The sequence below is a fragment of the Rhipicephalus microplus genome, chromosome 7, assembly GCF_043290135.1.
Source record: "Rhipicephalus microplus isolate Deutch F79 chromosome 7, USDA_Rmic, whole genome shotgun sequence".
NCBI lineage: Eukaryota > Metazoa > Arthropoda > Arachnida > Ixodida > Ixodidae > Rhipicephalus > Rhipicephalus microplus.
In genome coordinates, this window is record NC_134706.1 from 101452975 (window position 1) to 101525063 (window position 72089).

General features: G+C 45.3%; 1 protein-coding gene across 1 annotated transcript; it reads left to right on the plus strand.

Moving 5' to 3' along the window:
- Positions 1-7549: 7549 nt before the first annotated feature.
- On the plus strand, positions 7550-57344 carry LOC142767580 (uncharacterized). The gene is made up of 8 exons (XM_075869542.1): positions 7550-7653; positions 9244-9341; positions 18828-18853; positions 41283-41426; positions 44311-44336; positions 45471-45532; positions 49044-49124; positions 57088-57344. The coding sequence occupies exons 1-8, from the start codon at positions 7613-7615 to the stop codon at positions 57207-57209; spliced, it is 600 nt and encodes a 199-aa protein (XP_075725657.1). The 5' UTR covers positions 7550-7612; the 3' UTR covers positions 57210-57344.
- The last annotated feature ends 14745 nt before the right edge of the window (positions 57345-72089 follow it).

Here is a 72089-nt window from a genome sequence, read left to right on the forward strand (position 1 = left end):
GCCACTTTGGAATCGTATCTGTCCATGCCAGCTGTCAAAGAGTCTCCCTGGTTGTTTTCCTCGTTACTAGCTATCCTGCACCCTGAAGGGCCCGCTTGCCCCCCAAAAAAGCTACTGCGCGTGCAGCAAGTTGCCAACCCACCTAATAACCTAGCCGCCCATCGAAGTGAATTCTGACTCGTTGAAAAGCACTCCACCTATGTACCTCTCTGTTTATTTACACCGCCTCAAAGCCTTTCTCTCGACTCATCCGCCATATTTCTTGGTTTGCGTGGACAACCGCTCTTTTCAGGTTGCTATCACGCAACGGTACCTCCGGTATCGTTTATATCCCTACCTGTACCTGAGGAGAAGTGGCGCGCATGTCATCAATGCCTTTCGCCAGTCTGGTTGCTAGTCCTGCTGTATCATCATTCAAAACATCGTTGAAGCCGCCTGAAATTATCACGAGGTTTCTTCTATTAGCTGTAGTTTTGAGTTTTGCGCTCGCTTGCCTCATGACTGCTTCCAGCTGGCGTCCTGGGAACGCCCCTACTGCAACCCTCTTTTCACCCCTTATCCTCTCTTTTATGGCTTCTGTGTATCGATTTAAATTCGAGTCCCCGGCGATTGTCACATGCTGTGATTTTTTAGCTGGAGTGTCCTGAACCTGGGGGTTACTTGCACTTGTGAGGCCGGCTGCTTTGTTTCCTCCCAGCCCCACCACTACTTCGCTGAAGCTGCGCTTTGCGGCAATTGAACCAGCTGAACCTGTTTTTTCCAAACTTGCTTGCTCTTTTTTCGACGCCGTTCTGGTTGCCGGTTTCCTACTGTTTTCTGTTGGCCGCTCCTCTGTTTACCTTGGCTAGTACTTCCCCGCCGGACTTCAGCCTTCCTCCCGTTGCCTTCGTTTTCTCTTGACTGTCTCTAACGCAGTCTCAAGCTCACTGATTCTCATCAGCAGATCACTCTGGGCAACCATCATTTTCTCCATTTTTTCCTCGACATCACATTGCCTACACTTCGCTTAAGCCTCTTCCCTATCCGCTTCTACACTTGGGTCCACTTTCAAACCCACCCAACATCCTGAACATTTACAGTCTTTTTAACCATGTCTTTTGACACCAATTGTCCCTATGACTTGTCTCACTCGCTAATTACAAAACTCGAGCCATGCCCTACGAAAAAAAAAGTCTAAGCTCTACTACAACAATTTGCGTGTTCATTGTACTACAAAGCTCTACTACAAAAATATGCATGTTCAATGTACGTGCAGCTCCCCCACAAGGTAGCAAAAGAAAAAAAGTAACGAAAAACAAAAAACAAAGCCACACACACGCACAGACAAATAAATAGCTAGTGACTGACCCCCGAAAAAGCCGTACAATAAAATAGGTGCCACAAGAATTTTTCCTGCTGCCTTATAATTAAAAGGACAAGCTCAAAACATGCAAAACCACTTATCTGCGTAGTCTATCGGGAGCGCTCAAAAAACACGTTCATCCACCATGACAGTCCGATCCAAACAGCAGACGATGTTGTGTCGAGCGTCCCCTGGTGTCACGGTAGCACACCAGTGGGTTAGATTTCTCCTAAATGCCCCTAGGTGAAGCTAGAACCTTACTATGTTTGTGCTCTGACAGCAACTTGGTGTGCATCTGTCGTCATGAGACCAGTGTACTATGTGGTCAATAAACTTCTATCAAATCTTTAAAAAACCACCACAATGAACACGGGAGAGCACTCTCTCGTCAGCCAAGCCAAAGTTCGTCTGCATGTCGTTACTTGCCAGTCACTCGGCCTATCCGCCGGCCTGCCGCCAGGTTTGCCGCGCTCCAGCCCTTCACAACAACCTGCTCACGCAGATGCTCCTGTGTAAGATCGGGCGCGTGCTCTAATATTTTTGGTTTATTAAGAACTTGTTAGGAGAGTGGGGGATTACTTACCATGTAAAAAATGCATTCGGTACTTCCGATTCTCACTTCTGTATTCAACCTTTATTGTGCAGCTGTCACACGTCTTATTTACATCGGAATAAAGTCCATGCCTACCTACCAGTGCGTCTGTGTCAAGCGCTATGGGCAACACATACGCAGAAGCTCACAGGAGCAAATATGCCAGACTGGGTTTGGGGGTGAGCTAGGCCCGAAACGCCGCTTAGCAGCACGGTGTGGGCTCCCATCACATATGCAGAGCAGCTTCGAAATCTGGACCTGCTTTTTCGACACAGACTCGCACCACACATTATTGTAGCCAAGCTCGAGAGAACACGCAGACAGGCAGGACGCTTGGGTCAGCCTGTTTTCAGCAGTAGGGGTGGTTTTGAAAGCAGGGTCGCGCTTTAGCCTGCCCATGCCTTCGTGACTAGCCTGATCATTCCCGCCGTTCAGTAAAGTTGTCCTCGTTATTAAAAATACAAAAGGTTTAATGGCATCATCCGCAAGGCAAGATGGTGAGCTCGAGATCTTAAAATGACTACCTGGAACAACAATCGCAGGGCATTGAGTAGTATGTTTAGCTACTTCCAGTATCTGCGGCATGCCCAGCCCACGCAGACCACCCATGGCCTCTTACTCAATATTTCATGGCATATTCGGTCGGGCGTTTTCGAGTGCTCTGGAGCGTTTGGGAAAGTTGCCACGCCTTCGGTTGGTAGAGTTGGGGCACTCGGACTATTTTCATTTGGTTCTTTCAAAGCGTCAGCCTCTGACTCACAGCACTCCCAACCCCTCGGTCTTCGAAGTGAGAGCTTGGCGCGCTCTGACCGGGAGGATGGATTGCATGACGCAACTAGCCAATCGCATGGCTGCTGGTTGGTGAACAAGATGAGGAGCATGAGCGAGCATTCCAGAAGGAGGTATCGCCAGTCGCGTAATACTTCGAAACGTGCGTTGTTAATGCCATTTCTGGACCTGTGTGGGGCAAATGCTCATCTACGAAGCCATAAATGCATCAAGTCAATAAAGAGACAGCTACCGAAGGCGGTGGAACGTTAAAGATATCGCTACAGCGCCTCGGAGACGACTTTGTGATTTGCCTTAGAGATATCAGGTCGAACAAGAACGCTCACTAGATTTATGTGTTGAAGTCAGAAGGATTTCTCTTCACCCAGACATGTCAAAGAGAGAGAGAGAGATTAATGATATAAAAAAGGAAAGGCATGTCAGAGATGTCCACTGAGCTAATCGGCATCATTTGTTGACGCAATGCAGAATGTTTACCCGGCAGCTTTCCGCGTTTGGTGGTACGATGGCGCTGCTGACGCGCTGCTCTAAGCGCTCTGTGATTTCTAGTATATCCGCTTGGTACGCTGCTTTTCGCGCTCAAATTGCGAGCTGCCTCTGAATCTGGCGACTATGACTCAGATTACCAGAGCGGCCAACCGAATATGTCATTACACATCCAACATGCTTCTGCTCCAGAGGAAGTGGCGCGGATTCCAGAATTTAGCTGCCATATGCCCTGGGTCTGTCGGCTCCCCAGCAACATAAATACTCACATGCACAAATGCAAACAACAACCGCGGGCTTGGATGCTTGAAAGACAAAATGGCTCTTGATCGAGTGTATCATACGCAGACTTAGCCGGGTGGTCGCGCAAATGATTTTACACAGCATCTCTGCATCACCAAGAAAGCATGCTATTGGGCTCTTTTTTCTTGCATAAAACATAGCGCACTGAGGGAGTAACTCGCTATAACGCCTCATGCATGAAATGCAGGTCCGAGAGTAAAACTCAGGGACTCCCTTAAAGCACCTGCTCAGTACAAGGTCCCCTGTGCACACCCGGTTCTTGGACAGGCTGCTTCTAGTACAGCCCCGAAATACAAAATTTGGGCTGCTAGTCGCCAGGCATTACAGAAAGGAGACCGCCGCAGCAGCCACATGTGTGCTGATCCGCCGAGTGCCTCACATAAGTTCTCATCACTCAGATGCAAGTAAACTAAGGCCTGTATTTAGACAATATCTTTCGGGTTATAAAGTCATCCACTGCATATTTCTGGCTTCTGCAAAGGAATGAGCGCCGCGGAGGAGTGTACTTTAGGATAGGTGATCTACTAGGCACACGTAGACTGCAAGACAGGTAGACTACTCCGTCGGGCCATTAAGAAACACTCCTGTCAAAACATGGACCAGTGGCGCCAACATTGTGGGCAGACACGTGATGTCTTCCACATGGTTGAAGCTTGCTCAACAATCCTATTCACCAGCCATTTTCACAAGCCCCTTGCCGAGACGAATGAAGCACATGCCTTTCTGAACCGCTGGTATAAAATTATCAACTTTAACTGCCAAAACAGGCGTGAGATAAGACCTTGTCATTATGTCTACCGGACGAAAGAAGCCAATCATGTAGCAGTCTCACGCTTTGAACCTTGAACATTCTTTATGTAGTAGTGATTTTTTCTGCTCTTTCTTTACGTATCTTACCTGTAAGGCGTCATGTGTTCTCAAGTGTGGTTGATGAATATGACGATGTATGACTCATTTTTAAGTGAGTCTTTTATTTTATTCTTTTATTTATACAACACTTCAGGCCTAGGGCGGCCCAAGCAGGAGTGGTTTGTTTGTATATAAATGATGAAAACCAGAATTAAACAAAAAAAAAGAAATACAAATTGAGAGCAAGAAGAAATAAGCAATGAACAATCGAAGAAAACACCAGAGAACAGGAGAGGACTAATCAGTGCATATTTCAGACATATGGCACATAAGAAGGAAAAAAAAAACGAAGCAAGGCAGCAATGATCATAACAGTAGCGAAGCACAGATTTTACACAACTAGATATGGGAAACCAATCACAGGATAAAGGCACCGTTACAAATTTATTCTGCGAGCTGTTTAAACAACTGAAGAACATTATTTGATAAGAAGGTTTCAGATTGTAAGGCATTCCAATCACTTATGGTGTGCGGGGAAAAGGAATGTTTGAATATGTTTGTGCGTGCAAAAATCGAGTTAAATTTAAAAGGGTGAAAGTTCCTGGTGGGTCTATGGGACAAAAGGTTTAGATAAGGAGCGGGGTCGAGTGCAAGTTTACGGTTTCAAAGCTGATAAAGAAATTTTAGTCTTGTTATTTTACGGCGGCTCTGTAAGGTCATGATGTTGTTTGTTTGCATTAAAGAGCTGGCGAGTCATGTCGGCGGTAACGATTATATATTAACCGTACAGCCAGCCTCTGAATTTGTTCAAGTTTGTTAATGTCTTTTTTAGTGAACGGGTCCCAAACAATACACGCGTATTCAAGACGAGGCCTGATTAGCGTGTTATATGCAAGAAGTTTAACATGGGAGGGGGATTTTTTTAGTTTGTGACGTAAGAGGCCGAGCTTACGCCGAGTTGATGCACAGATTTTGTCGATATGCATTGACCAGGTTAGATTATTTGTAAATGTTAAGCCGAGATATTTAAATCTAATGGTTTTAGAAGTTTCGACTCCCTTTACAGAGTAATTGAACATAAGAGGACATTTTTTATTAGTTATGCGCATGTACACCGTTTTAGTTTGGTTAAGCTTCATTCCCCAAGTGTCGCACCAATTAGATATTAGATTCAGGCTGTCGTTGAGGGTAATTTGGTCATTAGTTGATTCAACAGCTCTGTACAGAAGACAGTCGTCCGCAAATAAACGAATAGCAACGCTTTCGTGCACACAAGAGGTTATGTCGTTTATATATACCAGAAATAATAAAGGCCCCAGGACACTTCCCTGAGGCACTCCGGAGTTAACTTATCCAAGATCTGAAACGTGACCACCGACATCAACAAATTGTTTTCGATGTTCAAGGTATGAGGCAATCCACTTATTAGAAGATGCGGGACATTAAGTGTATTAAGTTTATAGAGAAGACCTGAATGCAAAACCCTGTCGAAAGCTTTGCTTAGATCTAGGAATATTGCGTCAACTTGGCCGGACTTGTCGAGAACTGAAGGAAAGGTACGCACAATAGAAACGAGTTGAGTGGTAGTAGATAGGCCCTTACGGAAACCATGCTGGAAGGGTGTTAAAATATTGCGGGAATTTAATAAGTCGACCAGATAGTTTGAAATAATATGCCCCATGAGTTTGCTGCAGGAATTGAGAAGCGAAATAGGGCGATAGTTAGTAACGATGGCACGATCGCCAGTTTTAAAAACAGGAACTGTACGTGCAATACGCCACTTGGCGGAGACAACACCTTCAGAAAAGGAAAGACGGAATATAACAACTAGAAATTTAGCTATGGATTCATCATACCGATAGAGTAACATGTTTGGAATCTTATCAGGGCCTACAGAGGATTTCAATTTAAGATTAAGTAACATTGCAACTATTCCTTCATAACTGATAAAGTCAGAGTTCAGTCCGGTAACATTACGTATCTCTCCAATATCATTACAAGGCACTGAATCAGAATAAACGGATTGAAAGAAACATTTAAATTTATTCGCAATCAGCTGTTTATCGGTTATAGTTTGATTTCCTAATATTATGCTATTAATGTCGTCACGCCCTCTCGCATTTAGGTGACGCCAGTACAAGGTCCCCTGTGCACACCCGGTTCTTGGACAGGCTGCATCTAGTACAGCCCCGAAATACAAAATTTGGCCTGCTAGTCGCCAGGCATTACAGGCCTGGCGTTGCTGAAAGCATTCAGCAACGAACTCCTTGTGCAATCATTATTGTGTGACGCCTGTTTGTCATGCTTATGTTCTACAGTACGATACTACGTACTTTGTCTAAATTCAGTACGTGACATGTCGAATTTAGATGGTGTTTCTGTGAAAGTATCTGAAGCATAGGCGCGCCTCGGTAGAAGAACATTCGACTGCTGCCCCGCCGCGGTGATCTAGTGGCAAAGGTACTCGTCCGCTGACTCGAAAGCCGCCGGATCAAATTCCAGCTGCAGCAGCAGCAATTTCCATGAAGGCGAAAATGCTGTAGGTCAGTGTGCTCAGATTTAATTGCAAGATAAATAACCCCAGGTGGTCAAAAATTTCCGAACCCTTCACTACGGCGTCTCTCATAATCACATGGTGGTTTTAGAACGTTAAACCCCACATATCAATCAATCAAACAATCAACTGCTACGCAGAGGGCCTGAATGAACATCTCACCCTACCTCTAATTTTTTCTGTTTTCCTTTTTTTTCTGCATGTTTCCGCAATGATGCGTGCAGGCAACCGTGGTTTCGGAAAGAATACGACGCCAAAGTCCGATGATAAAAAATCATCAATAAAACTTTCACTGAATAGTTCCTAGACATAGAGACGACAGCCATACTTGGTGGCAGCATCCTCTGTTATTTCATTGATTGTGCTTGCCGCCTTTTGCATCTTCTTCACGTGCTCCTACCTGTCAACACTCGGTGTCTAAAATCAACTTCGCACAGCAGGTTATTGTGTCCCGCAGTGAAGCTCTTCTGCCAGTTGATACGTGCTGTCGATTGTGAAGATGCTACAATTATATATATTATCTTTCACTTGCACTGTCAGGCATTGGAGCTACCGATAAACAGAAAAAGAAGCGAGTGTACCATGGGGCTTTAAAAACGATTGTTGGATAGTTTTATTTTTTGCTTCTACACTGCTATAAAAGGAATACTGATATGCGCACCATCCAGTGTTCGGGGACAGTTTGCGAAGGAAAACCATGACGACTCGACAGCAGAAAGTTCCTTCTCGTTGCCATAGGTGAGCTCTCAACTTGAACAATGTAGCCCGTTTGTACAGCTTTTTATTCTTCTGTTTACAATAATAAAAGTGTTGAGGCAACATTCTTGAAAAGCCACTTAAATTTTAACCTATGATAGTCCAAAGAATGTTCTTCGTAGTCGTTTACTGTATTGAAGTAATTTGGCATTGTAGTGCGAATAAATTGAAATGGGTGAATGTAGGACATACTGCCAGCAGTGAGAAAATCGGTAAACGCGGTTAGAGCACATCCCGTCTACCTACTTCATGGTCTGTGAAGGGGACCCCCTTCCTATGTAAATGCTGGCCATGAGCCTATATCTATATATATATATTTATATATATATATATATATATATATATATATATTAAGAGAAAGGAGTCTATACCTAAGGACTCGTTTTTGAGTGTTTTAACACAATAATAATGAGATCTAACTGACAGTAATGCCAAGGAATGTACAGGAAAGTCATTAAAACCAATGGAGTGTAAATAAGAAGAAACGCGAATGAAAAAATAACCAATTGTGAGCAGAAAAAGAACCTACGACCTTCGAATAGCGCGTTCGATGCTCTAACCACTGACACTCACAGTTGGTTATTTTGTCATCCACTTTTCTTTCTTCTTATTTACATTCCATTGGTTTTAATAACTTCCCCTGTACATTGCTTGGCATTACTGTGTTAGATCTCATTAATATATATATATATATATGTATATATATATACATATATATATATATATATATATATATACAGTACACACACCATTTTGAATATTAATGTTTGGATGCATTATGGATATTGTATATACTTACGAGGTATTCTTTTCCAGAGTTCAAAAACGGTATCCTTCTATAGGCTCAGGGACTCGCTTCTCCCCCCCAAAAAAATGCTTGCGCAACAATGCATATAATACTATTATACACGAGATTTTATTTCACAAAGTAAAAGAAATGCGGCCCTCGGAATCGGAAAACGAATTTTTCTTTGAATATTATACTTTATGATCACTAAAGTATGTTGGTAAGGAATCCCAATGATGTGCTGTGGGACGCCTGCCTGTAATGGGTCATCGAGGTCTGTGAGTTCAAGCGCCTGCTTGATCTCCTCATCGCTGACCTTCTCATTGTCTTGCGTTTCAGTGAAGAGGTGGGTGCAATGCTTATTTATTTCAGGGTATTTGTTCAATGGTGAATGATTGTCATGTTTGAGCCAGCCAACACGTGGAGTTTGTTGACGAGACCTTTTCTGCAGGAAGGCTTGTTAATGAGCCGGCACTTGATGTGTCCCTCATAGGCGTCAGTATCGGGCAGTGCACACAGTAGGCCAAAATCTCAAAATTTCAGCGTCTTATTCTAGTCTTTCGCAAAATATTGGTGTTGTACCTGCACTTCTCCACTTGAACGATCTTGTTTGGGCGTATTTCAGTTATATGCTGGACGTGTTGCTTACGCAATATTTATATTATTCATTAACGGCATTCTATGTGAACCTGCTACTTCAGCCTTAGATGTTTAGCCATCGGCATTCCTATTCCCATTCTGTTTTATTGCGCATGTGTAAAATAACTTGTCTTTTTCTCATGCAGATGCATTTCTGCAACGATGACCTGCACCCTTTTCTTATGTGTCGTGCTATGGAGCTGTCTTACTCCCGTTTACACGCATACTACTTGTTGCCCGCAAGGTGCGTATTTCCTAGTTTGCAAAGCTAAGAGGCAATTCAGCACCCATGCATTACCTTAGATGTTCAACACCAAGCGGTGTTTTACCGGTTGGAGTACGTTTATAACTGGTGATATTAGACTCAATGTTATTTAGTATAAGTTTTTTACAGTTTGGAGAACGCATCTGAAAACAACTCCTACTCTCACGACTTCAAGAGGGTGCTGGCAATTCCCTTTGTGGGAGTTAGAACTTGCCCTATATTTGACTCTCTTTTCAGGAGTGCTGGCAACTACCTGCTGCACAAAGTAGGCACTTTCTCTCGACAGATCGCCTCTACTGTGGCGAAACAATAGTGAACAGGCTTCCTCGCTCGAGCAAAGCCACGCTTCTGTAGGAGATTTCATACTCTCTCCCAGATTTTTACCATCTGCTCAGGCTAGAGTGCGTGAACTCCCTCCAAGAGTAGAATTACTCTTGCTACTAGGCCTAACGTTTAAAAATAAAAAAGTCAGGCAACTTTTTGTTACATATAAAGAGTGAACATGCCACAGAGATTGCTTGTAGCTTACGTCACAAACTATTGCGAATCACGCGGCTGGCCCCACTGTTGGGTAACGGGCCGCTGTCACCACTGTTGGGTATTGCGTGTTTCTCAGCTCTCAGCTGCAAGTGCGCAGAGCTGATAGACGGACCGGACAAGGCTACCATGAATTAAGGCAACATTTATGAACTGCATAAACAGAGGTTTAGGAGAGTGGCAGCTAAACATCGGTGAGTCGGTGTTTCACTACGCATACAGTTCTAAATTGCCCTTTAGCGGGCCCGTGCCACATACCTGGCAAAGCTCGTGTATAGGGGACAACGATATGACGCTATTGCGAAGCGGAGCATCCCTTATCGATCCCGCTCAACTTCAAGTTGCTGCAGGCTCAGCAACAATAATGACCTCCTATATGGAGAACAGCGAGACCTCGCAGTGTAAGAAGAGGCGTACAGAGGAGGGAGAAGAGGTTGACAACGATGCCGCCACATCGATTTACCATCCGATTGACGTGACGCAGAGAGATAAAGAGGCACACAAGAAAGAAGAGGAGTGTACGTTGTGGTCACAGATTACAAGAACCGAGATACGGAGATATCGGTGGTCTTCAGACTAATCACCGCCGAGGACCCCTTCTGGAAGTTGAATCCGAATTGCATGGCACCTCAGATAATGCCTGCTATCAATGAGAAAGTAGCATCATCAAGAATCAGCATAGACAGAAGTTTTTCAGTTGAAGTAAGGTCATTCTACTCGGCAAACAAGTTGCTGTTGATTAAGATTCTGACTGGCTTGCCTGTACATGTGATTTTACAGTCTTACATGAAGACCCTAGCAAAGATCAGAGATGTTCCTCTTGAATACAGCGATTGTGACCTACTGGAGTATCCTAAACAAGTTTGAGTATTCTCAGTCACACGACAAAAGAGATAAGAAGAAATGAAGATAGAATTGCCACAATGCAGCCCATACGCGATGTAATCATCCAGTTTAGGCATGTCATGTCATTGCAAAAAAGAGATGCTCTTGACTTTGCGGTTCACACTGTCGAGGAATGCATTAAACCGGCTGCAAGGTGCGGCACTTTCCAGAGATATAGGCATATGACTATAAGGCTTGCAGGGAAACCAAGAGTTGCAAGGTACGCGCGAGAGCACAAGATTACAAAGCATGCACTGCGAAGCCTTAATCTATGTGTGAAAACTGTGCTGGACTACATCCGGCGTCGTTTTCACACTGCTATCGACACTGTTTGTCAACGGCTGCTCAAAAAGATAGAATTGTAAAGGGGTATCATAACATACAAAGAAGTCCAATGCGCATATATTCAAAGGTGTTCCTGCAGCACAAAGAAAGGCAAAACAGTGGCGTCGCGACTCTTACTCGGAAGAATTGAAGCACTCCACACCACAAAATGACGTTGGCGAAGAAGTGCGGTCCCAAGAACATGCTGAAGTGGCCCCTTCTGCCGGGCTAGACACAGCGAATGAGTCATTCACTACGAAAGCAAAGGGCCACAGGGGCCTGTTAAGAAAAAAGTCTTCGATAAATGCGATCTCGGCAGAGACAGCCAAAACAAGCAAGTCATTTTGGCAGTTATTTTTGCGGCTCTTAAATTCCTGCCACAAGCAGGCTCTTTATCAGAAGTGAAATTTCTGCCAGATCTTGAGCATCTTATTTGGTAGTAATCATGGCTACCAGGCTGACTTAATAGTAAAGAGAAGTAAAATATTCTAGTGGAACTGCAACGGTTTACAAAATAGGAGTGGAGATGTTTAGAAATTCGTCACTTAGCAGCGGTTTTCGGTTTAATATATTTCTGAAACAAGCGTATCCACTACCTTTCGCTTGTCTAACTATGTGGTGTACCAAGCAGAACGTGCTGCTGCGAAAAGCAGATGATGTTGTGTTTGAGACGCAGTATTCCATGGGCACTAGTGACTACTTCAAAAACAGATATGCCGGAATTTGTTAGATACAAAGTCACGTTTGGTAACTTTACTGCAACATTAGTTAGCGTATACGTGCACCCTCAAGCAAAAGTTTCACACGCAGATTTGGCTGAAGTGTGTATATCTGATCATGATGCCATAGTTATATGTGGTGATTTCAACGCGCACCGTTAAATGAGGTGTAGTGAGCGTTCTGATGTAAGGGGATCTGCTATAGTGAATATGTGCGAAGACCACGGTTACTTTACAATAAATGACGGTTCTTTGACGTTCCTACGAGAGCATAGCTATTGCAGCGTGCTAGACATCTTTGTGTGCTCCTTTGAAATAGCAGCTGGAGCTGACTGGACTACGGACACTGATACAAGGGAAAATTACCACTTGCAGCATTCATATACCACCCAAAGTCGAAGAAAACGAGAGATAGCCGCACAACAATTACATATCGCAAAATATTTCGAGAACTACAAGGACAAAATCTTGAGCCTTTCTATGACGCAGAAAAGTATGCTTCGAAGACAAAACATTTTCTGACAAAAACTATTCATGCAGAACCCAATCGAGATGGGTATGTGGGTGTTGGCGCTGAGTGTGAGCGGTGTCGGGCAATACGACTTTATATAAAAGAAGAACTTGCAAGTCGAGAAATTTAGAACAATTTAAGGCCGCACGGAAAGTACGTTCTGCAATGCAGAACCAACTGCAGAAGCTTTCACACAAATCGGGGCAACATTTATTTGGCTCACTTTCTTCATTTACTTCGGCGCCTCAACTGTGAAACATGGTATGCGCCCTCCGACAGCCAGTAGCCCACTCGAGATTACTACAGGCTTCAGCGCTGTGTCGAGTAGTTAGCGAACGTGTGATTGCCGAAGACCTTTGCCATCTTATACTGATAAATGGAGAGGCCATCCAAACTAGCAAATATAGATCCTCAGAATTCAGCTTCGGGGGTTATAACGAAGTTTTCTGTGGTCAGTTCAAAAGGTGTGGATGACAGCTTCACACCAGACGAGCTCAAATATGTTCTGTTTACAGTAAAACGAACAGGTTCACCAGGACCAGATGAAGTTAAACAGGCTGCACTTTCTAGTTTGTTCGAGAAAGGAAAACTACACTTGTTGGAGATTTGCATAAACGTTGACAAGGAGAAAAGGTTCCGGAGAGTTGGAAGATATCAGAAGTAGAAATGTTGCTAAAGCCAGGAAAATGCCATATTCAGTAGAATTCGTTTAGGCCGGTTATTTTGACAAGTAGTATTTAGAAAAGAACTAAGAAAATGATCAGTTAGCGACTTTTATAGTAGCAAGAGATGAAACAAACTACTACAAGAAAGCATACCTGGCTTCAGAAGAGGTACATGCACAATTATTTGCATATTAAACTTCATCGCAGATGTTGAAAACCAACGTACGCACGAAAACATCCAGGTTGCTGCATTCCTTGGTGTCCAATGAGCATACAACACGTTGTGGAAGGCCTGGCGTTGAAGGAGTTTTAGGGCAAGATACTGCATTAGTTCGCTGACTTCTTGAAGCACCGGCCAATTTTTGTAGTTACTCAGGAGGGCCGTCAACCGAGTCGTCAACCAAGGAGTGCCACAAGGCAGCGTGCTAAGCGCTATTCTCTTTAATGCAGTCATTGCGCCGCTCGCATATAATCTTCCACGTACTTTCAGATGTTATGTATATGAGGATATATTAGGCATATTGACATCTAGTCCATTGTTTTCGGATGTTTTTTTAAAAAAGAGGTATGGAACTGAGTCTGGCTAAAACAGCCCTACTTCGGTTTACTTTAAAAGACCTGGAGATCTCGAAATTGTTCTGCAAAACCAGCCAATTGAAATGGTAAAAACTCATGGATCCATGGAATTGATTTTAGACCGGAGACGGATATGGTCGCCGCATGTGCGGTGCTTTGAACAAAAAGTGAATAGTGTCGTTCAAATATTCCGGCATCTCTGCAGGGCTAAATAGGGGGCCACGGCACTACAGAGTCGCTATTGTCCCTACATGTTGCGTGCACACGTTCCATTGTAAGTTACTCGCTGCCTCTGCTGCACAGACATCCAGCCTCCACCGAAAGGAGACTTTACTTTTTATTCGCAAGGAGTATGAAGGTATGTCTGGGGTTGCCACAGTCAACTTTCAGTGCTTTAGTGTATGCAGAAGCTCGACAACCTCCTTTGGCAGTAGTCCGAGAATTAAAAAAAACTTCTAGAAATGTCTTTACAATTTCCATGCAACATGAAAGTCATCCTTCGTCTAGTGCATTAACACCAAGGACTGCAACGTGACTACAGTGTAGTGTATCACCATTTCAAGCAGTAGTGCCAGAGTTTGAACGATGGAAACCTTCAAAACTACCTTTGACGCTGCTGCTTCTCAACGATATTTGTGAGACAGATAGCATACGGAAGAAAGCAGGCTTGTCGCTGCTAGTATTGGCACAGATGGTACATCATCATTTTCATATAATGCATAAAGAAAAAACGAAGATACACACAGATGAATCATGCACTGAATAAGCGTTGGCCTGTGCGGTCTTTAAAACCGAAATTCAGAAAAAAAGAAAGTACAAAATTCAGCAACAATTTTTGTTGACCACAGCAGAGTTGGTGGCTATCTTGAAAACAGTTAAGCTTATCTGCAAGAATTCTGTGCAACAAAAAGTGGGTGATATGCAGAAATAGGAAACCTGCCCCTAAGCAAATCAAAAATGCTTTTTGCTTCCAAAATGCGAGATCACTTTACGAAAATGGGGAAATAGCACAGTGAACTGCGGAAACGGTGGAATATGTCCCAGCGCATGGCCAGAACATTCTATTCCTGTGGAGACTTTGTCACATTGGAATGAAGGGAAATGAGGAGGCTAATAGCCTCGCCAAAACAGAGTTGAACAAAGGACGGGATTGCGCAATCTCTATGTCTGGCAAGGATATTGGACATTTTATAACACAAGGAGCTAACCATTGTTCGATAGAGAAGTTGTTTGGTAGCCATAAATTATAGGAAATAGGATTTTATGCAATTGATCCACACAAAAAAGTTTTCATAGAGACTTCTCCCATGACACTTAGAGACTTCGATCCACAGACGTCAATAGAAAGTAGCATATACAAACAGCTATATAAAGTTTAACTCAATCCAGACTGTTTTGTTAAGCTTAGGGATCATGGTGATTTCTGGGTGCTCCCATACTGGAGATAGCTCTCCTTTATCCCAGCAGTCATTGTAATATTGGAGAAGACTCGTGGTGGCCGGGTGTGGTAGGTTGCGCAAGTGCTTGTTGACAATCCTATCTATTCTGCGGCTGGTATTCATTAGGGCTGTGTGTAGTTCAGCCTGGCTGAAGGGCCAGTCGAGCTCAGTGTTTGGTGTGCCAGCGTACTTTTTGGTGTGAATTGAAGCCCCGGTGAGTACATCGACACAGAGCTTCTTTTGTATTTCTTTTAGAAGCTGTTCTTCTGTACCTGCATAGTTTCGAATAAGTCTCTGAAGGTGCTGCTTTTGTGCTGCTTTGGAGGATAGCGTTGCTAGAAATACGCGTAGCAGATGCCAGGTCTTCTTGGTGCTCAGAGTCCTCTGTAGCTTGTCACAGAAAGCGTGCCAGTTCTGTCTGGCCAATTGGATCGCATATATTGAGACTGCTCGGTGAGAAGATAAATTCGTTTCCGTAACTTTCTGTTTAGTTTTTGCCGCTTCCACCGCTTCTAAATTCCTGTTCTAGCCTCCCAAAGGTGGAGGAGATGTGCGTAAACGACGGGAGTAACAGCGTCAAGCTGTATGTCCTAAGTGCAGCGTTCGGCTATCTTGAGCACATTCTTAAACCAGTCGATTAGACGAAAAAGTACACATAGAGAGTACTGTCGTCTGGTCTCTCGTTTTTCGCGTTGTTTTTTTTTCAATTTTGTCGCACCAATACGCCCAAGCAACCATCTTAGCTGTATGAATTTTCGTAGGTTTGACATCAGTCGGTATTTGATTGTGCCCAAGCAATTCGAACGCACCGAAAAGAAATGAAAATAAAAAATAATAGACTGGTAGAGCTGCTGAAGCCTTTGTTACCACAAACCCGTGATTACGGTAAAACAGTGGATGGCCACTAAACATTCATGAAGGCTTACAGACGTTTTGTTCATTGGCGAACATGCTATCCGCTCTTTTGAGCTGCAAATGAACGGCTCGTTTGCGTAGGTGAGCAACCAAGATTGTCCCATATAAGCGAGTTGATGCAAAATATGTCCCAGTTAACGTGTTTAAATACATAAAGAGTCTTTCCAACACATCCTTGACAATCCTATTTAGGGCCTGGAAGCGAGGAGTGATTATTGTAGATACGAATGCAGCAAGAATGATTGGTGTCAGAAAAGTGAAGTTATGAGTTTCAGAGTTTGATACTCAAGCAGACGATGACGAGAAACGTTCCTTTTCACATTCGCTCATCTGCTGACGTCAAATACCGCTTACAATCACAGCGCGGGTCCAGTGAACTCTCACTGGAAATGTCACCTCATGGAGCCTTCCCGCAAGACCTTGCTATCGCTCTTTTTGACGGCGTGGTTAGCAACGTTGGTCGATAGCATGGTTACGACCAAACACGTGACGTGCATCGGGTAGCAAATGCTGGCACGGTCACACTCTGTACGATACACTTTAACGGAGGCATTCTTCGACTTTCATGCAAGCCCAGAACTGCATTTTAGACTCGCTGAAAACGTAGCATGCGATTCCGCCTTTGGTTGTTGGTGAACAATAGCCGCGCTCGCAGACAACAAAAGTAAGTGTCGTGTCCGTTTTTTCAATAGATCATTTAAAAACAAAACTTTGTCTTTCGCAGAATACGAAAAAAGAGCTTTGTACTGTATTTAGCATTCGCTCATATAGCCTAGCAAACACCAAATGAATATTGAACGCTACTTGTCAACTCAAGCCAGTCAGAAACCAGATAGCCTTTGTCGTCATGTCATACGACATTACCTCAGTTCTCATTGCGAAAATGGCCGACGCATCTCGCTGCAGTCTGAAGTAAAGGTACATTTTCCCTCTTATCAATTTATAACAGCTTCAATATTGATGTTTCTCCTTGCGGAACGATAACAAAGCCTACCACAGCACCAGAATAACTTATGAAAAGAATCATTATGAAATTGTAGCACATGATGCCTTCAAAAAACACTTATGCTAGCCGTCACCAGATATACGTCTGAATTGTATCATTTGTCGAATAAACAAGCGTCAAACTAAAAACTTGTTTATTGTATTTGTTCCAACATTATTTCCATGTACCACAATACCGCCCGTATAAAGTTCATAGTACCGAAGAACATAAGTATTTATTTATTGATTGATACACTTCTTGTTGCCTTTACTTTGTATATATTTCTATATTATTACTCTTCTCACATTGCAGAGTCTTTGTAATCAAAGTTATTAGTAATTCAAAATGAAAGATAGTGAATTATTGTGACGTAGTTTGCCGTTCATTTCCTTACATGCGATTGTTTGAAAACTGAAACCATCAAGACATTAAACATGTCATGTTTCGTTGCATCAAACATCTTGCCGCGCTATAGTTGTCTATCTTGCGCTAGCGGCCATTGTGCTTAAAATTTGTCTTGTCAATTGTGAAAGCGTCCGCAGTCGTAGTTTACAAACGTTCTCATAGGAACGAACTTCAAACGACTTTGTGGACTTTTTTCCGGATGAACATAGCTTTCCAGTTCATCGCTTTATTCTACCTGTGCCCAACTATCGTGCTACTCCTTATGATAAAAATAATCAGAGATTGGGCTTGTTGGCAAATCACTAGGAAGGGAACATTTTCGCGGAGCCACCTGAACGCAAGCACAGAAGGAAATTGCATAAAGAAGACAAACCTGGCGCTACTAGCAACAACAGCATTTAATTTTAGAGACCACGCTTCCTTGTACTACATCGTCTATACATACTCTCCCGTTCGTGGGTGGTGGGTTCGAATACAGTGAACTGATGCAGTGGGGTAACAATATAGTCAGGCTCTTGAAAACCAAGGTGATCTAGTCAAGTCTGTGTCTTGGTTGATTGTGACCGTGTAGCCACAGTTCGATCTAAATTATGGAGCTTCCGCACTTTACAGTAGTAGTGACGCAATCTCAGCCATTTAGAATGTGGACTCACAAAGTGGCTGCGCATGTCCAACTTGTGTTACATTACCAATGGGAGGCGTGACGGATCCACAGAAAAGCAACGTATCTTTATAGTATTTCCTGTAACGACACTACCCGCAGACGTTTAAGAAAATTGTAGGAAACTTGGGCATGCTTTCACGCTGTATTATCGCTATTCTTATGCTTACCGGTATATAGATACAGATGTTTCATATCAATATTTATTGTTGCACCTATTACTAATGCTACAAAATAACGTTCCGGATAGAATTGATGATGAATGTAAATAATAAACAAAATGACAATGAGATGTAAACTATGCAGGTGACTAATATATCAAGCAGCCTCATTAGCAACAATCAAAACAAGTACATGCTCTGCATTACTATTCTCGAAATAGCATGCTTCACAAGGAAAGGCGTTTTCTGAACGAAACATACTGAACATACATATATATCACACAACATATGTGGAACAATCTTAACGACTGAGTGATTTTCAGGGACGGCTCAACCCAAGGGTAGCACCTCAAACCCGGGCCTAGTCTTAAGCGCGGTGCGATTACATACTCTAGTATAGCGATAATACATACTCTACTTAGTAAAATTGAGTTTTTTATTTAAAATTTGCTACGAACAGGTGTCACCTCACCAATTTTGAACAGCTAAACTCTCGAGAGCAATCAATGGTAAACTATGTTTAGTGTTTGTTAAAATATAAGTACCTAATTATATTTAAGATTTATTTCTTGTTTCTCTAAATTTAGTAGCGTGTAATGCGTCAGCTAGTTTTAATTGATGACACGCATTTAACTCTCACATTCTTTATTTTGGGCCAATGGACGGAAATGGTACCGTACAGAGAGACTCGATGGCGATGTAGAAGACGTAAGTAACTTTACATACTCCCTTATACGTGAATAGATATTTCAAATTAATAATTTTGGAAATATCAGAATAAAACATATTCATCGTTCACGCGTTTTTTAAACATGGATGACAAGCTTAGAGTGAGTAGTTTGGATAAGGCAAGTGATATTGGTTGCTGAGTGCACGTGAGAAAAACGTCAATCGTATTGACGCGATAGCGTTGAGAGCTCGCATCGTAGAAATTCCACAGTCGGTGTTGGCACCGTTGTTTGTGAGTGAATCATCGAGACAAAATTCTAATGAAATATAGAATAAAAATATCGGTCCTATTGAGGATCAAACCCGGACCGTTCTCTTGGCAAGTAGGGGTCATTCTATAAAGCTACGACGTTTCTTGCTGCTGCTACGGGACAAAACACTACATAAACGTTATGTAGTGGAAGAAGTCTCCTTAACACATTTTGTTCAACAGGTAACTCAACGAAAACGAGCCTGTTTGGTGATTTGTAGGCAACAGTAGGAGGCCATCAAGCTACGTCAAAAAAGACCGGGAAAGTGCAGCCATCGCCGCTAAATCATACAGGAACTTTCAAACAGCCCTGAAATTGAACAACTATGTCCATCTAGTAGAAAACATACCAAGCCTTTCAAGAAGCGTTCATGAAGCAAACAGCAAATGCTAGATAATGTGCTGCCATCTGTGAAGCTTTGTGAAATATCTTAATTTCCTGAAAGATAGCGAGCTCCGGGCGTGTATATGAGATGCCTTGCTATTCTTGCCTTAGATCAAAAACCTGTATGTACTATGAGCGTCCAACGAAACCCGAACAGTGGCAGACCTTCGGGATAGTATAGTGCGCACCTGCCCACTGATCACTGTGAACAGGCACACACATATGCTCAAAGCTGCAAAACAGGATGCGCGCGCCTGTCAATGGTGTTAAACGGACGGCACGCACTAGACTATCCCAAAGGCTTGCCGCTGTTAGGGTTTCATTTGACGCTGGTAGTACCATTCGCGCGCACACTCGTGTTTGGGTGTGTGTGTGTGTGTGGGTGTGTGTCTGTGTGCCATCTGTGAGATATTGTGAGAAACGTGTGTCGACTACGACTACAGCCGAGTGCCAATCATGCAGAGGGAAGTGGCCACACTGCACAGTCACTGCATTACTATAGACACGTAGTGCTTGCGCACGCGCGCGTTCGTGTGTGTGTGTGTGTGTGTTTCAGTGTGAAAGTGTGTGTGTGACAAAAGATATTATTAGGAATGTACTTAGCGGTTGAACGACGCACTAGGGGCCGAATTTTGCTATCACGTTCAACTCCTAAAGGCAATCCTTAAGGGTCCCCCAAGTTTGGAGCTCGCCTGCTTTGTTAGGTACAAATAACTTGGTCAGTTTTCCTGATGCATACACAAATGAGAATCAATTCTGGCTTTTTTTTGTTATGAGTAAATGATTTTCGAAAGTGCAAAGGCATACCCGCTGCGTATCACTGTAAGACAGCATCGAGTTATTGCATTCATTACATTGAATATTGTCCCTCAATCAGAGTCCTATTTCGCATTTCCCATTCATTGCAGCAAGGAAGGCTGCACTACTCAGATGCGTAACTAGTAATGATAGAAATGTGCCTTCATTGACTCGTACTGAATGTACGTGTCATTTCTGAAATAAATACTGGGGTATCCACAAGTTCGCCTTTAGCAGTTGAACGTGACTGCAATACCTAGTCCCTAGTGCGTAATTCAGCCACTTTTTGCATACTCTTTTTTATGGTGTTATTCGAAAAACTTAAACTGTGGAATAATCTAATGTAGCTTGAAAGTGACTTGTGTCAGTGAAACTTTCGCATACGGCTGCATTCTGTGTGATGGGCAGTTGTTTTTAAACCACGCGCAGTTACGCTATGCACACACTTCATGGTCTAAAAGTGATGGCACGCAGTAACGTGGCGTTGATTTCTGCAACGGGTCGCCTGTTTTAAGTAATGAAGTTGTAATGATAATTGCATCTTCTTACACCCTCTCGCAATGTAAGGTACTACCACGAAATATTACGGTGATCTGCAATATTACATGTCGTATTGTCATGCCTGTATGCAGGACATGACACCCTGCTGCAGTGATTTAGTAGTTATGGCACTTCTGACCCGAACGTTGTGGAATGGAATCCCAACTGCGTGGGCTGCACTTCCGAAGGATGTGCAATTAGTTGAGGCTCGTGTACTTAGGTTAAAATCCAAGTTAAAATCCTCAAGTGCTCGAAGTTTCTGGAGACCTCCACTACGGCGTCTGTCATAAACGTTTTTTTGTGTTTAGGGCGTTACACCCTAAATATTTTATAATATTGTTACGCACAAGGAGGAACAGGACGTATACGGCTGAAGGGGGCCGTTTATTTTGGTCGCAAAGAGAAGCGCCGGAGCGGCCCACAGGTTGATGATCGCAGTCTTGTCGTCTTCTCTCTTCCTCCAGCTTGGGGCAGCCAGCATGTTCACCCATCTTCGTTTTCTTCCAAGGCATGCGTAACATTCCTCCCCTCGCAGACGAAGCCCGCCGGGCGAGGTAACCAATTCACCTTGGTGTGTACAACTTCAGTCGAGCGACATGGACTGCTTGGGTTTTAGCGGCTCTTCTACCACTTCTCGTGAGGCGAGCTATTGTGTATGTGACTTCCGTGATTTTGTCGAGAACGACAAACGGTCTGTCGTATGTGGCCAAGAACTTTTGGCATAACCCGCGTCTTCGTACCGGAGTCCACAGCCACACTAATTCGCCTGGGTGGTAAGTTACAGGCCAGTGGCGGACGTCATAGCGTACCTTCGATTTTTCCTGTGGTGCCAAAGTGCGTAGACGAGCAATACGACGCGCTTCTTCTGCAAGGCAGAGGATTTCAGTGACTGAGAGGTTCTCGTGCGCCGAGAATGGCAAAACTGTGTCGAGTGTGTGCCGTGGCGGTCGTGCGTACATCAAGAAAAAGGGGCTATAGCCTGCTGACTCGTGCTTAGCGGTGTTGAACGCGTACGTTATAAATGGTAGCACGTCATCCCAGTTCTTGTGGTCGGATGCCACATACATAGAGAGCATGTTTACAATTGTTCGGTTGGTGCGCTCCGTGAGCCCATTTGTTTGCGGATGGTATGGCGACGAGTGACGAAGGCGGGACTCACTCAATCGAAGCAGCTCTTCTACTAAGTCTGCCGTAAATTGTCGCCCACGATCACTGATGTTCACCTGAGGTGGGCCATGTCGGAGGATAACGTGCTGCAGCAGGAACACAGAGACGTCGCTGGCAGTTGCGGTTGGTATGGCCGCTGTCTCGCAGTAGCGCGTGAGGTAATCGACACATACAATTATCCAGCGATTGCCCTTAGCCGACTTTGGAAAAGGGCCCATGAGGTCAATTCCCACCTGTTGGAAAGGTGTGCTTGGAGCTGGCAAAGGCTGTAGAAGACCAGCCGGAGCAGTAGACGGGCGTTTGTGGCGCTGACACTGTGTGCAGCTGGCCACATACGCCTCGACTGACTGTCGCATTCCTGGCCAATAAAAGCGTTCCTTAGCACGGTAAAGCGTCCGCGCAGAACCTAAATGTCCGGACGTAGGATCGTCGTGCATCACACTTAAAATCGCTGTCCGAAGGGTTTCTGGCACTACCAGGAGGAAACGTGCGCCAGTGCTGGAAAAGTTCTTCTTATATAGGAGTCCGTTGCGTACACAGAAATGGCATGCCGTAGGAGCTGTGCAAATTGGTGATAGCCTGGTGTCCTTTCGCTGTTCATCTTTGAAAGTACTGAGGTCGGGAAACTTTGGTGACACAGAAGCTACGAGGTGATCGAGGTCATCGGCGTCACACTCTGTAGTGCTCAGTGGCATGCGCGAAAGGCAATCTGCGTCGGCGTGTCGTCGACCACTTTTGTACGAGACTATGAAGTTATACTCTTGGAGCCGAAGTGCCCAGCGCGCAAGACAGCCGCAAGGATCCCGAAGGTTGACGAGCCAACACAATGAGTGGTGGTCGGTGACGACTGTAAAAGGGCGTCCGTATAAGTAAGAACGAAACCGCTGAATCGCAAATACTACCGCGAGGCATTCTTGTTCTGTGACAGTGTAATTCTGCTCCGGCCTACTGAAGGAGCGACTTGCGTATGCAATCACGTGCTCGCGGTTACCATAGCGTTGAACTAGGACGGCACCAATTCCTATGCCGCTGGCATCTGTGTGCAGTTTGGTTGGAGCTGATGGGTTGAAGTGTTGAAGAACCGGCCGCGATGTCAGGAGGAACTTCAGTTGGCGAAAAGAGGAGTCGCACTCCGGAGTCCACTCGAAGGGAGTATTCTTCCGTAGCAAACATGTCAGCGGATACGCGACATCGGCAAATTTAGGTATAAAGCGGCGAAAATAGGAGCAAAGCCCCAAAAAACTGCAGAGCTCCTTCACAGAGCGCGGCACATTGAATGCTTCAACGGCTGCTGTCTTCTGGGGATCTGGACGGATGCCCTCCTGATCTACTAGGTGCCCGAGAACAAGGGTTTGTCGGTCTCCGAAGTGGCGTTTCTTTGAGTTAAGAACAAGGCTAGCGTTTCTTATGCAAGTCAGTACAGTATCCAGACGTGAATTGTGTTCGCTGAAGGTGCGGCCAAAGATGACGACGTCGTCGAGATAGCACATGCAAATGCTCCACTTCAAGCCACGAAGAACAGTGTCCATAAATCGCTCGAACGTCGCCGGCGCGTTGCACAGTCCAAATGGCATCACATTGAATTCAAAAAGGCCGTCAGGTGTTACAAAGGCTGTCTTTTCTTTATCTTCAGGATGCATGGGAATTTGCCAGTAGCCCGATCTTAAGTCTACAGAGGAAAAGTAAGAGGCCGAATGCAGACAGTCTATGGCATCATCAATACGTGGGAGTGGGTACACGTCTTTTTTTGTTACAGCATTCAATCGGCGATAATCGACGCTAAATCTCCAGGATCCGTCTTTCTTTTTAACGAGAATTACTGGAGCTGCCCATGGACTTACCGACTCCTGAATGATACCGTTTTCAATCATTTCGTTCACCTGCTCATTAATAATCCGCCGTTCGGATGGTGAAACACGGTATGGCTTTTGTCTAGTCGGATTGGCCAAACCCGTGTTGATAGTGTGACATGTCCGAGAAGCAGGCTTTAGGGGCGCTTTGTCTTTCTGCGCAAAGTCGAATGCAGAGACGTGCTTCGAAAGTACATTGACCAATGTTCGGCGTTCACTTGTGCTCAGCGACTTATTCACCATTGACAGAAAAGCCGTTTCGAAACTGTGACTACGATGCTCTTCCGGCGCATCTCTAAGCTCGGTCACCATTAAGGCCTCGTGTTGTCCACTCACGACGGCTAAATTTAGACCATCTGGTAACATCACGGGTTCTGTAGAGCAATTGACAGTCCATAAACCAGCGCGTCCACGTCTGATCGACACCACACAATGTGTGATCAACACATTCTTTTTCATGCAGTTGGTGTACACTGGTTCTACGTTGGCATCAAAATTGGCGGAATAGCTGTCGCTGCAACCAACAGGTACACGAACGGTTGATAACGGTGGTATGATAGTGTCACCACAGACACACAATGCCGTCTCACCATCCACAGGGTTTTCCAAGAGTGCTGGCGGAACGTGATCACTCAAGACTATTGTCCCTGTGCGGCAGTCAACAGTCGCCCCACACTCCCTCAAAAAGTCCATACCCAAAATAACGTCATGTGTCGCCTGCGGAATAATCACGAACTCCGTTGGGATAACGCGGCCTCCGAGAAATACGTTAGCTTGACACACACCAACAGGATGCAGTACCTCACCACTCACTCCGCAAAAGTTCGCAGCTTGATTCCACCTAAATAATACCTTCCGCCCCAAGGTATCTTTAAAACACGCACTCATGACCGAAATGGTTACCCCGTATCCACCAAAGCCATCACAGGCACACCGTCAACAAAAACACGTACTTTGTTCTTGAGCATCAACACAGGAGCTATTTCTGATATTAGCACGTCTCCGGCGACCTCACCTCCATCGGCCGCGCTTGCTAGTTTTCCTGTGGCAAAGGAGACGTGTTGCGGCGCCGTGGTGAAGGAGAACGGGGAACACGAGGCGGTGGAGGCGTCAAGCTCCTGTCAGATGTAGGGGAGTGGTTCCGGAAGCCGCGTGTCCAGTAGTCGTCGCGAGGCAGCAGGTGTGTTGCATTAGGGTCGTCGTACGGTCGATCAGACGATCGTGTGAAGTGTTGTGGAGGGCCATAGTACGTTGCTCGCGGGTCATCGCGAAGTCGTTCGGAAGGCCGTGCAAAGTGTGGTAGGTAGCCATACCGTGGGGCTACACGTCGACGGTTGCAAAATCGCGAAATATGTCCTGGTACACCACAGGAGTAGCACACTGTGAGAGGTCGAAACTCTCTTTGTCCGTCGATGAATCTAACATCGTCTTCTCTGGCGGAGTGGGTTGGTTCGTTCCGTATATAATAGGGATAGACCGGGCGTCGCGAAGAAGGCGGACGCTGGGGGCGTTGGTCATGGCGAGGAGCTGGAAACCGTGGTGCTCTCCTTGGCTGTGGGGGTGCGCTGTACTCAACAGCTGCTGCACTAACCATCGATTGCCAAGGGGCCGTAGAAGGCGGTGGTGCAGTAACAGCCTCACGTGGCACATATACCGAATGTTGGTCGTTTACAGAGTGGTGATCAACTGCTGAATGCGTCTGTTCTCTATAGCGAAAACGTTCTTCGCGAACAATCTCTCGAATCGTCGAGGACAGGTCTGGGCAGGTGCTCGTGTCGATGCTGGCGACCGTTGTAACAATTGTGAGCCGGCCGAACTTTGGAGAAATCCTGCGCATTTTCAGCTGTTCGAAAGTTTGGCAGTGCCGAATCACGTCGGACACCGAGCTCAGGTGCTCTTTTCCGATTAGAAAATTATATACATCTTCGGCTATGCCTTTCAGCAAATGCCCTACTTTGTCGTCTTCTGACATCTGATCATTGACCACCTTGCACATCCTCTATATACGTGGTACATGTCTCACCTGGAAGCTGCGCGCGTTGAGACAATGTCTGCTCTGCCCGCTTCCTTTTGACGCTCGAGTCGCCGAAACACGTTTTCAGCTCTGCAACTTTAACGTCCCACGTCGTCAGTGTGTCTTCGTGGTTTTCGTACCACACGAGCGCAGTATACGTAAGGCAAAAGACCGCATTGCTGAGCTGAGCGGTGGCATCCCAGCCGTTGGACTTGCTGACTCGCTTGTACTGGACGAGCCACGCGTCGACAATTTCTCCAGATTTTCCTCCAAAGGTTGGCGGTACTCGGTAGTAGGGCACGGAACCCATTGGAGTTGGCTTTGAAGCGTTAGATGGCTGATCTTGGGCCATTACGATCGGCGCAGGCGGGAGTCCGGCAAGGCGGCGGCTGCGGCGTAGTCCAGGTAGTGAAGCTCCCGTCGTTGGGCTTGTCTTACCCAGCACGCTTCCACCAATCTGTTACGCACAAGGAGGACCAGGACGTATACGGCTGAAGGGGGCCGTTTATTTTGGTCGCAAAGAGAAGCGCCGGAGCGGCCCACAGGTTGATGATCGCAGTCTCGTCGTCTTCTCTCTTCCTCCAGCTTGAGGCAGCCAGTATGTTCACCCATCTTCGTTTTCTTCCAAGGCATGCATAACAATATAAAGGACTTTTGTATACGTAAAACATGAGCATTGTTTTCACTTCATTTACAACCAGAGATATGTGTTTTAACTCTTTCGTTGTCATGCCTACTCATTGAGATCCCCGGCGTTTTACACTTTGGATTGTTTATTTTGGCATGCTTAGGTTGTTTCTCGTGCGTTTAGCACTTGCCACAAACGTTAGCCCAGCTACTAGCGGTTTAGAATCAATTTGAATCGGCCCAATGTGATCAATTATTTGATTTTGAGGGACCTTTTTGCGAACCATAGTGCGTGTGTTATTGAGAAAATGCACTTCACCGGTGAGCTCGAAAAATGTGCATGCTTCTCACGGTAATGCTACTCTGCATCAAAAGTTCTGGAAGCAAAAGAACCTTTGCAAGTCAGAAATTATTGTGTCAGCTTCGCAATCTGAAAGTGTTGAGCAGGAATATGCTGCAGATATGTACGCCAGCCATTCAATAGAGGGCTGCCTAAAGGTCAGAGAAAATCGTTTTACAAAAAATATTTTCAAAAGTCCACAGCCTGTGTGTAGGGTACTAATAGCCTTCTCAGGCAGTTTGCAGCAGTTTTGGTTTAACTTGTAATAATATATCAGACACAGAGCCACATCCAGTATTACTAGTCGCTGCTATGGCGTCGTCTACAGGCCCGCATGGGTGCTCACTTGGGCTGCAAAAAACACGCGCTGTTCAGAATTGTCTTGCAACAGCTTCTTATTTGAATGAATACTAGCTTCAAGTGCGAGAATTACAGCGCCAGAGCTTCGGATTTCGTAGCGACCAGACTTAGCGTTAGTCTTAAACAACCACAGCCGTTCATTGTTTTTTTTTTGACACAGCTCTGACTATAATTTTTCGACATTCGCGGGACACTTTTTTCATCAACACAGTTTCGCGCCTGGCTCGTTGTTCGGGCCTTAAAACGCTAAAACTCGGTACGAGAATGGCTATGTCGGTCCACGAACGCGTGCGTTGCTAATTTCGCTGGAATCATAGGCACTGTAAATGATCCCGTACCCTTATACCCTGTCCAGCAACGGAAGAAACCTATAGCATCATTAAGGTCTCTTGTACGAATGAAGTTGCGATGAAAATTTGGAACGCCAGCTCAGCGAGGCCGAGAACGCGCCTGCTACTAGAAGTGCACGCTTTGGTGGAGTGAGCGGGTTCAGCGCCCTCGGCAGTGACGCACCTCACGACTACCAAGCACATCAATGAGCACGCCCTATTGCAAAAAACAGCGTCCCCAGCATGATGCCAGCACATGTTTTGGCACTGGCACACGCTGGAGACACTGGTACACACTTTTATTCACTGGCAATTCACTGGGTGCACGGGAAAAAAGCTGTGTCGCTCCGGTTGGGGTGCTGGCTTAATCGCTGTGATGCTGGTGCACACTGCGAAGGGCTGGAAGCGCTGGAAATTTCACTGGGAAGCGCTGGTGAATACTGGAGCACGCAATGTTTCTACCAGCGCAGCGTGCACAATATTGTAGCGTGTGCCGTGGTATGTTTCTGTGTCGTTAAATATAAAACGCTCTATTCGACGGCACGGAGAGATGCTACCCTAAGAGATAGCGAGCATACGTAAGTTTTGCGGCGCACGTACATATCGCAGGATTTATGATGCACCTTTTTCACATATGCCCCCGCGTATACCAGCCATATTCGCAATAGCCGTGTGTTACTGTAACGATTCCAAGTTGCAGTGATTGTAAGCCTAGAGCTGCACGCCCCTCCTGACAGAAACAGGAAATTGTTTCTGCCGCCGAGTGTACGAAACGTGGATGAGCTTTCCCGATTGCTTCGCAAGGTTTCCCAGCGTAGGCAAGAAAAAAATCTGTCGTTCGATTCCGCCACAGTGCATAAATGAATGTCTGGCCATGCTTATCATTCTACTTACATCAGGTAACAGTCAGGAATGTTCCGAAGCTCAAATGCAGAATCTTCAACCATGCCAACTCACCCCGTCGAGAGCGGTCTTACCCAGTACCCAGGCCAGCAAGCATTAAGCATGTCATGCAGGCCTCATTGGTGTATATGTTACCGGCACTACTGGCTTCATATACACACTCTTTTAAATTGTGAGAATAACTATAAAGTATAGTTTAGGCCGGTACTTAGCTACGGAGCAGAAACCTGAAGACTTACAAAGAGGGTTTAGCTTAAATTGAGGATGACGCAGCGAGCAATGAAAGAAAAATTGTAGGTGTGACCTTAAGAGAGAAGAAGAAAGCAGAGTGGATTAGGGAACAAACGGGGGTTAAGGATATCATAGCTGAAATCAAGAAGAAGAAATGGACATGGGCCGGGCATGTAGCGCGTAGACAGGATAACCGCTGGTCGTTAAGGGTGATTAACTGGATTCCCAGAGAAGGCAAGCGGGTAAGGGGGAGACAGAAGGTTAGGTGGGCAGATGAGAATAAGAAGTTTGCGGGTATAAATTGGCAGCAGCAAGCACAGGACCGGGCTACCTGGTGGTAGATGGGAGAGGCCTTTGTCCGGCAGTGGACGAGGTCAGGTTGATGATGACGATGATGATGATGATGATAGTTTAGGCGTCCATGAACCTAAATCCACTATTTTGCCTTGTGTCGTTGTTTGCACAAGAAGCGCTTATAATCGATGCGTCGCGCTTTCAGCTACGCAGGCTGTCACCGAAAGCTGTCAGCCGCACTTAGCCGGTCCTTCTCCGACTGATATGTAAGAACACGCAATTTCCAGTTGGTAATTTGGTACGCCTTCGTGAACTGACTACCTGGCGTACGTTATCAGCGGATTGCATCAGTATTTCTATGGGTATTTTTTTATTGTTGGTATTGATATAACTGAATATATCTCTACACTGGCGCACCCGCTGTATACTGCCAGAGGAAGCCAGAAAAACGGCTGTCGCTCGGTTTCGCCACTCCAAAAGTGCATTTCTGGCAATGCTTTACCTCCTACTTACTTCAGGTACAGTTTAGGTAACAGTTAGAAATATTGCAAAGCTGGAATGCAGAAATTTCAAGCATCGCAACTCTGCTGCTTTGAAAGTGGCCTTATTCAGTGCCCCATCCCAGCAAGGCCTATCGTGCCGGCTATGTTGGTGTACATGCTGCCGGCGCTTTTTACTTAAAGTGGGCACAATTATAAAGAATAAGAGTGACTGTGAAGTATTGTTTAGACATATGTTAGTCTAAAATCAACCATTTCACTGCGTGCGCGGTGGCCACACAAGGAGCGGCGATGATCGATGGATCGTGCTTACAGCAACGCAGGCTGTCACCGATAGCGTCAGTCTGAGCGCAAGAGCTGGTACTTTCTGACTTGTATGTAAGAACACGAAATTTTAGGTTGGTATTTAGGTACGCCTTAGTGAACTAGCACACTGGCATACTTTTTCAGTGGATTGCATTAGTAATTTCTTCAGTGGTTTCTTAGTTGCAGATATCGATATAACTGCGAATGTGTATGCTGGCACTCCGTATGTTGCACTGCTACATCGGAACTTGCGCAAAAAAAGTACTCAATATTCACTCGTGTGCGTGAATATCTACCGAACAAGACATTTTAAATCATCTGTACATGTTGACCAGTGGCAAGTGCGAGAACCGACTATTGAAGAAAAAAAACTAGCGGCAGCAACAGCCGACAATCTGTGGCTGCTTCTTCAGTCAATTTGAGATTTTTCAAAGTTAAGATGTGAATGCTTAAAAAACCTTTGCTCTATTGCTAATACCCGCACGTCATTCGGTTCACGGACGCCGTTAATCGCCGTCGAATCAAGATGCAATTGTTATTGGGAAAGGGATATTGCGTCAAACTTGACTGTGGGACTTGTAAACATGGAGTCGAATAGTCATTTACAAGCCCCCCCCCCCCCCCCCCCCCCGCATGTACGTTGTGGCGTGGCGTAGTGGGTAATGTACTCAATTGGTAACCAGGAGGTGGTTTTTTCTCATTTTTTATTTTATAATGTGAATGCGTGCTACTTGCTTATATATTTAATGATTTATGGAGAATGGGCACCCCTGTTTTAAACCTGTGAAGCCATTTTGCGCAGAGTACTGGGACGCTGCCACTCCAGCGTCCGTGTACCTGTGCTGAGACGCGCTGGTGCCAGCGCCATTCTGGGTCCATAATAAGGCATGGAGCTGGACGCTGGTACCCAGTGGCACAGGTTTTTGCAATAGGGCGAGAACGGCTATCTATCGTAGTGAGACATGGTCAACTACCGCAGACACGACGCGAAGACTGAAGAGCAAACTGTGGTCGCAGCGGGTGAGTTTGCCTCACAATTGGGGCTCGTCAAGCCATTTTATAAAATTTATATAGAAGAGATACCGAAGTCAGCAATTGCTTGTCTTATAAAACTGACAGCTCTCACAAGCGTTGCCGCTGAATATTCCGAATTTGAATATGTCTTAGTGTAAACACTGTCAGTTCATATGGGCTAAGAAGAGCGAACATTGAAGCTGACTTTGAAGCTGGGATAACGTGTCATTTGCCGATGCTTTAATGCAAGAATGCCTCCAGCTCGAGCAGGCTAATTTTAAGCGCTTATCATGAGGTCAAGCACTTTCCAAGGACCCGCGCGACGTCCTCCTGCCTCGGCCCATATGGTCAACCAGACGCCTGCGACCACTTAACGTGATTCAGTAGGCGTGAACTTGAAGCGGCCGATCCAACTATAGCTTGACGAAAGTTCCCTGACCCCGTTCATTGAATCACCTTGCTCGTAATTAAACTAGTTGAACAGCAGGAAATGGCGAGTTTGAGAATTTGCCCTATTTAACCACCTCCTCATACTACCTTTCAGCCACAGTTCATCCCAGCTTGTTCTTTCGTGTTTGACTATCCACCATTGTTCCGCAATTCGTCCTCATGCAAACGCACGATGAATAAGCCCATCTGCTTCTTGTGTTACCGTAAAGGGGACATTTCTCGTCATTGCAGAAGTCGCTGGGGTCCTGCACAAGCTTCTACTCGTACCTTCAATGCGCGTCCCACTTGTAGTCATGAGACCAGCATGGAACCTCTTGCCCCAGATCCTGCTACTGAACAAAGTTCCTACCGCTCTTCATCAACCCGACGTCACCAGTCTCGTTCTCGACAGCCCCACCGATATCGCCTCTCGCCTTTCCGCGACGTTCCCTGACAGAAAACTGAGGGTTGCCGTGGCAATAAGTGGCACTACATCACTCGGATTGGCCAAGAATCCTCTTTGAACCTACAGACAAAATGGAACTTTATCGATGTTCAAGTAGATGGTGTGCATGTGGCTTCTCTTCGATCCTGGAGCGCCGTTTTTCGTTATGATGAGTCATTTACGCTGAAAGCTAAAGAAACTTCTCACAGCTGCGAACACTCAGTTCACCCATGTAGCCGATGGAGGAACAACCTCTATCGTTGGATTGTCTTCTGCTTTTGAAAGCATCGCAGGTTGCCACACAGTTCTTCATTTTACCGCCCTTGATAAAATGCCCGCGATAAGTGATCTTAGTCCGCGGCTTCTTGTCCACTCATTTACTCTTCATTGACTGTTCGACCAGCATTCTCTGTCTCCACTTGCCCGCAAATGAACCTCTAGCAAAACCGTTCAGTCTCCTCTGAGCAATGAGTTACTTACGCAATTCTCCCCAACACTAACCTGTACCCAGCTTAGCTCCATACCATTAGTTCTCTGTGGCGACTACGTTCTGATACCTATCACCGATGCCCTCATAACCAGCAGCATTACTTTACCACACACTGTTCAGTGCCTCGCAGAGAACTCCACGTGCCTTTCAGTTGTCAGCATAGTGTAACACCTCAAACTCTGCCGCAAGGAATCTCCTCGGTGTTCATTTGCACTTTAAAAGAGAACTCGGTGTATGTTTTCACGATGGCCGCTCCTTCCGACCACGATGCTCAAAAGCGATTCCACACTTCCTCCGACAGTGCTGTCAGTGAATGATTGCTTCCGGCTTAACGCCACAGCAGACTGACGAGCTCCACTAGCTTCTGCTGTCCTACATAGATGTTTTCGACCTAAGCGGCCAGCCATAGGGGAAAACTGTAGCTGTGACCCACCGCATAAGCATTGCTAATAGGCCTCCTATTCAAAGGCGTGCTTATCTGTTGTCGGCGGCAGAGCGTTCCATTATTCAAAGTAAAATCGACGAACTGATAGCCGAGCATAATATTGAGCAATGCTGCAGTTCTTGGGCATCGCCTGTTCTGATAGTTCACGAGAAAGATGGCGCTTGACGTGTCTGTGTCGGTTATAGACACCTAACGATAATAAAAAGTGGAAATTTGCCTTAAAGGATGAAGCGATGAATGCGATAGCAGCATATTCGAATGTTTTACGAAGCAAGGCCAACATTTTAGAAGCAATAACAATTGTAGTAAGCATGAGCTTTCTAAGTAACCAAGTTTCCTGCGGCGCAGTCAGATGACCACATCAAGGCTCATGCGTAGATACGGCGTTGATATACGAAGTGAGGCTGGCAGTAACTCATTGATATTTTAACCTCATATATCTCTACTAAACGCTGGTGTAAGAGAATACGACCATTTGAGGTACACTTTTGGCACGATTCTTCGTGTTGAGAGTGGAGCCTGTAGAAGCTCCCTCCTGTTGCGGGGGCACAAGGCACATGATTATCAGTGCCGCGATAGTGCTGCAACGATCAGCGTCCTACCCCTCTTCCCTCACGAGATCAACACGTGCGCAGACCACCCCGGCCGGAAAGGCGATATTCATTATGCGGAAAGAAGAGGATAGGGCATCCTTTCCTGTATATATATACAAACTTATATACTGGAATTACGATGGCGGCGATAGCAAAAAACCAGTCGATACTGTCCACATAATTTCTATTGCAATAAAAAGACGTTTATCGTCTGCCACGAGTAGACAATGCCCTAGATTTCTTCTATGGGTCCCGCTAATTTTCTTCTATAGAGCTTCGTTCCGGGTACTCGCCGATTAAGGTAGATTAGATGAACTGTGACGAGACGGCATCTATCACCCTTGACAACCTAAGTCAGTGGAACGTCTTGCCCTTTACCTTTTGTTACGCTCGAGGCACCTTTGAACGAATGATGAAGTCCCTGCTCAGAGGCTTTGATGGTCAATCTATTTGTGCCAATTTGACGACGTTCTTGTTTTTAAGAGCTTGCTTCTTCTGCTCGTGGGTTGTCCTGTGTCGGCGGCGTATGCAGCAGTGTTGCCTGTAGAGTTTTTCGTCGCTCAAGGCCCATATCCGGTGTGTACAACAATGCTCACTGATTGCGAGCCACCATCAAAATGTCCGTATGCGATAGCCGGCGCGCTCGCCTCCTCGAAGTAGATTCGAAAAAATAGATTTAAAGAAAAAAGCTTGTGGCGGTAATTGCTTCTCTGTGCGGAGGTCATCTCAACAACTCTACACTGGGGATGGATACTGGGGAAGAGAAATAAGTGTGTAAGAGATACAAAAAGAGGGTGTGAGTGTCATGTGGTCTGACCGCGCCGCCATCGGTGAATATAAAAATTCTCACTAAATGATCTGCTATCACTCATGGTGGCGCCAACCATCTCGGCATTTCCACTTCATTTGTCTTCGCTTAGAGCTCACGCAGTGAGCCTACGTATCCAACACTTGGTCACATGTACAACCTTTAAGCCAAATAAGAAGCGCATTGGGCTCGCAACGCAGCTAGAGCTCGGTCGCTGCAAGATCTTGAGGGGACAGCCCGAAAGGCCGAAGCAAGCAGTGCTCTCTCGCAAGGAAAACCGTATAAGCGGGGTGTTTATATAAATTATATGTAGCTAATCAAATCGAATATAATGCATCCAGTTGTGAATAATAAACATTGCATATGTAATGTACATATAACAAAATGTCTGGCTTTATGCGATAATAGAAACTGTGTAGGAAAGATTCGCTGGTTACCCGATCATATGCGAGCAATCTTCTGCAACATCATTCACTATGCAACGTCATTCACATCATTAAGATAAGGCGGTGATTGTTTTTGCCGACATTTGAAACTCATATAGAGTGCCTCTCAGACGTGTTAAGCATTTTCAGTTGCGCTACAGGCTCAACTCGTCCAAATGTTACTTTGGGTGCGACCAAAGCACAGTAATTCACCTTTAAGAAGACGCAAACAGTGTACAACCAGACCCGGTAAAAATCAGCTCAGACAAGAACTTTCCTGTTCACTGTTCTGCGACAGATATACGCAGCTTTATTGGTTCGTTTTCATTTTTATGACGCTTCGTGACAAACTTCGCACTTTTCACAAGCCCTCTTGCGCAGCTCCTCAAGCGTGACGTTTCTCAAGCAAGAAGCTTTCGCGTTGTAGACTCTAATCGCACTTTTCAAAACTCCTCCGATTCTGGCAAGCTTCAGCCTTGCTGCTGCTACGAAAATTCGTAGAGATACAAGTGCACATGAATTGTTCGAGTGCTATCTCAACAGCAACGTCGCCAGGACTGGGTGATTGCACGCGCCAGGAACCTTTTATTGGCACCTACATGTAATTATTCAAGTACTGAGGACAAGTTATTGGCTCTCGTTTGGGTGGCGGGGAAATTTCGGGCTTAGCTATACGGAGGGCCATTTTCGCTTTTTACCGACCACCACACGCTCTGGTGCCTGAACTTTCTGGCAGATCTATTCGGGTGTCTGTGTCGCTGGGCTTCGCGCCTGCAATAGTTTGCGGTTGTCTACAAATCTGGCCACCTGCACCGTAATTTCGATCGCCTTTGCCAGTACCCTGTCGCCAATCTGATGGCACCGACGCTCCCGCGAAGCACGCCATCTTATCATTGTCTTACTTCCATCACAATGGGGAAAATAAGAAGCGGTATCTACTATTGTTTGACATCATAAACCGTATGAAATCTTTTTCAAATGACGCCTGCGTCCGTATCTCGTGTTTGAAAAGGCTGTCTTATATTGTGACAATTTCCGGCTTGACCACTCTGACATTCGTATTGTAATGCCTGAGAATCTTCGGCGCTGTGTCCTCACTGAACTAGAGGACGCACCCAAAGCCAGACACCTTGGCATGTCTCGCACGTACGAGCGCATACGGTGCCATATGTGGCTTATGCCGACGTCGCAAAACACCACAGGTGCTACCCTCGGGCCATCTTCAGCCATTTGAAATACCTTTGGAACCATTTCAATGCGTTCGGTTAAGCCTGCTTTGTCTTTCTCCGCTAAATTGTTGAGATACAACTGTGTAGCAGTTGATACCAAATGCGATATACGCTATGCTATCACGCGAGCTTCACTGACAATTGTGCAAACGACGAGGCTGACCTCATATATTTGAGGCGTTTAACAACCCAAAACCACCATATAATTTTGAGAGACTCTGTATTGGAGGACTCCGGTAATTTCGACCACTTGGGAATCTTCAACGTGCACCCAAATATGAGCTGACGGGCAAACACCACCTTCGTCTGTACCTAAAATGCAGCCGCCACAGCCGCGATTGAATCCCGCGACCTGCGGGACACCAGCCGAGTACCGTTGCCACTAGACCACCGTGACGATGCTGGCTGACTTCCTGTTGCGTGATGTTATATTGGTTCACGAAGCCCCGAGACAGCTGCTCGCAGGCCATTGCCGTATATTTATATCTATAGTCATCACCGACATCCTGCGTTCCTGCTCCACGCGGCACGAACCATCGTTACTAGACTCTATTCTACTCTAGTAATGTTGGCACAAACTAACTATTGCTTAGCACTCCCAAACCAACCACTTCACGGAACGCTTTATTTCAACTCTTACGGAGATGCTTCCTATGTATGTGTCGCCAAACCACCAAGACTGCAATCTGGCCTTATCGTAGGCAAGTTTCACGTACAATTGATTGTGACAAAACAATGGAAGCTTTTTACCTTTCCTGTTCCAAGGGAGAGTCGAGCTTGCTGCTGGACACTATCATTTAGGCCACTGCCCCGTCCACCAGCGACAGAGAATATGTCCGTGACTATCGCGTGAGCAGATAATGCTCGTCAGATCGCCCGCGCTCCAATAAGAGTGTCGCAGAGCAATTATTGACGTCAGTACGGTGCATCAAATACAGACGTTTTTTCACTCTTGGTACTCTTCTGCTACTCCGGTCACCTGATTGTTCGGTGGGCCTATAAGAAAAAATTTTGTCTCGGTATTGCCTCAAGTACCTGTCACTTATCAGGTCAAACCCATCTTTCCTTTATCATATGCTCTACCGCCCAGTGATGTTCAGGTCTCTCGGCTCAAGCCGTACAAGACCACACCTGAAAATTACCTATAAGTCTTAAAGATGGCACGTCCACCTCCGGTGGTCATACTCCGTACTAGTAGCATGGAGACGAAGAGTGCAAAAAGAGTAATGAGATAGATGAGAGACTGGCGCGAGGGAATCATTATTGCTGGCGCTGCTCTCTCAACCAGCTGGAAACACATCTGCGTCTACTCTTAAAAGTCGGCATCCTTTTGCTAACAATATAAACTAAAAGAAACTTAAAGATATGACACTTCTAACCTATTCCAGAGGCTCGGCCTCAGCTGATGCCTAAAAAATGTATTGTTATAGTACTTCCAAAACAAGCCACGGCTCTTGATGTATTTTGTAAATGGCAGGCTCTTGCTGACTTAGAGAGGGTTACTGTCACGTCTACCGCCACAGAATTACATTTTGCAACACTTCATGCATAGCCCCCATGGACCACGTCATTCTCTAAAGTCCTGCCCTGCGTCATTATCAAGAGCAGACAACTTTTCACATCGCAATTTGGAAGCGATGCAAAACTACATACTCGATGACATAGGCGTGCGAAAGAATCCGCTTTAGGGAAAAGGGCAAAGATTCAACGCTGTGCCCCCCCCCCCCTACTCCGCCATCCCCAATACGCCGATGTATGAGGCGAGTTCGTGCCCGCCCTCGTAACACAATGCGCAGGGCTGAATTTGCGCCCCATTTTTATGAGGCCTTCCTCCTACCGCGATCCTCGTGCCTCCGCCTGTACTCGTGAATACTCATAAGCATTTCCCATTATCCCTCATCTGAATTTGTAGCCACATGGCGAGCGTTCGTTAGTGTATGCAAATAACCTCTCGCCCTCCCATAATCTGCCCTTCAGTGACCTTTCGTTCTCAATTTCCCCCAATAACATAATTTATGCGTTTATATAGCCCTGGCTGCTCATGTTGAAATGTAAAAGTTGCGAAGAGAGGAGCTTCTGGAGAGTCTTAGGCCTTACACAAGGTCACTCACGCAGTGACGCCAAAAATAAGACAAAATACACTGCGTTGGTGAAACACTGTACATCACGTAAAATAGAATAATGTAGGTTTTAACGTCCCAAAACCACCATAATAATATGAGAGATGCCAATATGGAGGGCTCTGGAAATTCCGACCACCCGCAGTCCTTTAACATGCACCAAAATCTGAGCACTCGTGCCTACAGCACTTTCACCTCCATCAAAAGCGCTGCAGCTGCCACAGCCGGGACTCAATCCCACAGCCCGCGGGGTGGCACCCGAGTTCTTAAGTCACTAGACCACCGCCCGAAGTCATCACATGAAGTAGAGTCGCACTAAGAAAGCATATGCTATACATAGTAAGCAAATAGTTCGCAACCACTTGCTTTGTAGAGCTTGCTAATTGTGAATATTGCGATATTTTAAGACAGTGTCTCTGCAATAGGTGAGAGCTTTTTTCTTCTTTGGGCCTACCATCCAGCGTCACTGAGTCTCGTAAAAGCTGTCGTCTTTGCTTATTATAACGCGGGAATCAAAAATAGAGTGTTATGCAGCATGCACATGTCAGCGTGCACGTCTCAGACTCATTAATATGGTATTTTATGAAAATGTGTTTTCACGCGAAAGGTACTGTAGCCGGAGGAAGTGCAACAGCATTTCTGAGTCGATACCTGCAGTTAATTTTCCACGAATGCGCAAAAGATGTCTAAATTTAAATCTTCAATTGTTTGTTAGAAACGAAACTTGGGGAACATTTCAGCTGCATCGTTCGGAGTTGAACGCGAAAGCGATATCTGGTCCCTAGTGCTTACGTGAAACATTCAGTGCACACATTTTATTGTATGTTATTAGAGAAGTTTACCTTGTGAATCACTTAAATATAATCGATACAGTTAAAAGTGGCTTGTGCCATGAAGCTTTCGTATATGGCTCCAATCAGCGTATTGGATGCATAGATGGAATAACATTTATAATGTCCTGCCAGATGCAAGCGAATGCGCTCACTTTCACTTATACCGATTTCTGTATAAGAGATCAGTCAAGTTTTTTATAATGCAGAGCCAGTGGTATGTGGCAGCACCAAGTCGTTTTTTGCGAAAGCCCTTGAATTTTATTCAAATTGTACGAAAGACCAGCTTTTCCGTTCATAGCGTTCCATTGTCCACGCAGCGTAGTAAGCACTTCGGTGTTTATAATTGCCTACCTAAGTCTCTTCTTGAAAAAAACACACTGCCTAACACCTATGTATTGGCGTTAGCCTCAGATATTTTATTGAAAATCCTGGGTTGGTGGATGCTGGAATTGTTGGTGGATATGGTGGAAATATTAGTGTATATGGTGGAAACTGTAGTGGGCATAATGGCTGATGGCGGCGAGAGTCGAAAAAATTGTGGCAGATGGTGGTGGTGATGGCGAGCCAATGGTGGTGATGGTGGAAAATGCCGACTGATGACAGTTAGAGTGGAAAACATGGTGGCAGTTGGTGGTGATGGTGACGAGCCAATGGTGGTGACGGTGAAAAATGCCGGCTCATGGTGGCGAGGCAAAACGTGTGTGTTGAAGGCTTGGTTAGTAAGGTGGATGACGGTGGCATGATGGAAGCTTGGTAAATGACGGTGGCATGATGAAAAGCACATGACAGTATGTCAAATCACCTATTTTTAGTGTTTCATTCTTGAATGCGCAGAGATACGTGTTCACAGTAAAAAACCAACACTGCTCATTATCTTTCTAGTATGTTTTTTTATTCCTGTGGTGTCAACAACGCTTTAATCTTCGTGGAGCATACAATATGCGGCCGGGAATATGTTTACATTTCGTGCACGTACTTACATCGGTTTGACATCCGCGATGTGTGTTTTTTTTGTTCTGATGTTTAGAAGACTAGAAATTTCACCGTGAACATGACAACAAATGTTTCACATCGGCGAGCAGTTGCCGACAAATAAATGGGCTCCACTTTGCAACTGCCCCTTTCAATGTTAGAGCAGAACACTGCGGTCACTTGATTCGCCACGCTTGAAACGCAACTCAGGCAATTCTTGCACGCTGTATTGTTTGAGCCGAACCTTTAGGTAAACAAAGTGCGTGCGAATATGCATAATTTTTCACTTTCGACGTGGCTCAAGGTGAGCCCCAGCGAACTTGACTTTCACCCTTCTGTTCTACCGGCGCGATTTCCACCAAAGGTTACTCATACCGACTGAGCCCGTACAAGTGTTATCGGCGCTTGTGGCTTTCAGAATACACAATTTTGACGAGTAAAAATGACAATACAGCACCACTGCGGCATCGTTTACCTTAAGTAAATCCTTTTTTTTTATTGTGTACGGTGTTCGCTAAAGAAGCGACGAACATCGATGCGACGCGCTCGCAGCACTTCCACCAAACGTACGCCTCGCCTCACCGACAGCCGCCGGTCACACTCGCCGGCACATCGCTGGCTCTTATGCGAGAACATGGACATGTCAATTCGTATGCTTACTGAACCAATATGATAGAATGATGTTTGTGGCACACTGCATTTGTTTTTGAAAAGCCGTTATGGAACTGTTCCTAGTGACAGAGCAACAGCGGTGCGCTGGAATGACTGCGGTGTGCGTTGCGCGAAAAATTTAAAAATCAATTGTGTGGGCGTATCAATCGAATGAGCATAGAACCGTCATAAAGCCTGAACTGATATCTCCTTTTGGAAGGAGCGAGAAACAGATAATAAACTTGGCAGTAACCGCCGATAAAATCTACCTGCTACTCATTTTACTCAGTTGTTTTTTTCTTGCGGTTGTAAATTGTAACAAAAACATAGCGCTGTTGCCATTATCGCAGTGGTAATCATTATAGGCAGCAGTTTTTCGTGGTTGTGCAAATGGGCAAATTTTAGTAGCAGGTGCTGATCCCGTCCCTCCCAAGTAAACGACAAACAGAACTGAAGTTAAACAGTGACTTTCTGAGTTGACTATTTTTTTACCACACTTATTGCCATCTCTCTGCGTGGCGCAGTGGTTAGTGTACTCAATTCAAGATTCTAGGTTCTATTCTCCGCTGGCGCACCTTTTTTTACGGGTGCTTGATACAGTCTTTTTTATACAGTTATTTTCATTTCTTTAGCAACAGCTCATCACGGTGGTTCTGACGCTGCTTCGCGCTCCAGCATTGCCCGCTGGAGCGTGCCATCCGCCACCATACACCATGTGCCACCATTTTCACCGCCATATTACACCAAAATGGTGGATGCGGACTGCGAGATGCGACGATTCTCACATCTCGCAGTCATCACATGACACTGCAAAAATGACAATCGAGCACTGTGAATGAAGCGAAAGTAATGCAGGGAATTTCATTGAGGCGGCCATTTACAGTCAATGCATTTATGGTCTAAGGACATTTAAAGTTGATCGGTTGATTAGAGATGACGCTGATTCTGCCATATTGACGTAAATGTTGTTCACTTGACACGTACAAGTACTGTGCTTTTCCTTAGTTTTATATTGTATGTGCAAATGCTTTACTAGCTCCGGTAATTTTCCTCTACACAGTTCCTTCGCAAAAATCAACGTCTCCGTCTCGTCGGCATGTCAGATGTTGATTTAGGAAGCCCTGCTCGATGTATGCATGCTGAGTTCAAGTTGGGTAGCACTGACGTTGCTGAGGCTGATTTGTTTTATGAAGAAGCGGATCAAGTAAGTACTAAACCCTATAGTCAGTTATTCACTTTAAGTATATACTTATTTTAAAATAAAATAGTAGTCTGCTTACGCTAATTGAGCTATCAAAGTGGATGTCTCCATGACCTCACATAGGAGGAGCTTCATGCCTTCAGAATACTACACCGTTTTTCATTGTTCATTGAAATAATTCAACTCAACTGTGCCTAATTATAGTGGGGCCTTGAAACATATAATGAAAGAGAGAGGTAAAAAAGAAAAAGGCAGAGAGGTTATTTGCAGCTAGCGTTTGGCACACGCAAGAATAGCCTCCTAGGAGTTGGGTTCGAGGCACTCTCCTGCTGGTTCTCACTAGAACATAACTGTTTCAAGAAAAACGAATAACGTTGCTCAGGCCACCTCGGCGTAATATAGTTATTGTCTGCCGTAGATGAGTCGAAGAAGTTACAAACTAAAGAAGGCAAACAGAAGATATAACTGCGGTGGAGAAAGTAAGGGCAAGAAAATGCGCATGTCTGCAGCGCTCGCCGCAGAACTGCAAAAGTGCACGAATATTCACATGACGTACTGGTAAAAAACACTGAAGAACAATCACTTCGTTAAGATTAACAAACTGCACTTTAAAAACTCAAATGTGATATGTTTCGTTGTCATTGGTTTATTATTAGCGGACGCTATCAAGGTAGCAGTTTTTGATAACTCTGTTCGTTTAGTCTATAAAACTAAAAATTACATAGTAGTTTATGTTACTCGATTGAAATCTACGTGGGCCCCAGCAGACTCCTTTAGAATTTCTTACGTCACGGTTTTTGCACTGGAATCTCAAGTTAGCGTCACCACTCGCATTATATTTACGCTCGTTTCTCGCTTTCAAATGTCTTGTTGGGATAAAAGCAGTATTTTCGGGATTGTGAAATGGTACTTTTCTAATAAACGGAAAATTGTTTTACTCGTTAGAGTTCGTTTAAAGAAGCCACCTGAAGGTTTTGAAAACCGACGAACACGACGAAGTGGTAGACAGGCGCTTCCTAAATCTTAGGAGAAAAGCGTTAGAGAACCAACTTGAGCAGAGTAGATTTATGGTGAGAAAATAATAAAACAAATTGCGGCTCTACAAAAGCAAATTGACTAGCACATCATCTCGCTCACGAAAACAAACTGGGGAAATGTCTGTCAGGGGTGAAATATAACAGTTGGGGTGTGGCGACTTCTTCATTACCGCATATATCCCGATAGCACAGAGGCAGTGTTTAAACAGCAGGTAAAAACATGGCGCCTCAACGAGGCGGCCCCATGAATGAGCATAATAAAAGGAGCATAGAGGTCTCTAAGCCGAGCGTAGAAGAGCATAAGAGCATGAAAGCTCGGAACAAATACATTGATCCCGCCGCATTCAAAACCGTTCACAGTTATGTAAAGGTAAAAAAGTCGTCTTCAGTTACGCCTTTCTCTCTTGCAGAGGTGACAGCGGAGATTAATCGGCTAAGGACTAAAGTCGGGGCAGGGCCAAATAGAGTGACGAACAAAATACTCGTTAAATTTGTCGATATGTATATTGATAACCTCACAACGTGCTTGCTTAAGAGTTGGGAAAGTGGACAACGTCACAAGAGTGGAAACTTCCAAACGTGACGTTGATTCCACGCCTGGTAAAAACACAGTTTTGAGGAGTTCAGAACAATATCACTAATGTTTTGTTTGGGTAAGTTTAAAAGCTCGTCGTTCCGACGCTGTTCAACATTCACATGAAAAAAACTTGTCTGTGTACAGACAACATGATAGGTTTTCGACCAACACTCTAGACTTTCGACGCTATGCTACAGCACAAAGAACAAATCACAGACAACCCAATTGAGGCAGCAATTGATTGTGACGTTGCTGGCTGTGGCGACTGCATTTCAAGCTCCGTTGTTAGAGCGGCCGCCGTAGACGGGATTCAATCCTGCGACCTGCGGTTCAGCAGCCGAGTAATTTAGCCGCTATACAAACGCGGTGGGGCACCGGAGGTTAAAAGAAAATGTATATATGTGTTAAAGGAGAATTTGTGCATGTGTGTTATGAACCCGCCACTGTGGTCTAGTGACTAAGGCACTTGGCTGCTCACCCGCAGTTCGGGGGATCAAATCCCAGCTGCGGCGGTCGCATTTTCGATGAAAATTGATTCATTGATTGATATGTGGGGTTTAACGTCCCAAAGCCACCATACGAATTTGAGGAACGCCGTGGTGGAGGGCTCCGGAAATTTTAACTACATGGGCTTCTTTAACGTGCACCCAAATTTATGCACATGGGCCTACAACATTTCAGCCTCCATTGGAAATTAAGCCGCTGCAGCCGGGATTCGATCCCACGACCTGCGGGTCAGCAGCCGAGTACCTTACTAACCATAGACCACCGCGGCGGAGCATGGAGGCAGAAATGCTCGAGGCGCGTCTGTTTATATTTTGGTGCACGCTAAAGATTTCCAGCTGGTCGAAATTTCCGGAACACTCAATTACGGAATCTCTCATAAGCATATAGTGGTTTTGTGACGGCATGACCAAATTATTACTACTAATATTATTGCATATGTCATAGAACGCTGCGTCTTAGGCTATACAACTGCTATAAAACTATACGATAGGTCAGTAGTCGTAGTAATAATTTAATTTCGAGATTGTCATAAGCAGTGGCTCCGGAAATATCTACTGTTTGGTGTTTTGTTGTTATGCACGGACATCGCACAGCATATGAGCACATCTCGCACGCGTATTGTGCTTTTACCAATACCCATTCTGTAATGTTTACAATACACAACGCCTGAACAACAATTTTTTACGAAGTATCCGGTAGCTGACCTCTGAAAGATGTTTGAACAATTAACAGTGCTGAATTGTTTTCTTTTCTTTACATTTTTCAGACTAATGGTGGTAGCTGGACCAGCAAGTAAGTATTGTCTTGCACTGAAACAAATTGCGCTGCGCTCACTTAATTAGAATTAGTGTAAGTCGTAATAATATGCGCAATTGAGTTGTAACGGTACAACCATAAAAAGCCTGTATAGTAGAAATTTAGGTGAATTACCCTCAACTAGGTTCCCTAAGAGAAAAAAATAGGTAAGGTGAAAATTGTAAAATTCAGGATTCAAAGCTGAAGTGCCTGGAGAGAGTGTTTGTAAGCGAAATTGTGATCAAGCATGCAGCTTTTCTCGAGGTTTCCACCTCGTGGACTTGTTCTTTTTGACAAAGCTTCTTCAGGTGATCAAAAGTGCAGCGAGCCATGACCTCATGGCGCTCTTGACCACGTTGACGCACCACACCCAGCGGCACATTTCCTGTGTAAAGCTACAAAGTAGAATAGAAGCACATGACAGGGTATTTGTACAAAGCTTCCATTCCGAACATGTGTATGAACGAGTTCAAGAGTTTTCGATCGAAGCAAGGATCATGCATCCCCCTTACGTGTACGTCAGGTAGGCAACCGAGCTGTAGCAATTTACAAGATCATTAGACGACTCGAACCACCAGGAAAAATTAGTCGAGAACCTTCCGCCTACAATTTGGTAGTGGTTCGCGTCGTCAAATGTTCTTGTACAATGCCTCGGCTAGCCCAACAAATTTTACTCCAGCCAATTACTGCGGGCTGAAGTAAACAGTTCACAAGGTGGACATGAGATTTGCGTCCATTAATAAGCGTTTCCATTATTTCTTACGACTGCGTCAGTTCTCATTTGCGAGCAATTATTGCTACTCCTTCAATTAAAGCGTACTTGAAGCAGAGAACTACACGAGCAGGGAATCAGGAGACATTAAATGGCTCTGCTCGGCGAGCCAGTTCCTACTTGGCAGAGGAAAGGGCTGCATGTGCACTACACAGGTTTGCAGAATGGACGAACTATTGCACTTTTCCGCATTCATGTTTGTTGTGGACGCCATCATTTTATCTTGCAAGTGGGTATCATTGCAAAACTGGTAGACCTAGCAACATGTAACGCACCATTATTGATACGAGACCCAAGTTTGCACTATGATAGTGTTTCATGAAATATGCCCTAAATCTGACCGACTGTGAAACTTGCAGGACAGCGACGCTTAAATTGACGAAGGAGCTCAATGGGCAACACGTGGACATTATAGTGAAAGGTAAGGCACGTGGCACACAAAATAAATAATGTAGTACTGATGAAATTTCGCGTTCGAAAGGCAGCCTTTATTTACTCGGCGCCTTAGTATACATTTACGTTTTTCACACAAAGTTTGAATAGCGTCAGTTGCGGTGCTATTTTAATTCGATGGTGAACAGCATGCGGGGTCTCATCAGCACGTACATTACCTAGAGACATCGAGAGTACTATGACGCGTTTAGTGATCCTTGCATGCTGGCTTCATCACCATAACCGAATATTCACTAGGAACAATAACGTCGACCATCTTTGTGTCGTCTTCGTGGTGGCTCTGGGAAAAGGCAAGCACTTGAGACTGCAAGCTCATGTTCATACGATAATTGAGAGATGCGAAATAATTTCTGAGCAATGTGGACGGGGTTCCCAGTGGGTAAATTCGAAAATGATCGAAAATTCTCAGTATAAGTACCCAAAATAACCACGTCATTTAGCATTATCGTCAAATGAGTAGTCGATCAAACAATAGCAGTATAATGATTTATCTTTATTTTTATATAAAAAACTGGCGTTTAACCCACATGCCCAAACTCAGAAAAAATGACAAAACAAATATTTAAAAAGTGAAAGCTTTGCTGCAAATGCGTATAAATAAACGCAACAGCAACAAAGTGGAAGGTAATGCATACAATGACGAGTAGATAAAAAGGTACCTCACACTTTTTACGCACAAATGACGCACAAAACGTACTCACAAGTACAGATGAACGTGAATTGATGTCTAAGTTGTTACTTCGGTGTGTCTGAGAAGCGCACCAGTTGCGCTATTGGAGACTGTGCAAAAATTTCAGTGACCTTTCTGCACCCGGTAACCACAACAGTATAGTGCAAGTGAAAGCCCAGTGCCAGCCAAGGCGTACAATTGTCCCCAACGTGAGATAGGCAAGCGCACGGGTGAGCATCAATCCTGCCCCCTTTTCACGGGCAAAGTACTCGTGCGAGATAAGAGCGTGCGCCGCCGCGTCAGGACGATGTGGCGATGCGCGCTCTTTGCGCCATCTTGCTGGCCATACTGAAAACACGACAGTTTCTCCCGAGATGCCCATCACAAGTAATAATGGTAGATATATATAGCTCTTTGTTTGAACTTAGAAGGAGGTATTTTTGAGTAGTTCAGTGGCTAACGCCACGCGCTCACCATTCAGAGATTCCACGTTCAATTCTGCACGCCGGAGTCTTTCCTGAGCTATTGGTCTTTCTTGGGTTTTACTATATATAAATAGGTATATATATTCGGTGATTCATGGCAACGCCAGTGGCGAAATTCAGCTGACAGTGTTCACATAAATGTTATTGCCAAAAAAGTGCATTTCTATCCTCAACAGAAAGCTCTGAAGCATTTCGTGTGCACTCAAACATTGCTCTTCTCACAGCACTTGATATGTTTTCCTACGAGCTCACACTGTCACTTTATTCTAATAGAGGACAATGTAGTCGGTGTGTTCAAAGCAATTATCATGTTGACTTGCCGGTTGAGGGCTTCGACCCTACTTCTTGAAGGAGGCCACTGCAATGGGCCTCTCAAAGGGATGGTGATCAATGTTTATGCAAGTGCTGAGCATTGTTCACCGATGTGTTGAGAAGGTAGCTAAACAAGGAAGAGTAGCACGTTCTCTACCCATGGCCAAGCGCTACACTTGTCTGCCCTGTTTTCACCTTTCATATAGGAATTTTGCTTAGCTACCAGTAATGGTTTATTATACGTGACTCTAAGCTTCAGTTTCTCCTGAATATTGCTTCACCTGCTGCGTTGGCAGAACATCACGACATTGGAGACTAAAGTAACAATAACGTTATTTATCCAGTGGCGTACTATTACTTCGTTATCCGTTTCTGCGCGTAGGCTTCATGAAAAGTTAGCAATGTTTAGGCTTGTTCACGTTGAGAATAACACCTGCTCAATGTCCTGTCAGTGGCGCTAGTCATCAACTAAAGGTATAGCGATGTTACAGTGTATCCAAAAAGCGACCTATATGAGAAAACTGGGCATATAAGGGCATTATGCAAAAGCCTGGGAATCAGACAAAAATTCTTACCCACTCACTCTTTCTCCAAGCCACAGAGAAGAAGGTTGATTTATGCGTTTCTTTGTTTATTATTTTTTGGATTTATTATTTGTTGAATATTTAGTTATTTTGTACCCTCCCAGCAAGTGTATTGAATCTGTTAATATATGTTCAGAGCGCCTGTCTATATCCACGGAGAGTAAATATTTTCACAGATATTTCTTTTAGACAATATAGCGAACAACTTACTGAGAGGCACCAAACACTGAAACAGTTATTCCTTGAAGCCACACACTGAAATATACGCGCAGATTTACTACAATAACAAATTACTTAATTTTGTTGCTGATTATACTGTGATGTTAGCCTAAGAAAACATTCTGTACATTAAGCGTAAGTAACTGATGTCAGAATAGATAGCGGGCAGTATGAGCCACGCGCTAGCAGGGGTTGGTCAGTACGCCCGCCCCTTTGTCACTGTGTCTTTGCCGGGGTGCCGTGTGTTGCATGCAGGTACCTGGATGTTTACCGCTTAGGGCGAGAAAATGTGAACACATCGGCCGTAACCGTATTGATAGTACAATAACACATGACGCATCACAAAAGCTTCAAACAAGTTGCCTGTAGTCCGATATTTATATATGCGCCCGTCTCTGGGATCTTTAAATTTTAAATAATAGCCAAACATGTTCAGCTAATCACTGTCACTTCTTGGCTTCAGGATGTTGTCATGCTTGCACTGAGGCTCTTTCGGACCATGACCTATCTGCCTGATGTAAAAGCTTCCACACGATGTCAAAATCTCACACGTGAGACATCCCTTCGCAATAGCTTGTAGCATAGTTCGTTGAGTGCTCTTTCCACAAATATTCCAGGCTTTTTTATCATTCTTCTCACAAATGCTGTTTAAATTGTTGGAGCCAAAAACATATCACCCCGAACCATGCAGCAGCCTTCTTGATGCAGTGGAAGACACTATGCACGTGCAGAAATACTCGGTGTAGTGTCTTGAGGGCTTGGACGGATGTGTTATCTCGCAGACCGCAACCGCAACAAAGGAGTTCTCGTCAAAAAAGGCAGTATTTTTCTCGGTAACCGTATTTCTTGAGCCCTTGAACTGGAGACATACAGCTGCTTGTGTCCGAGTCGTGGCATAGCAAACTGGAGCGCTTTCAAGGCACTACAATAATGAAGTGATGAGATGCAAATCAGTCAGGGATTTCGTTCAAACACGCTGAATAACGCGAGAGATTATGGTGTCAGCGAAACTATATTTCTTTGTGTAATGATTGAATGTCTAAGGCAGCATCGTATTCGTGGTTATTTTTAGCTGTTTTAACAATCAACTTTTAGTCTACTGATCTGCAACCTGGACATAAACAATACAATATGGATGACTGTATAGTTGTAGTTAAAAAAAACCTAGCGTCAACAAAACTTGTGCTCCATTTGTGTGTATTTATGCAGGTTCACCACGCCTCACATTTGAGTTTTTTTACGCGAAAAATAAATGCCTTATTATGGGAACAAGCTTGCCTCCAACAGGCGGTGCGTATACATTTTTGCATGCATAATATCAATATTGTAACTATTATGTGTATGTGTTTCATCAATTTTCACATATTTTCATGTGTACTCATAAAGTTTCCGCATGAGTGTAAAGGATAGACGCATCTTAACTCTTGCTAAGTGTTTTTTCTTTAAGCTATGCTTTTCTGTCAGCAGTCAGGTCAAGTTTCTGCTTCTCGCAGTAGACAATCTAGCGCTTTTCAAACAATCTTCTCTTATTCTATCTGGCTGATACGTTGTAAAATGAGGGTGCCACAAACACTGAAGTCTCTGCGTATGCTAAATTAATAGGTGTAATGATGCTAATCCGTTCCTTCTCAAGCCAGACTGGCGGAATACTGGGGAGAGACAAAGTGTGTGCAGAATGCTGTGTCATTTTCACTAGCTTAAATATGTAGTATAAGAAGTCTCCTTAACATATGCTTTAGATGGTAGAAGCGTAGATTCGCCCCAAGTGCCAAAGCATGTGAACATCGCATGGGGTGAGTGTGTTGAAGGCCCATCCATTAACAAGTGCTCACACATATAACTGCACGGGTTCACGTGTTGCCATACGCAAGCGTATTTTGTTCTCTTCTGAACCGCAAAAGAAACATCCGCGGCGTAGCTGGCATATAATGGCTCTACCTAAAGAAATACAATCTATGATAGCTTTCCTCAGCCATTTCGACGCATACAGTCAAATATTTTTTTACGACATGCACGGTGGACACATCTGTCGAGAATAACAGCAAAGCTATCAGTTAAGAAGTCAATGCGCACAGTTCCCGAATGCGGTATCGCCCCCAACTCTGGAAGGAGAAACTCAAGCGTTCCGCAAGTTCTTTCTTGAGTCACTCCATCATTTCTTCTCGTTTATTGTCTGTAATTGTCTCTTACTATCGATCTGTTTCTTTTTCTTGCTACATTTCTTTCTGTACGCGTTCCCGCTAGGGCTGTTGCAAGCTACTAGAGACAAGTGGGCACACGTTTTCTGGGAGCGAAGTTGCAGACGAAGAAGAGGGCAGAGAAAGCAAGTGTCGGTTTATGCCAATGACAGTGTACTGTTCACTCACTAAGGACTAACAACCAGCTTAAGTTGCTCCATTGTCAAAAGCCTCAAGGCCCTCCATGAAGTATGACTTTAACTGGATGATGAGAGGGGAAAAATGTGGTCAGTGGGTGAGGGAAAGAACATTATTAGGCCCACATTAGAAAGCGATATAAGGGGGTTTATTGACCAAACCCAACTGCCAGGTTTCATGGGCATCAGTCACTGTCACGGGCTCAGCTCTTCGCCAACGTCGTTTTCTAGCTTCTCCGACTAGATACTGTCTCCCTCTATTTTTTCCTCACTACACTTGTCCCGGTGGTGAAAAGAAGTTATCCTGGCGCCTCATGGCGCAGCAAGCACAAGGGGATCAGCTGAAGCAGCTGATGTGGACTATATCATGACCATGGCATCGTCTGTCATCGGCCGGTGTCACTCGACCGTCGACGTAGTTGACCGATGATGTGCACTGAACAATGCAGTAGGGAACATTGTACTTACGTGCAAACTTTCGGGAGATGACGGGGGACTGAAATGGGACTGAGAGCCATACAAATTAGCCTGCAGGGAAGCTGTGAGCAGGCTTGTCTTGGCCAAGCCGTTTTTTTTCGAAGACATTGTGCGACAGACGTAAATGAACGTGCTAATTGGCGGAACTATTCAGTACACTGAGCAAGTTCGGAGACTGGGCGGTATTCTAAACCAGCTGGGCAGTAAGCAAGTATTGTGTCATGCGTAGAAGAGCGCTCCATTTGTACAGTAGAAAAAAAGGAGAAAAATCAGTAGTTGTTTGCGTGGCGGCATTACACGCATTTGTCACGAAAGGGATCACCGAGTTCCAATTATAATGGTCGGAGGATATTTACATAGAAAGCATATCACTGAACATGTAGTAAAAGCGCTCCATAAAATTGTTTGTCTGCAGCTGATGGCTCGTAGTGGTGCGATGAATAATATTGCACTCACTGAGAAGCTCCTAGACAACTTGCGATGGAAACGAAAGCCCATGGTCACTAAGCATCTCACGTGGCACGCCATGGCGAAGAATAAAGCTATGCAAGATGAAGAAGGTGAGACCATGAGCAGCAGCGGCTGGCAAAGCAGCAATTTCAGAGTAACGGGTGAGATGGTCAACGGGCAAGAGAATCCAGCGATTTCCAGCAGGAATGCAAGGTAGTGGGCCGTAGAGGCCTATGCCAATTCTATAAAATGGGCGAGATGGACATGGCAATGGTTGTAATTCGCCAGAGGCACAAAAAGAATTATTCAATCGCTGACACGCAGTGCAGGAACTGATGCACTTGCGAACGTACGAGTACATTCCACGCAGCCCTGTACTGTACCACAGCCGTGATTTTGTGTTAGAGGGTCCACTTCAGCGGCAAGAAATTGTGGGTTTGAACCCACCTGCACACCAGATACCCGCTGATTAGACAAAACGGGCACACGCGTCCTCCGGTCTGACTCACGTCTTTCTTCAGAAGTTAGGTGCCTGTGAAGGGAAGCTTACGCCATTCAAATACCGTATAAACATGTCGGCATAAAATGAACCCTGAAAAGAAAGGTGAAGAGTGTTCTGGTACGCCGTGAGAAATCGCCGAGGAACCTTTGTTCACTGCCGTGCTTCGCACGCAAACTCAAAGCCGCACGTTGCTCGGTTTCCGCTCGCAGCTTGTGTCATGGACTCGGCTCTTCGTCATAGTCGTCTTCTGGCTGCTTCGACTATACACTGTCTCTCTAAATTTTGCCCATTACAGCGAGGTTATTAGGCGTCACCTGGCGAGGCCCATTTGGACATGGTTGGATGGATAGATGGATTGATATGGCTAGATGGATTGATATAGTACCCTTTAGTTCGGGTGGTGGCTAAGAGCACCAAGCCGTAATCCTTAGTGAACCAAAAACTAGATTTACCTCTTTTTTACTTTGAATAGTGAGGGTGAGGACTGGTACTTTGCAGTGAAGGGTTTAATTTTCACTCGTGCATTGACTTTAGCCACCAATCAGATAACCTCCTTTTAGGTGATTCTACCCGCTTAAAGTCTATTGTGTCCTCGCTGTCCCCAAACCCCAGAATTTTGATAAACTCTGCTCCATCATCCCTACCTGTAGAGTGAAGCCATTTACCAAACAATATGAAGTGTTCGGCAATTTCCTCCTCCTTTCCACACGCCCTGCGTACCATCGCTACTCTTACGTATTTGGTCAGGTTAAAAATGAAGTCAGGTAAGGTTAAACCTTAGCGCCCTCGCGCGGACCCTTTAACCGTTGTTCAGAATTCGAGAGGTGCGGTCCTGAGCCCTATTGATCTCTAGAGTTTAATTTATGGTAAAAACTCGAGAAGCGAGCCAAGACGTCTTAGATAGAAGCAAGCGCTTGAGAATGATGTTTCAAAATGAAAAAGAAAGGAGTTTTAGTTTGGCATGCAGTCAAATGATCATGGGGTGTCACTGATTGTCACGCCAGCTTGCGTAGACGACGAGGGCGCACGGTGTTGCAGCTTACTCAGTTCACTGTGCGGGCACTCAGTGCTCGCTGCCTACGCGAAACTCACGACACCAATGACCATGTTCTTCACTGGTCTAGCATCAAGTGATGAAGCAGCGGAATTCCTTCGAGCCACATGCGTCCGCTGGGAAGTCATCACACCCTGCACTTGCAGTGATGGGCTGTTTAGCTGCACATGCAGGAAAGACATAGTGGCGCTGTTTCGGTAGAGTCTGTTGACAGGCATTTCTCTGCGCCCTTCCTTCGATAAAGAGGCGCGCGCGTGTAAATGGCAGACCTTTTAAACACAGGCTAGAACTTCAATGCAGCAAAAACAGAATCGGCCTATTGGGATAAACATGAAAGATGTCGTTGCCCTACTCGTTCATATGTACAGGTATTTGTACTATTTGTCGTAGATATGTCAGATAGAGCTTTGAATCACGTCTCTTCGGACCACTGCACAAGCCAACTGTAGTACATGGTGGTCATATAGCTACCAGTTGTGGTGCCTTGCCACCGCACGCCTGGCACCTGAGTCCCGACGCTGCCTCCCAACAATAGCATGAACTTTTGCCTTGAGAGCTAAACAGAGCAATGCAGTTCAAGTTTAGCATAGAATTTAGAAGTGAGATACATGGTAAGCATAATATGAAGCTAGTTAATGAACCACCGGTTGTATTGCTCAACTTTTTAACAAACAACCAAGACCGATAGCGTTTACACTTGTTGTGACCGTTCAACTTGATGACATGAATACCACTGCCATACAAAGTGATATTATGAATATACGCTCGAAATACAGTGTGATCATGCCTTCACTCTACTGCGGCTCTGGTCATAATTGGTGACCCTCAGGGCTCAATTCTCGGGCCCTTACTCTTCCTTACATATGTTAACAATCCACCGTGGAGAATGTCACCATCCGTTCATCTATTTGATGTTTACTGCCTCTCTTTATTACTGCATAATTACAACTAATGATCACAAAATTTCACAAAATGATCTATTTCTAATTGACAATTATTATTGTGCAGTGCGGTTGATGCAGACCAAAGTTTTCAAATGCAAAATCATTCGCGTATCTTGGAAACAGTCGAACACTTAATACGTCTACAATTTAAACTGAATGAACATGGCATGGTTCCACAATTACAGATACCTTGGCGTGCTTATTTCTAACTCACTCATATGGCCGGTTAACATTACACACTTGGTCGTTGATGAACAAAAAACTTGGTTACATCTATAAAATTGCGTACTTAACCTTCGTTCGCACGAAGCTCGAATACGCATCTTTTATTTGAAGCCCTCACTGAACCTATCTGAATAAAGCATTGAAATCCGCTCAGAATAAGATTTTCCGGTTTATCACCTCCAATTACAACCACAAAAGAAGCATACCTTTTATGAGTGATTCTTTAGAATTGTAGAATCTGGCTGACCAGCGTAAGTTTTGTCGACTTTCTTTATTTCGCATGTTATAAAACTCTTTTTCCTCAATTGCGTGGCTCCCACAATCTCCCGCCCGCTATAATCTCGGCGGCTATTTATTCCCTGAAGCCACCAACAACGTATTTTCAGTAGGACCGTTGCATTCAACTGTTCATTTGTTCCTGTCGCCAGGAAAGAATGAAATAACTTACCGGGAGTCAACGTCTCCGAGAGTCACTTGTGCGCATTAAAACAGCTACTTAATAGTCACCTAAACAGGGCAGCTAGTGAAAACTCTACCACAGTCAATGTGTTTGTGCTGTTGTATGTGTAAATTTTGTGCGCACAATTTTTACACTTTTGCATTAAAACAGCTACTTAATAGTCACCTAAACATGGCAGCTAGTGAAAACTCTACCACAGTCAATGTGTTTGTGCTCTTGTATGTGTAAATTTTGTGCGCACAATTTTTACACTTTTATAAGCAAATTTCTTTACGTCTGTTCTAAGATCTAGCCAAAGTACTTCTCCATTGGCCCAATTATTCGGCATTGTTAAATCTGCAACAAAGCGCATTATCCATGGGGTGTTACTGAATTTCCAGTGAATACCTCTGCATGTTGGTATTCCTAGCAATGAAGAGGCCGATCGCCTCGCTTCAATTTGTGCCCGCAACGAGCGTGACTACCAAACATTTCATGGTTGTTTGACATTGTTCGTCTACTGATTCACCGTCACTATCTAATACAGCATCCTGATCAGCGTGGGACAAGCGGATTGTTTAAACCTCACATTCATAGTCGAGGATTGAGTCACATTGCAACTGCCCTTGTTATACTAGATAAGAGTCGGTTATGTGTCAGTACGCGAAAGAATATACAGTCAAAGACCTGCTGACAGTCCGACATCTTCGTCGTGTGGCTCCTGTGAAACACTCAAACACGTCATCTTAGAGTGCCTTAAACTCCTTATGCAGCGAGCACTACTCAAAAAGAACTATAAACTGATGGCAGTTAGATGCATGACCCTTGATGATTGCTTGTTCGATAAATAACGTGCTTCTAGGCGTGACCAGGCTCACGGAGTCCTTTTAACTTTCTTCACGAAGACGGACTTGGGCAACACGTTTATACACATTTTTATGTGACTATTGATTTTTTGAGCGTGTGTTTTTTTTTCTTTTCAACTTTCTTCTTCTCTCGCTTTCTTTCTTATCCCATTTCCCTTTTGCTCCCCTTTCCGAAGGAGCAGGCAGGTGTGGTGCTCCTATCGGTGGCAGTTGTCAGCTTCTTCCCCCTCTTTTCCTTGTCTTCTTGTGTTCTATTTGCTGGAACCAAGTAATAATAATAATAATAATAATAATAATAATAATAATATAATAATAATAAAAATATTAATAATAATAATAACTTTATTTCGAAAGCTGTTACAAAAACACAGCACAGTTTACGTGCACACCATAGCTCGTCCTCCGCCGCCGCGACTCGTAACCACTAACGCACAAAATAACGAAACACCTTGTAAATAAAAACCAACAAGGACACAATGGGATTTGAACCCGCATTCCCTGCGTACCAGTTCAGCGATTTAACGCCTAGCCATGGCGGTACCTGGAACTCCTTTCTAAATTGGCCTTCCGCAGGCGTGATGCATAGGAATTATTTTCGTTAGTATGTGTTGAAAAGCATTTTGGGGCATCCAACAAACAACAAACTGGGAATTGCGCAATGAGTGGGTTGTGGAATGCTCCAACCTTTTACAAAGCTTTGTATTTTTCACCTATTATCTATGGTGCATACCTACTTTGGAGTATTATGGAAATTCAAAGTCTTCTGACAATTGTTTTTATTTTTACAGTCAGCCAGAGCACACAAGATTTGGCACAAAACTCGTTGCAAATATGCAACAGGTACCCCAATTCTTTGATGAATGACGAAAGATCACGTAGTGAAAGCCTGCCTACCACAACATGTATAATGGCGTAGGGGTTTCCCGGCAAAAGTGCTCGCAGCAGGTACCCAAAGAGTGCTAAATAGAGACTCTGAAAGGGCGCTCTTCAAGCTTTCGCTGTGACTGGAAGAGCTGAAAGAGCGGCCTTTCATAGTTTTTTTTCTGATCTGAAATGCACTTGCAAAATATTTTGTGCCAATTTTTTATGAAGTGGCTGGCGATGATGAAGAATTAGGCCCGAAGTGGGTTTTTACCACAGTTATAATATCACGCCTGGTTGTTTCTTTGCTGTTATAAAGCGCTTTATCAATCAAATTACCGTGATTCCTTTCCTGACATCTGGCCTGCGTAAAACAAGTTTGCAAACGAGCTGAAAGCACTAGCGTGGCTCATTGGTAGAATACTGCGCCAGCGCGCAGAATACCTGGGTTCAAATCCCACTGCTTTTTTTTTCACATAGTAATATGTCCCCCCCCCCCTCCTTATGTAATTGTATCAAAGGTCTTTAAGGGTCAAATAAACGATGATGGTGACGATGAGCCAGCTCAGAGCTTAATGTCTTTTATTTGAATAAGCAGCTACTTTGGCCGCTATACAAGAAGTGGCAATTTACCCCCGACGGGTGAGCGTGCATGGATACTAATCCAAACGCTCTCAGTCACATGCTACGAGTAATAATTTGCGTTGCTGTTTGCACTTTTATGCAATTTTGATTGGTGAATATTGTTGAAAGGGAGCGAGACGATCGTGCCGATACATCTCAAACGCAAAAATTTACTATATGCAGCCTAGGGCAATGATTCCCATTTTCATAAAAAGCTTTATTTAACCGAAGCTTATTCAACTTGCATCCTAGTTGCAGCCTGGGATATATGTAAGAAAAATGAACATCTGCCATAATTTATACTAATACAGAATTCGTATCAAAATAAAGTTGTGATTATATCTTGTACATTGAGTTGAAGATATCATGAATTGCCATCGGTAATTAGGTTGCAGCGAAATTAAACACTAATAGATGGTTATGCATTCACATTTCAGAGAAAACAAACTGTTTGATTTGGAGCACGCAAACTGAAAAAGAGTGCGTGTCTATTGCTGAACAATTCTGTGTAAAGCCAAGACAGTTCACATCAAGTCTTCAGGAATGTCCCAGATGGTAATGTCATAGCTACGCCACCGGCATCAACTTCTAGGGAACTTAGCTCTTTTAGATTGCCTTCGAAGTGCTTCTTTGCAAACAACTTGTAAAGTTTTTTTACCCTTGGGAAGTAATAAAGTTGCCTAATTAAATTGGAGGTTAGTCTATGTTGCTTCGTCCTTTTTCCTTGATGTCTTTTCTCCATTAGGCTAGCAAATTTTATTGTAACTGAGGTGAACAGCTGCTTCTGGAGCAATTCCAGCACCGTCTCTGGTGTCAGCGTCGTTATTTGTGAGCGAAAAGTTCTCATCTTGCCTGCGGCAGAAATAAAGAAAAAGACGCAAACCTCCTAGTAAGAAATGAATATATCCAGTCTATACGACCTGGCAGGACTTATGTTGCAGAGTCATTGATACTGCTTGAACCTTCTTCGAAAAGAAATACTACATATGACGGCCGTGTAGTCGAAGGAAGGAGCCTCCTGAACGCATTTAGCATTCCGTGGAAAAACCAACGATCCAGGCCAGGTGTCAGAACCTATGGATTGAAAATGAAGAGCTGAATTTGCCTAAAATACATAGGCACCGCACAAGGACAAGAGGGAGGTCCGTTTCTTGCACCACCCCATCGTAAATTTGTTGGCGTTTGCCGTCAGAGGCACCCTGAAAACAAACGCGTGCCCTCGTTTGTTGTGAGTGCCTTTCACAATCCACCCACTTATGCAGAAAAGGATACGCACGCATCGCGTACTATTTTGAGCGACCCCTTTTCATTATGGTTATTTTTATCCGCTAAGCTTTTCGTTCCGGCGCCGCACTGAGGTAAAATCGACTGCACGATACCTATAGCGCGAAGAGCCCTTTGGTCAGCTGCAAAAACATCAGCAAAAGAGCACTTGCGGATGTTCGCGTGTTTTTACGGGACAGTAATGGTCCTCTTGCCGATACACTAAAAGCGGAGCTATGTGGTAGAAGGTAATAAATCACTCTACGAGCAATAAGTATTGTAGCACAGATTCGAACAAGCAATGTAACGCGCAGTGACTCGTTGCTTTAGTACACGGTTGAGGCAAGCAACGAGACCAAAAAGGAGGCTAGCAATGGAGAAGGCGATCTGCACGGAACCCGATTGTGATATCGCATTCTACTCTGCAACGCAAAGCCCTATCCTTCTTCAAGTGGTATTAAGTGTTTTCTTTTCTTCTCTGCGTAGAGATTGCCTACCTTGCTCTATTTCGCACCTGTACCAAAAGCTTCGATAATACAATGAGATGCCCCACCACGGTGGTCTAGTGGCTAAGGTACTCGGCTGCTGACCCGGAGTACACGGGATCGAATCCCGGCTGCGGCGGCTGCATTTCCGATGGAGGCGGAAATGTTGTATGCCCGTGTGCTCAGATTTGGGTGCACGTTAAAGAACCCTAGGTGGTCAAAATTTCCGGAGCCCTCCACTACGGCGTCTCTCATAATCATATGGTGGTTTTGGGACGTTAAACCCCACTTATCAATCATATACAAGAGATACTAAGGGAATGTTGGTATTTCTTCTTCTAAAAATTTTTCATTCATAAAAAATTATTTTGCAAAGTGTGTCTGCACTACCGAGCCACACAGAACACTGCAAACACATCTTTCATTTTCGGTGTAAAGATTCTTGTCAGGTTTGAATGTGACAGTAACCACGGTATGTACATGTTGAATTGCTGTGCTCATTAAAACGCTGTATTGGTCTACCAGAAACTATGTTTAGAATAAACTTGAATGGCCAGATATCACATGCAACTATTTCAACTCGTCTATCGTTGTCACGACAACATCACATACCAGGCCACTCTTTGGACCAAATGTAAGAAACCATTTTCGAACCTGGCTTCCCTTCAAATAAATTCGCGAGCTTCGATAATCAGACTAGATATTTTAGCTTTATACTCTAGCAGGTGTAATCTGTAGGTTATTCCACGTAAAGTCGATAAAAGCATGCCTGGCCGACCTCTTAAATTTCTTTCAAAATTTCGTGTATTGCTGCCTGTTCAGAGGAACAAAGAGATCAGCAATCGGATTTATAGAAGAACTTTTCGCGAAGCACAGCAAATCTATAATGCCATAAATTTGAAGGTCTGCACTGACCTGCTCTGATGTTTTTTTTTTAAGTTTGGCAGCAAATGATGCATAAAAATTTGAAAATTTCACATACAGTTAGAATCAATTATATTGTCACAGAGTCGTGACGTGGCCAAAGATAGGAAACTTCGTGTTGGGATTTAACTGTTTATTTGGGCGAACCTGTGCCCGGTGAAGAGAAAGTCTAATTACAGCAGCAGTCTTGCACAGATAGCAGTCTCGGACTGATAGCGGCGAACGCAGCGTCGGCCTCCGATCAACAACTGACAAGCGGCGAAGCGCGTCGGCATTTATACCCTTGCCGTCGAATGTTCTAGCGTTATGGCTGGCAGTGGCGTAGTTCCAGGACAATTTGTACCGTTCGCACAGAGGGCGCGATCCTATCGAAATGATCTACTACAGTCCGGAACCTTCTCGAAACCTGCAGGCGCGGTTTGCGCCGAGAATCGTGTGGTGTTTCGGAACGATAACAAAAACTTGTGAAATGGAACGTAGCATTGCCCCCCTCTGAAAAAAGGCATCGTCCCGATGCTTTAACTAAAGATGAAGGTACAATAATAATGCAAGAAAGTACAATGAATAAATTACAATACAACAATAATACAAAAACCTCTGTTTCAGTTTGTTAACGTGCATGAAACGGCTTGAGGCGCGCGACATGGACGACTTCAGGTCGCGATCGGCGTCGTTGAGAGTTCGTGATGCCGTCGGGGACAACCTCGTAATCAATTAAGCCGAGACGTCGAACCACCATGTACGGTCCGAAGTACCCTCGCAGAAGCTTTTCACTTAGTCCACGTCGGCGTATCGGCGTCCACACCCAAACACGTTCACCGGGCTCGTATTCCACGAAGCGTCGTCGAATGTTGTAACGGTGGCTGTCGGTCGTCTGTTGATTCTTGATACGGAGACGCCCCAGTTGTCGGGCTTCTTCGGCGCGTTGAAGGTACTCGCTCACATCGAGGTTTTCTTCGTCGGTGACGTTGGGTAACATGGCATTGAGCGCCGTTGCTGGGCTCCTTCCGTAGACCAATTTGTATGGAGATATCTGCGTCGTCTCCTGCACCGCCGTGTTGTATGCGAAGGTCACATACGGAAGAATGGCGTCCCACGTCTTGTGTTCGACATCGACGTACATTGACAGCATGTCGGCGATCGTCTTGTTAAGCCGCTCGGTGAGGCCGTTGGTCTGTGGGTGGTACGCTGTCGTCCGGCGGTGGTTTGTTTGGCTGTATGCCAAGATCGCTTGAGCTAAATCGGCAGTGAATGCCGTTCCTCTGTCGGTGATAAGGACCTCTGGGGCGCCGTGACGTAGGACGATATTTTCGCTGAAGAACTTAGCTACCTCAGATGCACTGCCTTTTGGCAGGGCTTTTGTCTCGGCGTAGCGGGTGAGGTAGTCGGCAGCTACCACGATCCACTTGTTTCCGAAAGCGGACGTCGGGAACGGCCCCAGTAGGTCCAAACCAACCTGCTGGAAAGGTCGGCAAGGTGGATCAATTGGCTGCAGAAGTCCCGCTGGCCTTGTCGGCGGTGTCTTGCGTCGCTGACAGTCCCGGCATGTCCTCACATAACGAGTGACGTCGGTGGTAAGACGTGGCCAGTAGTACCTTTCATGTATCCTCGTGAGCGTGCGGGAAACACCGAGGTGCCCTGCCGTCGAATCGTCGTGCAGGGCCTGCAGGAGTTCTGGTCGCAGAGCTGAAGGCACCACAAGGAGGTACTTAGCTCGAAGCGGTGAAAAGTTTTTCTTTTGTAGAAGACTGTTTCGTAGAGAGAACGACGCAAGTGCGCGCTTTAATACCTTCGGGACTTCCGCGGTCCTGTCTTCGAGGTATTCTAATAGGGCTTTAAGTTCCGGGTCGGCCCGCTGTCGTTCAGCGAAGTCGTCGGTAGTTATCGTTCCCAAGAAGTTGTCGTCATCCGAGTCGTCGGGTAGCGGTTGGTCGACAGGCGCACGAGAGAGACAGTCAGCGTCGGAGTGTTTTTTGCCGGACTTGTAAATGACAGTAATGTCATATTCTTGAAGCTTCAGGCTCCATCGTGCGAGGCGACCTGAAGGGTCCTTCAAGGTGGCTAGCCAACACAAGGCACGGTGGTTGCTCACAACTTTGAAGGGCCTGCCGTAGAGGTAGGGGCGAAATTTCGACGTAGCCCAGATGATGGCAAGGCACTCCTTTTCTATTGTGGAAAATTTGCTTCTGCTTTGGATAGCGATCGGCTGGCGTAACTAATAACCCTTTCAAGTCCATCAGCCCTTTGCACAAGAACGGCGCCAAGACCTACGCTGCTTTCGTCAGTATGTATTTCTGTCTCGGCGAATTCGTCGAAATGGGCAAGTAACGGAGGCGTCTGGAGGCGATGTTTAAGCTCCTGGAAAGCGTGTACCTGTGGCGTTTCCCACTTGAAGTCCGAGTCGGCCTTGGTAAGGTTGGTGAGAGGATCGGCAATGCCGGCAAAGTTTTTCACGAACCGCCTATATTAGGCGCACAGGCCCAGAAATCGGCGCACGGCCTTCTTGTCAGTGGGCGGCGGGAAGTTGGTGATGGCGGCTGTTTTCCGTGGATCGGGACGAACTCCAGACTTGCTGATAACGTGCCCCAGAAACAAGAGCTCCTCATACACAATGCTGCACTTTTCTGGCTTCAGTGTGAGTCCGCACGCCTTGATGGCTTGAAGTACAGCTTCAAGGCGCCGAAGATTCTCGTCAAAACTCGAGGAAAACACGACGACGTCGTCCAAGTACACAAGGCAAGTCTTCCACATCAATCCTGCCAGTACTGTATCCATAACGCGTTGAAAAGTTGCAGGCGCTGAGCAAAGGCCGAAGGGCATCACCTTAAATTCGAAGAGGCCGTCGGGTGTTATAAACGCCGTCTTTTCTAAATCTCTTTCATCGACTCCGATTTGTCAATAGCCAGTCTTGAGGTCCATTGACGAGAAGTACTTGGCGTTATGGAGCCGATCAAGTGCGTTGTCTATTCGTGGGAGAGGATACACGTCCTTTCTTGTGATTTTGTTCAGGCGGCGATAGTCGACGCAGAAACGTAGGGTCCAATCCTTATTCTTCACTAACACCACGGGGGATGCCCACGGACTCTTGGATGGCTGGATAATGTCATCTACCAGCATTTCATCAACTTGCCTCTTCATTGCCTCACGTTCTCGCGTCGAAACCCTGTACGGACTTTGACGGAGTGGTCTGGCATTTTTTGCGGTAATGATTCGATGTTTCGTGATTGGGGTCTGCCGAATTTTCGATGACGACGAAAAGCAATCTTCGTATTGCAGGAGCAGGGCCTTGAGCAGTTCTTGCTTATCGTTCGAAAGTCTTGGATTGACGTCGAAAGCTATGGGAGGGGCTTGGTTCCTCTGAGCAGGTTCCGCAGAATCGGCGAGTGCGAAAGCACTCGTGGCTTCGACAATTTCTTCGATGTATGCGACCGTTGTTCCTTTGTTCACATGTTTGTACTCATTGCTGAAATTCGTGAGCATAACCGTTGCTTTGCCTCCCCGAAGCTCTGCAATTCCTCTTGCGACGCAAATATTTCGGGTGACCAACAGATGCTGACTGCCTTCAACGACGCCTTCCAAGTCAGGTGATTTAGGAGCGCCGACCGAATTAATGACGCTTGAGCGAGGTGGAATGGTGACTTGTTCTTCCATCACATTCAAGGCATGGTGTCCTGACGGCGTGCGCGGCGGTAGTGCTTCTTCCGTGGATAACGTTATCGACCGTGTTTTTAGGTTGATGACAGCACCATGGAGGCATAAGAAGTCCATGCCAAGGATGACATCTCTCGAGCAACGCTGTAGGACTACGAAGTCTGTAGGATAAATACGGCCGTTAATGGTGGCTCTCACTGTGCAGATTCCTGCAGGCGTTACGAGATGACCTCCGGCTGTGCGGATTTCAGGGCCTTTCCAAGCTGTCCTAACTTTCTTTAACTTCGCGGCGAACGACCCACTGATGACAGAATTGTCGGCTGCAGTATCGACGAGAGCAGTCACACTGTGGCCGTCGATAAGAACGTCGAGGTCGCTAGTTCGCCGTCTCGCAATACAGTTAGGGCGTGGCGTCGGGTCACGGCTGCGTCGGCTTGTTCCGCTGCTTCCATGTTGCGTCGTCCGGCCACGTTCGGTAAGTGAGCCTTTGCCTTCAGGGCTTTGCCTGGTTGGTGTTGTGTTCAAAAAGCTCCGTCGCGTCGGCGTCGTCGTCGGAGGATCTTCGGTAGTTAGTCGCACAGCAACCGCACCTCCATCGGTTGCTGCCCTTAGTTTCCCGGATACGGGCTAGGAGACCGGCCCCCCGTTGGGCCAGAGTACTGCCGGGGGTGCGGTGACATGCAGCGGCTGGGCGACGGCGAACGGGAAGGACTTCGGGGTGTCCATTGAGTCCCTGTCAGGTAGTCGGCGATGTCACGTGGCCGTTCCCCTGGCTGCGGACGTAGTGCATCGACGGCGAAGCCACGCAGTCCCATCTGTCGGTACTGGCAACGGCGGTAAGTGTGCCCGGCCTCGCCGCAGTGGTAGCACAGCGGGCGGTGGTCAGGGGTGCGCCAAACGTCGGTTTTCCTCGGCGCACTGTGCTGGCACGCTGGTGAACGGTAGGTCGTCGGTGGGGATGGTGGCGGCGGTGGTGTCCGGCGACGGAAGTGCGACGGGGCGGCGTTTTGGCGTGGACGGGGAGGAGCCTTGTGGCGCACTGCAGCGGCGTAGCTCATAGTTTCTTGCTCGGGCAGTGGTGTTTGGGGAATTCGAAGTGATTGCCGAACTTCTTCTCGCACAATGTCAGCGATCGAATCCACTTGAGGGTGCGCCGAAGGCAACAGTTTGCGCAGCTCTTCCCGCACGATCGCTTGGATCGTTTCACGCAGGTTTTCGGAGTCACTGGTTTGAGCAGCAGCGCATTCTGTAGTCAGGCGACGATTATACTGTCTGGTGCGCATGTCCAGCGTTTTTTCAATGGTGGTCGCCTCGGATACAAATTCTTGGACGGTGTTCGGTGGATTCCTCATTAGTCCCGCGAAGAGCTCCTGTTTGACCCCTTGCATGAGGAAACGAACTTTCTTTTCCTCAGGCATGTCTGAGTCAGCGTGACGAAATAGGCGGGTCATCTCCTCTGTGAAAAGTCCAACCTTTTCATTTGGTAGCTGAACCCGGGTCTCGAGTAGAGCAGCGGCCCTCTTTTTGCGAGCGACGCTTGCGAACGTTTGTAGAAAGGCGCCGCAGAAGACATCCCACGTTCGGAGCGTGGACTCCTGATTCTCTAGCCAGGTCCTTGCGGTGTCTTCCAGGTAGAAGTACACACGACGGAGCTTTTCTTCGTTGTCCCAGTGGTTGAGGGCGGCCACACGGTCGTATGTTTCCAGCCAGGTTTCCGGGTCTTCAAACGATGAGCCATGGAACGTTGGTGGTTCCCTGGGTTGATGAATGACGATCGCGGGCTGGGACGCTCCGGTTGTCATTGTCGCTGCAGTCGAGGTCATGGTCTTGGTCTTCCCCGCCTTGTCTTGTAGAAGGCCATACTCCGGTGGGAGACCTTGCTGTCGGCGGCTCGTTCGCTGCTCTTGGTTGGCGTCGGTGTCTTCTCCGCGACGGGGGCTGGGTTCACGGCTTGACGGGGGCGTCTGGTACATGAACGAAGCAGCACCTCCACCAGATGTCACGGGGTCGTGACGTGGCCAAAGACAGGAAACTTCATGTTGGGATTTAACTGTTTATTTGGGCGAACCTGTGCCCGGTAAAGGGAAAGTCTAATTACAGCAGCAGTCTTGCACAGATAGCAGTCTCGGACTGATAGCGGCGAACGCAGCGTCGGCCTTCGATGAACAACTGACAAGCGGCGAAGCGCGTCGGCATTTATACCCTTGCCGTCGAATGTTCTAGCGTTATCGCTGGTGGTGGCGTAGGTTGCAGAACAATCTGTACCGTTCGCACAGTGGGCGTGATCTTATCGAAATGATCTACTACAGTCCGGAACCTTCTCGAAACCTGCAGGCGCGGTATGCGCCGAGAATCGTGTGGTGTTTCGAAACTATAACAAAAACTTGTGAAATGGAACGTGGCAATATGCGGAGCGAAGATGAGGAAGGTTGACATGTCTCTCTTAAATCAATACAACTTTGCGAGGCACACGTTATTTATACTTCACTTGACTTCCTTCTCATGCTTATCACGTCTGGACGTGTCATTTTCCTTCGTCATCTATACACGTCACGTGATACCAAATTTGGTATATGTTGAGCTAGGGAAATGGTCACGAGCACGCTATGAGCGCAGCATGTAGTCATGTTCTACCTGACACTCATATCATGATTATCATGTTTTGACGTGTCACTTACGTTCATCATCTATGCACGTCACATCAAGTCAAACTTGGTATACGTGGAGCTAGCAAAACGGCCTCGATCATGCTATTGAGCGTAGCTAGCAGTCATGTTTTAGGTGACACGCATGCAATATTTATCATGTTTGGCCACGTCATGCACCTTCATCGTCCATTCGCGTCACATAAAAGAAAGTTTGGTATGTGTGAAGGTAGCGTAACAGCGATGAGCACATTAGGAGCGTGGTATGTAGTCATGTCATATGACACGCTTGTCATGGTTATTATGTTTGCACCAGTCATATATCTTCGTCATCCATTCATGTCATTCACGTCTTGTATTGACCACGAGGGAACCATAAGTGTGGCGTGTAGTCAACACATACGTATTATCTATATCTTGAATTCTACGTTAGGGTCTGTCACTTGTGTTCGCCATCCAGTCATGTCATACCTTAACACTTTTGTAAGATGTCATGTGAACGAAACCACTGCAGGCGCAGCAAGACTATGTGAAGTATATCATGACAATATTAACGTACATATTATGATTTTTACGGTACGACCAGTCACTTACATTCGTCATACAGTCATGGTATGTCGTACCAGTTTCGGTTTTAATATCCTTATCCAAACGGCCTAGAGATCTCAAAGTTGTGCGCGGCTAGATAGATAGATAGATAGATAAATAGAGAGTTAGATAGATAGATATGTAGATAGATAGATAGATAAATAGTAGATAAATAAATAAATCTATTGATAGATAAAAGATACACAGATAGATAGATAAATAAATAGATAAAGTGATAGCAAGATAGATAGATAGATAGATAGAAAGATAGATAGATAGATAGATAGATAGATATGCTCAATGTAGCCAAAGTCCTCTATCCCATGCTTCGCATTGAACATTCAAGATTTTAAAGCTACGTATCTCACACTTGCTTTGAGAAATGTAGGCGCACTTGCGCTTTCGATCAGCTACATATTGATTCTCCATATGCTCTAGGTTATTAAATGAAAACTTGATATTTGACCAAAAATATTGCCTAGTACGAGGTCTATATTTTAAAAGGGCCTATCAGAAAGTGGTAAAATTTATTGATATGCATGAAATAAGGTGCCAAAACCACTATATAATCACAAGAGATGCCGCAGCTAAGAACTCAGGAAATTTCGACCAGCTGGGGTTCTTTAACATGCTCCTAAATCTGAGCACACAAGCCTACAAGATTTCGGCCTCCATCGCATGCAGCCGTCGCAGCCGGGATTCGATCTCGCGAACTGCTGGTCATCAGCCGACTACCTTAGCGACTAGACCACCGTGGTGAGGAATGAAGCAATAAAAATTTCGCATTACTTTCTAAGCATGCCTATTTATGAAACTGTCAAAGCTTATTTTACACTTTTCAATACAAATGGTAAACACGCTTACTTCAAAAAAAATACAGCATGTGATGAATAAAATACAAGCCCAATTTTAATACTTTTTATACTTTCCATAAATATTCTCCTTCATATTAACATTCACAAATTGCAAAAAATAGCGAAAAAACCACATCAGACGCTTCGTGCCGCACGTTCCACAGATAAGTGCACCAATCAGAGCATTCCTGCGCAAAAACTCTACAAGGACTTTGGGCCTAGCGCAGCAATCAGCGTTCTCCGAACTCAGAGAGCTACAGTGTTCTGCGTGGCTTGGTACAACACCACATATAAGACCACGATATCGGTGGACGCCAGATTCTGCAGTCTCAGGGCAGTACTTCACCAAGAACAGCCGTCCGAAGAACGTCGAGCAGTCGCCTTTGCACTTCCTCACACTCACGTCGCGGTGGTACAGACAAACCAAAAAAAGAGGCTTTGGAAGCCAGCTGGAAATTGCAAAGGTTCGCAAAATATCTACATCCGTTGAATTTACTTTTTTCCCAGATGGGCCATCAACTGGTAGTGGCACTTGTGAGTTCCATGGATGTTAATCATCTGCCAGCTCAGATCTTGCGTTTTCGCTTGAAGCTGTTGAACTTCCAGTACCAAGTGCTCTACGTTCTGGGAATATTGGTAGAAATGGCGGGTACGCTTTCATGCGCACTCCATGATTGTGCCTCATTGAACCGGATGAGAAACGTAAAGACTTTGCCCAAGAAGCTCTCTGCTCAGTAAGGGATTTACACTAATCGAGCACTTCGCCAAGGCCAAGCTAAAGACGGCGAGTACAGTCTGCTGCTTTAGTACTGTGCCAACGACTGGGCAAGTGAAACCTTGGTGGTCCCACTTGCCTCTCCATGTGAAGAGATACTGGCAGTAAATAAGAGACTTCAGCATCCTGAAGAGACTGCTTCTAAAGGGTTCTCGAATCTTTAATCTGTCTTCCCTTGAACACGTGATGATAGAGCTCTTCCATGACGGGCATCAACTGTTGCAAAGCTTTAGCTCTTGAATCAGTCTGGTGGCCGGGCGTCAACAACAAGATAGAAACGTTGCTGTGAAACTGCTCGTGTGAAAGAGCGGAGTGATCGGAGCCCATGTTGCCGTCACCCACTCCTACTCTGCCCTGAGAAAAGCTTGGTTTCATTTTTTTCAGGGTAATGTCCAAGACTACGCTCGTCTGGTAGAGAACCCATTGCGCTTCCCTGGAAGCCTTTAGCCTGTGTTCGACCACAGAACCTACGGTAATACACGCCATCAACAGAGTTTTCTCACGACTTGGGATTCCGAGGCTGGTGCGCAGCGACAACAGTTCTCAGTTCACTGCAAGAGATTTCCGCCTTTGAAGAGCCCTGTGGCTTCTGGTACGCCATCAGCAGCCCTCAATCACCGCAGTAGAATGGGAAGGTGGAACGAATGGTGAGGAAAGTCAAAGACCTGCTGCGTAAGGCAGATGATTCCTATCTTGCACTTACCGCTTACCGGTTCAGCCAAGGTGTAAAATGAGTGCGTTCCGCCCAGCAGCTCATGGGTACACGTCTACAGACCCAGCTGGCGAATACATCACACTTGCTGGAGCCTGCATGGCCTTCGTCGGTCTTATTCAGTCAAAGTGACCAAGACAAGCGAAGACGCCAAGTGTCATATTATACCTGAAGGCACACTGCTCACGTATTGCGGCGTGTGCATGCTGAAGAATGGGTCTGCGTGCAAAACGTGCATATCATGGTTTCCTTTGCAGTCACGGCCCGTCAAAAAACGCTCTAGCGCAAGTATTGGCAACGGTAGATTGGACTTCCTGCCCACCAACTACGTAATGCAGGCCCACACTTCACTTTTTGAAAGCAAGCAACACAGAAATAGCTGTCGAATTTACCAATGACGCCAATTTCGAAATAAATTGGTAACAAGAGCGGCCTTGAGAGAAGGATTAACGTTAACGTGCCAAAAAATGTTCACAGTCCGGCGTGTTCCAAGGCAAACAGGGCTCGTTTTAGTGTCCTCAGAAGAATAGGTTGTGATACAGCCGGGGCCAACTTTTACGCATAGGCATTGGAGCCTAGCTATTTCATTCGCCCTTTGCCCACTTGGTTGTCACTTAACATTGCACACGTAGCAGACATGTTGCACTTTATGTCTCCAAAGTAATTTCGAACAGCAAGCATGTCTACAATAGTACTTTCATAGTTAAAACTGTCTCGAGGTGTGTGATCTAACTTGGGTAAGACAGGATTCAACGAATGAGATTGGCGCGTATACAGAGGTGAATGACTAAGGTAACAGATTCACTGTCTTTAGCTTCAGTTCCCCCTCCGCATTCGACGCCCGCAAAAGAAACACTTCGAGGCATCGGCGTTGAAGCTTTGATCCATCTCTGGGAAAGCGCCTAAAAACTCTTGTCAGGAAGCTGCCAGCAGCCGCTTCCAGCACGTGGGTGTGAGCCGCTTTACCTAGAGAAACTGCAGCAACACGATATGATTGATTTCAGTGAAAACCACTAGGTGGTGCTCCATGTGCCAAATAAAAAAAAAAGAACTGCTTAACAATGCACAACCAGGTGCGCCCGCCCATTTCAGATGGCGGCAGCAGACGACTTGTACTGGCTAATCGCCCGAGCCGCTGCTCACACTTCAATTGACCCCGACAATATTCGCGCTTTTCTCTGCTACTGTGCGTTTTATGACAATTGCTGCGCAGACTGCCAATCGAAGCACGAGAATCTCATATCACTAACACAAATTTATTGCCGAGATTCCGTCTTCTACGTGACAGCTTGATGCCGCAATGCCTCACTGAAGCTCAAGCGTACAACCCTGCCTTCAAGTTATTCTCGACCATGTTCATCAGTGCTAATTTGCAATAGCAAGACTAAATTACTCAATACAGTATCAAGCCTATTTGAATAGCTGTATGTGGCTGCAAATTTTATACAATATTCAGGACAACATGCTGCCCGCTTGCTGACTAGTTAATCCCGCTCTTATCGCCAATACCGCTACCAAACTAGTTAGAAATGGGCGTCATCAGTGCAGTAGACAGCTATTTCAGTGCTTCTTGCCCTTTAAGAAACTAGTGTATCACCCTGTATAACATACTTAGTGGGCAAGAAGTCCAACCTACAAATGCCAATCCTTGCGCAAGGGCATATTTGATGAACCCTAATTGTGAAGTGAAATGATAGTATGGAACGTGTTTTAGGAGTGAAGCTTCTTGGAAGCCGGTCATGCGTCTCTTGTATGTAGTAGCCACCGCTGATTTTAGTACTTAGAATAACAGCTAGATGGTCGTACATGTATATGATGAATATATATGAAAATATGCGACATTTCACTACATTAAATGTTCACTAGATGCACAGACGGACGGCCAGACAGACATCGGACAGACAGACAGACAGACAGACAGACCGACAGACAGACAGACAGACAGACAGACAGATGAACGGACAGACAGACAGATGAATCAGTCGATGGACGGATGGGCGGATGGACGGACATCTATTGATACATACATATACACATACAGAAGAAGGACAGGTGGACGCATGGATGAACGCATGGATGCCATCAGCTGATGATTAATTGTTTGCCGGTAAAACCCTTTGTAGCTTCGCTCTACTCAACATCATTACCTCAATGGTATGCTGTAATTTTTTTGTTGATTATAAAAGCTAATGTGCAAGACATGTGGAGAAAATATGAAAATATCACAAATGGGTTTTGTTTTTCGATAGCCTTCAGAAGTTTCTATTGCGTGATCTTTATTGTTATTGCAAATATATAATAATGAAATCAGTTAATAATAGAGGCCTTGGCAGTTTTATAAATAAACATGCAGAAAAATTAATCCAATATTGTCGATATTGCCGATATTGGGTATTCTGGGTAGCCAGCTTGTGCAAGGCGTAGTGACTGGCTAGACAGTGAGTGGTTTTTTACCGTTCCCGCCTGACCTACCGCGTGCCATGAAACACTAGTTAGCTTGACGCTCGCCAAGCCAAAAGAAAAAGAATAAACGTACTTCTCAGACATTCTCTTCTGAATAGTTTCTCTCTTTCAGAAAACGACTGGTGTTGCCACGTGGATGTCTCTCATTGCCAGCTGGAGTTGGCGGGCGAGGGAGCTGGCTGAGACCCATAAAAGGGCTCGAACTTCCCGAAATTTTTCACTACCGTGGCAGCTCGTAAACTGCCCAAACGAGTACGCTAATAAATAAAAGAGCACCTGATTTGCTTGTTGACGTTGCCTCGGGCAGCATTTCTTAAACACCAAACCAGTTGCAATACCCACAAGGCAGCTTATCTGCAAACAAACTACTCATACACAACATCCTTGCTATGCTTGCACGAACAGTTTCGATAATGGGATTGATACTAAGCTTTTTATGGCATTACTTGCTGTATGGCGAGCATAACTGAATAAACAATTGTATCGGGCCAACACAAAACAAGCGCTTGTGTTGTGAGTTCCGTGTAGTAGTTACTGCACTTCCTATTAAGATGGAGCATAAGTGAATATTCATAACGAAAAATCATGACATGTATGTCATGAAGGTCATGATATACATTTCATAATCTACTGCAGTTCCGGTAGTTTCGTTCACATGACAGGTTGCAAAACGAGCATGGTATGACCTGACTGCATAGTGAACGTAAGGGACAGCCCCTAAAGTGAAAATTATGACATTCATTTCATGATTTTCATGTTATAACTAGTCACGACTACACGCCACGCTCACGATGCGCTCGCTCCCATTTCCCTCGCTTCGCATCTAGAAAATTTGGTATTACGGGACGTGAATGTATGACGAAGGTATGTGACGCAAACATGATAGTCATGAGATGCGTATCAATTAACATCATGACTACATGTCACACTCATGATGCGCTCGCGGCCGTTTTCCTAGTTTCACATATGCCAACTTTGGTATTACTTCATGTGAAAAGAGGACGAAGGTGTGTGACCGGTACAAACATGATAATCATGAGATGCGTGTCATGAAAGAACATGACTACATGCCACACTCC

Bases quoted from the DNA above. Each gene is read 5' to 3' on its own strand.
- LOC142767580 (XM_075869542.1), top strand. From the start codon at position 7,613: ATGACGACTCGACAGCAGAAAGTTCCTTCTCGTTGCCATAG. The intron at 9,342-18,827 runs GTGCGTATTTCC...GGTACCGTACAG, and splicing joins TACTACTTGTTGCCCGCAAG to AGAGACTCGATGGCGATGTA. The intron at 18,854-41,282 runs GTAAGTAACTTT...TCCTCTACACAG, and splicing joins TCGATGGCGATGTAGAAGAC to TTCCTTCGCAAAAATCAACG.